The sequence below is a fragment of the Plecotus auritus genome, assembly GCF_963455305.1.
Source record: "Plecotus auritus genome assembly, chromosome: 3".
Taxonomy (NCBI): Eukaryota; Metazoa; Chordata; class Mammalia; order Chiroptera; family Vespertilionidae; genus Plecotus; species Plecotus auritus.
In genome coordinates this window covers 174,072,776-174,136,815 of record NC_137772.1, presented here as the reverse complement: position 1 = coordinate 174,136,815, position 64,040 = coordinate 174,072,776, and the positions used below count along the sequence as shown (strand labels likewise).

Genomic DNA, 64,040 nt, shown 5'->3' with positions numbered 1-64,040 from the left:
AACTCACCCCTAATGCCTTGGCAGGGCCAAACCAAATGATTTCTCAGGCCTTTTACGGCTTTCTCGGGCCAGACATTCCCCACTCCTGGCTAAGAGGAGGGGTTGCATCTGCAGAGATAAGGCCTCAAGACATGTCCCTTGTGTCTCTTAGTCTGTGGCAGTGACACTCCACCACTAGGAGAAATGATGTGTGTTGTACCTAGAGTTGTATCCACTCATGTCTAGTGCCCAAAACAAAAAGCAGCAGTCAGGAAGGGATTTTCAGGGAAATAATATATAATATACAACCAATCTTATTCTGTGCTTGTGGGGAATCCAAACCATGGAGCGAAGATTGAGGTATTTCCCATGAAGATAACTCTAAATTGAGTTATAGACCATCTCTTAAACAAAAAGTAAGATGAGGAAAAAGCCACAGTGGTTTTCGGGTAAAAGGGACTCTCATTTATTTATTTATTTTTAATAATTCTTTATTGTTGAAAAGTATTACATATGAACCTTTTTCCCCTCATTGATTCCCTCCAGCCCACCCCCATCTCCGCCCCATTGTCTGTGTCCATGGGTCATGCATACTGGTATATGCATACAAAGTCCTTGGTTGATTTCCTCCCACCCACCCACTCTCCCCAACCTTCCCTCCAAGATTCTACACTCTGTTCCATGCTTCCACACTCCATTCATCAGTTTATTTTGTTCATTAGATTCCACATATGAGTGAGATCATGTGATACTTGTCTTTCCCTGACTTACTTATTTCACTTAACTTGATACTCTCCAGGTCCCTCCATGCTGTCTCAAAGGGTAAGAGATTCTTCTTTTTTACTGCTGCATAGTATTCCATGATATAAATGTACCACAGCTTTTTTATCCACTCACCTACTTATGGGCACTTGTACTGTTTCCATAGCTTAGCTGTTGTAAATTGTGCTGCTATGAACACAGGGGTGCATACATTTTTTCTGATTGGTGCTTCGGGTTTCTTAAGATATATTCCTAGCAGTGGGATCACTGGGTCAAATGGCAGTTCCATATTTAATTTTTTAGGAAACTCCATACTGTTTTCCATAATGGCTACACCAGTCTGCATTCCCATCAGCAGTGTACTAGGGTTCCCTTTTCTCCACATCCTCACCAGCATTTGTCATTTGTTGATTTGTTGATGGCAGTCATTCTGACAGGTATGAGGTGATACCTCACTGTCGTTTTAATTTGCATCTCTCTGATGATCAATGACTTTGAGCATTTTTTCGTATGTCTCTTGGCCATCTGTATGTCCACTTTAAAGAAGTGTCTATTTAGGTCCTTTGCCCATTTTTTATTGGATTGTTTGTCTTCCTTCTGTTAAGTTGTATGATTTCCTTATATATTTTGGACGTTAACCCTTTATCAGATGTATCATTGCCAAATATGTTCTCCTGTACAGTAGGCTCCCCTTTCGTTTATTGATGGTTTCTTTTGCTGTGCAGAAGCTTTTTATTTTAATGTAAGGATTCTCATTTAGAGCTGCCACTGTATACTGGACACTGGGTGCTTTTCTTATAACACTTCCATTCCTCACAACCCTACAGAAGAGGTGTTGCTGTGCTCAGTTTAGGGCTGCAGACATTGAGGCTCAGACAGGTTGTATATCTTGCCTGAGAACACACAGCTAGGAAGTGGTGGCAGTAGGAGGCCAATCCTGTCTAACTTCAAGCTTGTAACCTTAATCTCTACACCACAATGTTTATATCGGTAACTGTCTCACACAGAGCCTTCAGGGGGAAAATTATATGCCAACTTATACAGACCCATCGCTTATGGTCCACAAGGGCAGCAACTGGGTCTTGGGCAGCACCCTGCATTTTCCACAGAGGTATATCTGCTCCTTCTGTCCTTGCTCTTGTCACATGATTGATTGTTTGGTTTATGTGGACCTGAACTTACAAGTACTCAATAAGGTATGACACTGTCTGGAGGGGCCATTCTGTGTCCTCCAATTAACTAAATTCAAATTAACTTAATTAAAAATCCTATAATAAACCCAAACCAAACAGGAAGGAAGTTCTAGTCTAGAGCCATATTCTGTAGCATTATTATTAAATCAGAATTGCCAAAGTTCCCTAAATCCTCAAACTATAGCATGAGAAATCTAAGCTAGCTAAAAGGAAGAGCTTCTTATACAAGGAGCATTTACCCTAGGGTGAGAGAGGTAAAGAGAGTTTCTTTCCCTGAGAATGGGAGAGATGCCTCCTGCTTACCTGGGCCAGAGGCAAGGGGTTGGGCAACATGACTCTACCTGGCAGCAATGGCTGAAAGCTGGTCCCCACCCCACCCCCACCGTGTCTGCTATTGTCCTCCATGACCCTTCCTCATCTAGCAACTAATCCAGACCTTGTCAAGAGGGATGAGCAGCTGACAGGGGTGTGGAGCAGGGGCAGGCGGGTATGTTTGCTCAGGACTCTCTGGGTGAGGGAGGCAGCCTTGCTTTCAGCCCTGGGATTATGGGAATCCTGAGGTCTTTCACTCTCAACCCCAAACCTGGTGTGTGGTATGGCAAAGCACCCCGCCCTCCCTGGCCAGGCCTGGGCCCTCACTGGTTTGGTCACCGTCACCTGGCCTTGGCCTTGGCAGCCCCACTGTGCCTGAGTCACTCTGTGTGGAGCCAGAGCCAACTTGGGGATCAGATACTGCAGAGAAGACCTAGTCAGCATTTTGGGAAGGAACCAGTGAGGGCAATGGGAGGGTGGGGACTCCTTAGAATCAGGAAATGGGGGTGATGGGGGTCTGTGGACAGGGTCCTCCCCCACTTCCCAGGGGTAGAGAGCCACCTCTCCTGGTCATCCACGCTGGGCATGTGCAAGCAGGGGCTACCCATCATGTTTTGCAGCAAAGTCATTCTTGCCCTCAAAAATGCTCAGTCCCACTTGTAAAACAGATAAATGGACAGATGCTCTGCTTGGTGCACAGGAGGGCTCTATGAGCCATCTACAACCCCCTGAAAGCACCCTCCTTTATTAAGTTGAGGGACAGTTCCTTCTATACCTAGTTTTTTGAGAGTTTTTATCATGAACAGATGTTGAATTTTGTCAAATGTTTCTTCTGTGTCTATTGAGATTATGATGATCTTTATCTTTCATTTTATTAATATGATGTATCATATTTATTGATTTGTGTTTGTTGAATCAACCTTGCATCTCAGAGGGAAATCCCACTTGATCTTGGTGTATGATCCTTTTAACATGTTGCTGAATTTGGTTTGCTAGTATTTTCTTGAGAATTTTTGCCTCTATACTCATCAGAATACTGGCCTGTAGTTTTTCTTTGTTGGTAGATTTTTTATTACTGATTCAATCTCCTTCTTAATAATAGGTCTGTTCAGATTTTCTATTTCTTCCTGATTAAACCTTGGTAGGTTGTGTATTTCTAGGAATTTATCTATTTCTTCTAGGTTGTCCAGTTTGTTGGCACACAGCTGTTCATAGTAGCCTCTTATGCTCCTTTGTATTTCTGTGGTATCAGTGGTAAGGGCTCCTCTTTTCCTTATAATATTATTGATTTGGGCCTCTTTCTTTTTTTCTTGGTTAATCTAGCTAAATGTTGTCAATTTTTATTCTTTTCAAAGAACCAACTCTTAGTTTTGTTAATCTTTTCTATTGTTTTTCTATTCTCTATTTAATTTATTTCTGTTCTAATCTTTATTATTTCTTTCCTTCTGCTAAATTTTGGCTTAGTTTATTCTTTTTGTAGTCCCTTGAGGTGTAAAGTTAGGTTGTTTATTTGCGATCTTTCTATTTTCTTGATGCATGTGTTTATAACTCGAAACTTTCCTCTTAGAATTGCTTTTTTTTTTTGCATCTCATAGGTTGTTTTTTTATATATATATATATTTTATTGATATTTCACAGGGAGGAAGGGAGAGGGATAGAGAGCTAGAAACATCGATGAGAGAGAAACATCGATCAGCTGCCTCCTGCACACCTCCCACTGAGGATGTGCCTGCAACCAAGGTACATGCCCCTGACCGGAATCGAACCAGGGACCTTTCAGTCCGCAGGCCGACGCTCTATCCACTGAGCCAAACCGGTTTCGGCTGTTTTTTTTTTTAACCCATTCAGCAAATTCTTATTTTTTGTGTGCTTACTGTATGCCAGCCATCACACTATGTGCTAGGGATTCATATTTAGAAAAAATAAAACCAGGGTCCTGCTCTCCTGGAATTTATAGACTAATTAAGAAATAAATCAACAATATAATTTATTATGATAGAGGTTGGTGTAAGGTGTTAAGGAGGCATGATGGCAGCTATATCAAGGAAGAGTGTTTTGAGTGAATAATGCTTGACCGAGTTTGAAGAGAGAACTAGACAAGGGAGGTAGTGAAGGAAGAGAGCATTTTAAGTGGAGATAATCTATATTCTTTTTTTTACTTTAATAAATCTTTATTGTTCAGATTATTACAATTGTTTCTCCTTTCACCCCCCCCCCCACCCATAGCTCCGCTCCACCCGGTTCCCACCCCACCCTCTGCCCTTAATTCCTCCCCACTGTCCTCATCCATAGGTGTATGATTTTTTGTCCAGTCTCTTCCTGCATTCCCCATACCTTTTCCCCCTGAGAATTATCAGTCCACTCCCTTTCTATGCCCCTAATTCTATTATATTCACCAGTTTATTTTGTTCCTCAGATTTTTAATTCACTTGATTTTTAGGTTCACTTGTTGATAGATATGTATTTGTTGTTCATAATTTTTATGTTTACTTTTTTCTTCTTCCTCTTCTTAAAGAATACCTTTCAGCATTTCATATAATACTGGTTTGGTGGTGATGAACTCCTTTAGCTTTTTCTTATCTGTGAAGCTCTTTATCTGACCTTCCATTCTGAATGATAACTTTGCTGGGTAGAGTAATCTTGGTTGTAGGTTCTTGCTTTTCATCACTTTGAATATTTCTTGCCACTCCCGTCTGGCCTGCATAGTTTCTGTTGAGAAATCAGCTGACAATCGTATGGGTGCTCCCTTGTAGGTAATTAACTGTTTTTCTCTTGCTGCTTTTAATATTCTCTCTTTGTCTTTTGCTCTTGGCATTTTAATTATGATGTGTCTTGGTGTGGTCCTCTTTGGATTCCTTTTGTTTGGGGTTCTGTGCACTTCCTGGACTTGTAATTCTATTTCTTTCACCAGGTAGGGGAAGTTTTCAGTATCTTGCTCTCTCTCTTCTTTTGGCACCCCCATAATTCTGATGTTGGTACGCTTGAAGTTGTCCCAGAGGCTTCTTACACTATCCTCAACTTTTTGGATTCTTTTTTCTTTTTGCTTTTCCGGTTGAGTGCTTTTGCTTCTTTGTATTTCAAATCTTTGACTTGATTCTTGCGTTCCTCTAGTCTGCTGTTGGGTCTCTATATAATATTTTTTATTTCAGTCAGTGTGTGTTTAATTTCTAGTTGGTCCTTTTTCATATCCTTGAGGGTCTCGCTAAATTTATCGGCCTTTTCTAGGATATTCTTGAAAAGCCTTATAACCGTGGTTTTGAATTCTATATCCAGTCATTTGTTTTCCTCCATTTCTTGCATTTGTGATCTGTTTCTTTGCCTCCACATTTTCACTGCTTCCCTGAGTTGGTAGGGTAGCTTTGTGTGCTAGGTGTCCTATATGGCCCAGTGGGTCAGCCTCCCCAGTTACCTGAGGTGGACACTCTTGGTGCACCCCTTTGTGGACTGTGTGTACAGCCTTGTTGTAGTTAAGGCTTGATTGTTGTTGGTATCACTGGGAGGAATAGACTTCCAGATCAGTTGGCTGTGAGGATCAGCTGTGTCTATGCTGGGAGAAGTTCGGTGCTGGAGACAGCCTTATAGGATTAGACTTGCCAAATTGCAAAAGCCTCTGTGCTCAGCTTTGATGGGGTGGAGTCTCAGGGCAGAGCAGATAGTCTTGGCTACCCATCAGTCCTGCCCTTGCGCGCATGCCTCCAGACCTCTGCCTTCCACGACTCCCATGAGTTTCTGCCTGACAGTCCAGATTCCCCCTGTAAGAGCGTGGGTCCCCAGGGGCTCGCCTGGATCTGGGGTTCAGTGCAGTCAGAACTAGAGTTCAGTGCAGTCAGGAGCTTCCAAATCCCTTCCGCTAAGGAATGCCTGTGGCAACCTCTGCATTCAGTCTTCTCTGTGAGCACGCACGTGCGCGCGCGTGCACGCGCGTGCGCACCTCCAGACCTGCCATGGCTCCCCCAGGTCTCCGAGTGTCCGTGTGCCTTTCTCTCTACCTGACAGTCCAGACTCCCCCTGTATGAGCCTGGGTCCACGGAGTTTCACCCGGAACTGGGTTTCAGTGCAGTCGGAACTGGGGTTCAGTGCAGTCGGGGCCTCCTTCCCCCTCCCACCAGAGAAAGTCAGCCTGGCACTCAGTTGCCCTTCCTCTCTACACACGTCTCCGTACCTCAGCCCTTTGCCGCTCCTCTGATTTTCCGTGAGCTTTCCTCTTTCCTTCTAGTTGTAGAATTTCCACTCAGCCAGCCTTCCTGTGGTTCTGAATGATGTCCGTTCTGTCTTTTAGTTGTAGTTTTGAAATTGTTGTGCGAGGCAGCAGTTTAGGTGCTTACCTATGCCGCCATCTTGGTTTCTCTGCATCTCATAGGTTTTGATGTGTGTGTTTCCATTTGTCTCAAGAAACTCTTATTTTCCTCTTAATTTCTTTTCTGATGCATTGGTTGTTCAAGAGAGTGTTGCTTAGTTTCCATGCATTCATGAACTTTCCAGTTTCCCTCCTATTATTGATTTCTAATTTTGTACTATTATGGTCAGCATAGATATGCAGTATGATTTCAATCTTCTTAAATTTGCTAAGACTTGTTTTGTGGCCTAACATATGATCTATCCTAGAAAATGTTTCATGTATCATTGAGAAGAATGTGTATTCTGCTGTTGACAGAAAAATGTGAATTTTTATTGATGACTGGATGAAAAGGCTGAGAGAGAAATCATCTGACTCCAAGATGATGAGCTGGGAAACCAGAATCCAGGGAGAAGGAAAGCAAAGGGAAGCAATTCTTGTTGAGGTCCTCATAAGCCAGAGGCTTTATACATGTTCTCATCACACCTGCTTTTACAAAGGAGGAAACTGGCACTCAGAGAGGTTAAGTAACTAACCCAAGGTCACACTGCTAGTAAGTGGCAGAGCTGAGATTTTAAACCCAAGTCTATCTAGTTCTGAAGCCCAAGATCTCTCCACTAAACAATCATGCTACCTGCCCCACATAGTTAGTGGAGGGCTCAATAGCATCAGGGGAGGGGCTGGGTGATAAGCTGCTGCTCAGTACCTGGGTCCTGCCTTGAGCAACTTACATATTCCCTCCAGCCTTCTATGAGCTCTACAAGGGAGAGAGAATGAGCCAAGGCCAAGAGTGCTGATAGCATTGCGCTGGTGTGCTTTCAGAATGATGACTGGGGCATAGTGAGCATGTGGTTGTTGCTGCCTCAACCATTGTGGAGTTAGTCAATTGACAATTTCCACTCCCCAGACAGGACAGACTGGAGCCACAGACAGTCAGCTAGCTGCAGTTGCCATTTATTGAGATACATCACAGGCACAGACAGTGAAGGGGGCTGTGGGTAGATTCAGGGAGTGGGTGGGTCTGGTGGGAGACTGGGGAGGTTGAAGGGTATTTGGGGACCACTCCTGGCTTCCCTTCCTCCTCCCCTAGCCTGCCCTAAGCTCAGACCAGATGAGCAGAGGTGTGGAAAGCAAGATGGCCTGGGAAATTCAGTCTCCTCTCAGTGGTCAAATGGTCACCCCAAATCACCCAAACACATCACTCAAGCTGGTGGCCTTAACCTCCCCTCCTATCCCTTCACAGAACAAAGGAGAAACCTGGGTAGAGTTGAGCCCTTCCCAAAACGCAGATCACATGCGGAGTGTGACATGCAAATACACTGAATCTGTGGTCCTTGGGCTGTTCCCGCTCCTAAGGAAGCAGGTGGGGAGAGCAGCAGAGGTGGGCGAGTGGAGTGGGGAGAGGACTACAGGGCCCAGCTTCCAAGGTTCAGCAGCTAATACCTCCTGCTGGATGTCTTGACTGTGGTGGTCTTCCGCAGGATGGAGGTGCCCCCAGAAACGGGTCCTCCCTTGATGGTGCCGTAGCCCACATTGGTGCTGAAACCACCCTTGCTGGCACCTCCACTCCCGCCCAGGGAGATGCCACCTCCAAAGCCGGCTGCACCACCTCCGCACATAGTGGTAGAGTTGCCAGTCACCGCTGAAAAGCAAAGGATTTGGATGAGGAAGGGCAGCCATGCTGAGAGAGGGCCAGGGACTTTCAGAAATCAGTGAGGGGCAGGAACAAAATCAGGCAGTGAAGCCATAGGAAATGGATGGAGAGCTGGGGCAGGAAGTTCATTTTCTGGGGACCCATTGAACTTGTCTCCAGGGGCTCAAATGGAGGGGATGTGTGCTTTTGGCCAAGGACAGATTGAGTGGACTGAGCAGAGGACAGGGGCCGGCCTGGGGCGGGGCAGCAAAATACTCACAAATGCTGACAGCACTGGGACATTCTCCAGACATCCTGGGGGAAACAGAAAGGCCAGGAAAAGGGTCAGCATTTCCAGAAGCCTGAGCAAAAGCCCTCTCCCTCCATCTGCCTTTACAGTGGTTCGATTCAGGTGGACAACTCTCGGGAACCAAAACCAGGAGACATGAGAAAAGTGTGCGTGTGGCCATCTGGACCTGGGGCCCTTCTGCAGGTGCTAAAGCCAGTACAGCAGAGAAGCAGAGCCCAGCAGACCACGCCTCCGCCCTCCCGCCCCTCCCCATGCAGGCCAGGGTCAGCACCCCTGCTCTGAGGGTGGGAAGACAAAGCCCAAACAGAGCTGCCCAGTTTCTGGCTAAAGTGACTGACTCTACATCTCAGGCCTTCCCCGAAGACAGAGATGATGGATCTTTTTCAAAGCTTCCACTGATGATAGAATCTAGTGTTGGAAGAAGAAACCTCACTCCTCTTAGCCTACCAACCACCATAAGGATTACTGAGGGCTGTGCCAACCAAGGGGATGTGCAGCAGAGGCAGCAAACACAAGTGGAGTGTCTCCCTCAGGAGATGAGTTGGGAGCTCTCTGGTTCCTCCCTTATCAATCTGCCCCCCACCAGAGCCAACTACACAGCCCCCTAACCCCTCCCTCTCTGCCCCCCGTCACAGGGTAGGGCTAGGAAGCTCTCAGAATCAGGCAGGAGGGGTCACCACCTGCTCTCCTCGCTCTCCAGCAGCTTGCGGTAGGTGGCGATCTCCACGTCCAGGGCCAGCTTGACATTCATGAGGGCCTGGTAGTCACGCAGCAGCCGGGCCAGGTCTTCCTTGGCCTGAAGCAGGGCCGAGTCCAGGTCCCCAAGCTTCTTCTGAGCATCCTTTAATGCCAAACCCCCACGCTGCTCTGCGTCCACGATGGCAGTCTGCAGTTGCTGGCACTGCCCGGGGAATGAGAGGTGTTGAGAACATCTTTCAAGGTTATCATACCCATCTCTCTGCTCTTAAGCCAGGCATTCCCATCCCCCACCTGCTCCCACCACAACCAACTTGAAAAGAAGGAAATCAGAAGTATTCATCTGAAAGAGGAGATGCTATTACACAAGTAGGATCATGTTAACACCAGTGGGAAAGTCCCTCTTGCTGCAGCTCAGCCTAGTGCCCCAAAAGAGATAAAATAAATAATACAACTTCACCAATAACCAGATGCTTCACTCTGACCTAGGGATGAGCCCAAACTTTTCAGCCATACCCTAGATGGACTCAGCAGTTATGATCTGGACCCTTGAACCCTGAGCCTCTCTGCTCTGATCTCCTGGAGATGGGGTCAATCTCCTGGGAGGAGGTCATCCCACCTGCTCTACCACTAATATGCTGTGACCTTGGATAATCCCTTTCTGCCTCTAGGCCTCAGTTTCCTCTCTCATAAAAGGAGTGTGTTGATCTTGATGGTCCTGCATTTGTGCCCTGTCCACGAGGAGAAGAGCAGATGTCATACCTCAGAATGACAGGAAGAAGGCCCCTCCACCTCCACCAACACCTGAGCCAGGCCCTCAGGCCTCCAATCAGAGGTTTACCTGCTTCTTGGCTGCATCTGCCTCACTCTGCAGCCTCTGGACAGTGCGGGTGAGTTCAGCAATTTCATTCTTGGTGTTTCGGAGATTGTCCCCATGCTTCCCAGCCGTCACCTGCAACTCCTCATACTAAAAGCCAAAAAAGTGGCAGTGAGCTGTCAGATAGCTCCAGTCCCACATGGGTAACCACTGGCCCACTCCCATAGCTGGAGTTGTCTGACCCCAGGCCTACAAGGAGCCCAGTGGCCCAGGCCTCTCCCAGTGGAGGAAGGTCCAGTCCCAGCTCACATACTTAAGGCAGCCATTCTCCTCACCTGAGTCTGGTACCAGGCCTCAGCCTCAGCCCTGCTCCTCTGGGCAATCAGCTCATACTGGGCCTTCACCTCAGCGATGATGCTGTCCAGGTCAAGTTTACGGTTATTGTCCATGGAGAGGATGACATTGGTGTCAGAAACATTGGTCTGCACTTGGCTCAGTTCCTGCAGAAACAATATTAGCTGCCACCAGGCCCCCAGAAAACAGCCAAAGGATGAAAGACAGGGGTCCAGGTGGCATCAGGCCAGGCTACAACTGCAAGAATGGCCTCAGTCTCTCTAGCTTTGAAATGGAACTCTAATTTTAGTAAACAACATCTCTCTTTGTGAATTTGTAGGTTTCCATGAGTGAATGAGGGAGGTCTTGTTAGAACCATGGGACAAAAAGTTCAGGCTTTCCAAAGAAATGGGGCCAATGCAAGTAGAGGGGAAAGAGCCTTATGGATTAAAAGGCATGTGCCTTCTTAGACACCAGGGACCCTGAAGGAAAGAGTGGGTGGAGAGTAAGATGAGGCCAAAGTGATGGCACTGGAGCAGGGCCTGGAACCCACAGGAATGCCCCCAGGCCAGAGGGAGGTCATGAGGCTCCTTTCCTGCCCGGTAAGACATGCCAGGAATTGGTGGTTGGACCTCCAGATTTCCCTAAGATCTGGCTGTGAAAAACAGACTATAATATCCATTACCAAGTGCCACAGTGGCAATCACGGTTGATTTGCCCACGAGGCAAAAAGGGAATGACTGGTCTGGCCTTCATTCTTACCCAACCCCCACCCCCAAAAGGAGGTGCAGATAGACAATGAGGAACTTTGACAGGAAGTGACACTGGCTTGGTCCCCAGTTCACCTTTCCTGTCCACCTCTTCACCTTATTCTCCAACACACTCAATGCCCAACCCACCTGCTGCTCTCCAGACACACCATGCTCTTTGGTGCCCCCATGTCACTGCACAGGCTGGGGCCCTGGCTGGCAGCTCTTTCTGTTCCTCCTTTGAAAGTCTCACCCTTCCTTTAAAATCCAACTCAAATGCCATTTGCTGTGAAGCTCCTCTAGTCCCCCAGGAAGGGTCAGCCACAGCTTGTTCCATGCACCTTGTCCCTATCACTGTGATGACTCATCACATGATAATCCAGGCCCATCAAAGACAGTGACTTTGTCCCTCTATTGTCCTGTGGAAGGTACTCAGTAAATATGTGTCAGATAGACAAGAAATAGCAAAGGAGGGAACGCTGGGTATGCCAGACATGTGCCTTAGAGAGTAGGGAAGCCAATTGCTACACATTCAAAGAAGAGAGGGGTGGGAACCATTGATCTGAAAGAGATAAGAACCTAAGAGAGGAAATGAGGAAGCCCCAAACAATGAATGTCCATCAATGATCCCAGTAAGGAAGAACTGGGAGGCACCTAAGAAATCAGCATGATGGCACAGAACATTCCCCAACAAGTTCCATCCAGACTGGTCACATAGAGATGTTGAACAGAGAAAACCACAGCCAAAAATGAGCCAGGGAAATGCTAAAGCCAGTGAACAGGGGCTGTTAGATAAGCTCTAGGAGAGAACAAGAGAGGCAAAAGACCCAGACAAAGCCAACAACTTAACAGCCATGTCATTTGTTTTTTTTTTCCATCGGGGGTAGGGGGGGGGAACAGTCATCAAATTGGACAGAGCAGAGAAACCAAGATGGCGGCATAGGTAAGCACCTAAACTGCTGCCTCGCACAACAATTTCAAAACTACAACTAAAAGACAGAACGGACACCATCCAGAACCACAGGAAAGCTGGCTGAGTGAAAATTCTACAACTAGAAGGAAAGAGAAAAGCTCACAGAGAATTGGAGGTACGGCAAAGGGTCTTTGTGCACGCAGAGAGGAAGGGCGGCTGAGAGCCTGGCTGACTTCCTCTGGCGGAAGGGAGAAGGAAGCCCCCGACCGCACTGAACCCCAGTTCTGACTGCACTGAACCCCAGTTCCGGGAGAGCCCCTGGGGACCCACGCTCTTCCGGGGGGAGTCTGGGCTCTCGGGCGGAGACTCGGGAGCCGGGGAAGGCAGAGGTCTGAAGGCGCGCGCGTGCCAGTGCACCCAAAGGCTGCGGAGGTTGCCACAGGCTTTCCCTAGTGGAAGGGAGTCAGAGGCTCCTGACTGCACTGAGCCCCAGTTCTGACGGCACTGAACCCCAGTTCCAGGCAAGCCCCTGGGGACCCACACTCTTGTGGGGGGAGTCTGGACTCTCGGGCGGGGACTCGGGAGCCGGGGAAGGCGGAGGTCTGAAGGCGCGCAAGTGCACGCAAGGGCAAGGCTGACGGGAAGCCAAGACTGTCTGCTCCGCCCTGAGACTCCACCTCATCCAAGCTGAGCACAGAGGCTATTGCAATTTGGCAAGTCTAATCCTATAAGGCTGTCTCCAGCACCGAACTTCTCCCAGCATAGACACAGCTGACCCTTACAGCCAACTGGCCTGGAGGTCAATTCCTCCCAGTGATACCAACAACAATCAAGCCTTAACTACAACAAGGCTGTACACACAGTCCACAAAGGGGTGCACCAAGAGTGTCCACCTCAGGTTAACTGGGGAGGCCGACCCACTGGGCCATGTAGGAAACCTAGCACACGAATCTACCCTACCAACTCAGGGAAGCAGTGAAAATGCAGCGTCAAAGAAACAGATCACAAACGAAAGAAATGGAGGAAAACAAACGACTGAATATAGAATTCAAAACCACGGTTATAAGGCTTTTCAAGAATATCCTAGAAAAGGCCGATAAATATAACGAGACCCTCGAAGATATGAAAAAGGACCAACTAGAAATTAAACATACACTGACTGAAATAAAAAATATTATACCGAGACCCAAAAACAGACTAGAGGAAGGCAAGAATCAAGTCAAAGATTTGAAAAACAAAGAAGCAAAAAAACACTCAACCAAAAAAGCAAAAAGAAAAAAAAATCCAAAAAGTTGAAGATAGTGTAATAAGACTCTGGGACAACTTCAAGCGTACCAACATCAGAATTATGGGGGTGCCAGAAGAAGAGAGAGAGCAAGATACTGAAAACCTATTTGAAGAAATAATGACTGAAAACTTCCCCCACCTGGTGAAAGAAATAGACTTACAAGTCCAGGAAGCACACAGAACCCCAAACAAAAGGAATCCAAAGAGGACCACACCAAGACACATCATAATTAAAATGCCAAGAGCAAAAGACAAAGAGAGAATATTAAAAGCAGCAAGAGAAAAACAGTTAATTACCTACAAGGGAGCACCCATAGGATAGTCAGCTGATTTCTCAACAGAAACTATGCAGCCAGACGGGAGTGGCAAGAAATTTTCAATGTGATGAATAGCAAGAACCTACAACCAAGATTACTCTACCCAGCAAAGCTATCATTCAGAATTGAAGGGCAGATAAAGAGCTTCACAGATAAGAAAAAGCTAAAGGAGTTCATCACCACCAAACCAGTATTATATGAAATGCTGAAAGGTATTCTTAAAGAAGAGGAAGAAAAAAAAAGTAAAGACAAAAATTATGAACAACAAATACATATCTATCAACAAGTGAACCTAAAAATCAAGTGAATTAAAAACCTGAGGAACAGAATAATCTGGTGAATATAATAGAATCAGCGGCATAGAAAGGGAGTGGACTGATAATTCTCAGGGGGAAAGCGGTATGGGGGGTTCAGGAAGAGACTGGACAAAAATCATACACCCATGGATGAGGACAGTGTGGGGGAGGTAAGGGCAGAAGGTGGGGTGGGAACCGGGTGGAGGGGAGCTATGTGGAGAAAAAGGAGAAACAATTGTAATAATCTGAATAAAGATTTATTTTAAAAAAATTGGACATTGCAGAATGCTTTAGAACAGCGGTCACTAACCTTTCAGACCTCACGAACCACCAGTGGTCCACGGACCACCAGTTGGCAACCACTGCTTTAGAAGAAATGGAAACCCAAGACAAATATAGAGAATATGAGAAGCCTTGGCCTTGTTGGGGACCTCAGGGGTTAGAGGAGCATATCCTAGGAGGCCATAGGGATTGCCAAAAGGATGAACACCCCAGGTGATCCTGGAGAACTAGGGACAGCAGGAAAGTTTCCAGAATCCAGAACCCCAGACACAGCAAGTATCTCATGTTCAAAGGGGAGAAATTTTAACTTCTCCAAATTAAACTTGATATCTATCTCTTATGAACTTCTAGTCTAAATTATAAAATGTTTGTGAGAGGCTTGGAGCCAGCAATACTTCCCTAAGGAAAAGTCAAACCGAATGGATTTTTTCCAGGGTTGTATTACTAAGCTGCTAAAGGACTGCCATGGACATTGTTTGACCAAGCTATTTGTGTGTGTGTGTGTGTGTGTGTGTGTGTGTGTGTGTGTGTGTGTGTGTGTTTAGAAGGCACATTTTTCTCTCTCTTTGGAGATTCATTTTTATTCTGGCATTCTTAAAAATAAGACAGAAAAATGTGGGCCAAATGATGACATGATAACTAGATTTTAAAGTAGCTGAGCCAAAAAATTAATTAATTAATTAAAGTAGTTCGGCCATTTAAACCACAAATTACTGGTTAGTGGTGTGAGACCAGCCTAGTGGGAAGGCACCACTGAAGATCTAGTCCTGGGACTAGGACTCTGTCTCACAATGACCTACCCACAATGACCTGCATCAATGGGACTAGGATTCTCACTCTGTCTGCCTTAATGAGATTATCAATAATTTACACTGAAATATTATCAAATAACTAAACTGAAAGTTTATCAAGTCTGCAGATAACCCAAAGCTGATGCATCACTAATATATCCAGTTGGGCATCTCCAATACATGGAGAGGAGAATCCAGTTTCAATGTGCCCACAATGACCTGCAACAATCAGATGAAACCTCAATAACATTTCACAAGAAAAAGGGAGAATCAATAGCTCTTGCATTCAGTTTCAAAAATTCAACTTCCCAAATACAGGAAGCTGGGGGACAGTGGATGCCTGTCTCCCCTGAAAGCATTGATATGGAAAAAAATCCAGGAGGATTTTACAGGACAAACATGGTGAGGTGGTTTTTTAAATATCACATAAGCTAGTACAATATTAGTTGCATAAAAAGAAGTCTGTATCTGTAGCCTCCCTCCCACCCTTCTGTTTCCTGAATTCTGGATTCAGAACCTTGTTTCCTAAACTTCTGCACATACCACAGATTTCAATCCCCTAATCATCCTGACCTCTAAAGGGTTGTCATATGAAAAACATATGTCACATGGAAGGTAACTGGATATGTGCAGCTCAGGGGGCAGAATTGAGGTCTATCAAGAGCAGAAGCCATGGAAGAAGATTCAAGTCAGCTTTCTAATAAAGTTGTTCAGAAATGGTAATGCCTGGCCTGGCCCAAAATAAATATATATAGAAGTATAGTCTACATGATCCCCATCAGGGAAATTAGAGAAAGTGCTTCAAAATGAGTGGGAGGCTTACCTTGAGGTCCCTACATAGAGTCTATTATTCTAGAATCAACTCATGTTAAGTTCAACCCTCTCACCCAAGTCTTCAAATTGCCCTTGTTTCCTGGAACCTCACCACCCACACCTCATCTCCTGCTCCAACCTGGAATGTCAGTCCCCATCTCAGCTCTGCCAATCTCTGCTCCTCCATCCCTTGCTCTATTACAAACTGGGAAAGAAGGGGGCACAGTATAACACAGTAGCAAGAGTCAGAGTTTGAAGTTAGAGAACTAGATTTTAACTCCAGCACTGCCTCTAACTAGCTCTGTGACCATGAGCAAGTTGCTCTGAGCCTCAGTGTCCTTGACTATACAATGGAGACAATAGTACTTATAGAGTTGTTGAGCGCTTAGCCCAATACCTGGCCCATTTAAGCACTTAATAAGTGGAAGCTAGCATTAATCAAAGGTCCAGGTTTATCTTCTATCAACTAAATGGCACTGGTGAATTCAGATCAGTCCTCTGGAGGGATCCCCCGTGCTGTATGTAATGATTCCTGTCCACTGGCCACCTCACCATTTCATAGAGATGATTCAGGAAGTCGAGCTCCTCTGTCAAGGTGCCCACTTTGCCGTGTAGATCCATCCGGCCCATGTACGCAGCATCCACATCCTGGAGATGAGGGAGAGAGCAGGGCAGATGGCTCAGCCCCCAGGCTCAGGCCTCTCTCAGCGTCAGCCTAGCAGTCTGGCAGCTAAAGGACCACCCTCCCCCACTCCCTGTCACCCTGCTCACCTTCTTGAGCACCACAAACTCGTTCTCGGCAGCAGTGCGCTTGTTGATTTCATCTTCATACCTGTTACACAGACAAGATTCAGTCCAGGCTTACCCATGATGTACCTTTTAAGGTACTGGACCCGCTTGGCTTTAAGGAAGCCTTGATGGGTCCCCTATTGGCCAAGAACACCTTTGGGAAGCAGTTCTGCAATGCAGCCAACCAGTGAAGAAACTTGGGATACAGACTTTATTTCTCCCTGCATCTTTTGAGGAAATGGCACAGAATTTGTGCAATACTACACCAGTTAAGAGAGGCCATCTCTTTGTATCGGAGCACTTAGGAGGCTTTATAGGGACAGGTGGCAATGTGTCAACAGGATGGCATTTCAAACAACTAACTTCTCTCCAACTGCTTTTGCTGAGACTTTAAGGTTTCCAACAACTCAGGTCAAGTTGTTGGAAAAATTATGAAAAATTATGCCTTAAAATTATAAATATACATATTGACCATTCATAAGATGTGAGCCTTATTTGGATCTTGATTCAAACAAACTGTACTTTTAAATACTATTACTGTAATGGAACAATTGGAAAATCAAAATTGACTATTTGATGAAATTGAGGAATTACTGTTTTAAAAGTTTTAGGTGTGTTTATGGCATTGTGCTTATGTTTGCTAAGTCAAGTTATGAAGATGAACTATATGAACATATCCGGTAAAAATTTTTTGTGAATTAAATTACATGATGGCTGGCATTTGCTTAAGACAATAAGGGAGGAAAGAAAGTAAGTAAGGATATAGATGAAGCAAGATTGGCTGTTGATAATTATTAAAGCTGGGTAATGAGAACATATAAGTTCATTACACTATTCTCCCCACCTTATAATAAAGACTTTTCAAAATTATTGACAAGTGTGACAATTCTCCAGGAGGCTATGGGTCCGGTGCTGAGCACCGAGGGAAGCAGCTCTGACTGTGCATCTTCCACATGGGCTCCAGGACCCTGCAGATGAGATGGCTCTCTCTGCGGAGATTTCCAAGTGCCCCCCCCCCCAACATTGCCCAGCCTTCCCAGCCCTCCTCACTTGTTCTTGAAGTCCTCGACGAGATCCTGCATGTTCCTCAACTCTAAGTCCAGCCTGCCCCGCTCGCCCTGGAGGTTGTCCAGTTGCCTGCGCAGGCTGCCCAGGTAGGCCTCAAATAGGGGCTCCAGGTTGTTCCTGGTGACGCCCAAGTTCTGGCCCTGCTCCTGTAGCAGCGCCCACTTGGTCTCCAACACCTTATTCTGCTGCTCCAGGAAACGCACCTGAGCCAGAGCAAGAAGAGTGGTGGGCTGGCACCATCCCCTTTCCCCAGGAGGGACTGAGAATGGGGCTCCTCACCACCATCCGTCCACAACCAGGACAGTGCAGGCCTACACCTTGCTGAAGGGAGGAGTTCCGGAGGGAGCGGTCTTTGCTGGAAAAGATGGTCCTGATGACAAGGGCTCTAAAGAGTTAATAAGCACACAAGCCCCAGCTCAGTCATTTACTACTTAGTGACAGTCAAGTCACTCCTCTCTGGGTTTCCCTTCCTCACTTGTCCTGGATGAATTGGATTAAATCAATGTTTTTTAACCCAATTCTACATCAAAATCAACTGTTAAAAATATGAATGCGCCCTAGCTCGTTTGGCTCAGTGGATAGAGTGTCAGCCTGCAGACTGAAGGGTCCTGGGTTCAATTCCAGTCAAGGGCACATGGAAGGGTTGTGGGCTTGGTCCCCAATGCGGGGCATGCAGGAGGCAGCCAATGGATGATTCTCACTCATCATTGATGTTTCTATCTCTCTCTCCCTCTCCCTTCCTCTCTGAAATCAATAAAAAAATATTTTAAAAAATATGAATGCATATATGTGTGTGTGTGTATACATATAGACAACTATATATGTATATATTTATGATTATATATACATACACATTAAAAAAGAGGAAAAACAAATGTGACAAAAAAAAATTTAATTGATGAATCTGGCTGAGAGTATAAAAGAGTATGTTGTACTCTTCCTGCAACTTTTCTGTAAATGAGACTTTAAAAACAATTTTTTTTTAATAGCAGTGCCCAGCTCTATCTCTAAAGACTCAGAAGGGGGCTCATGGCAAGGGTTTAACAGGCCCCAGGGGGTTTCTCTGCAGAGCTAGGGTTCCCAGACACCAGACACAGACAACCTCTTGGCCCCCAGCTCTCAGACCATGATTCTGAGAGCCTGAAAGGGGTTTTTGCTTATTTAGCCTCTGGGAAAGTCACATAGAAGAACCAAAAGTCACTAGGGTGGAAGGTGAAGAGGGTGGGTGGAATGGCTTGCTTCACTCTCTGCTATCCAGTCTCTCCAGGTCCCACCCCCACAGCACCCAGGCCCATAGTCATGTGGCCCAGGAGCACCACGCAGCAGGTGCACCTGCCATAAGCAGTAAGGAGCCTTTTTAGTGCCAACCTCTGCCTCCAGGTACCTGTATGATCCTGGGAAAATTACATGACCTCTCTAAACCTGTTTTCTCTTCTTAAAAATGGACACAATGTTACCTTCTGTGGTTCCTCATGGGACACTGGGTATTGCATGAGAAAGAGACATGAATGTCCTTTGGGAACCCACAAATCACTGAACCCAGGTACAGTCATCCACCAGGATTTTCCCCATCATGGTCCTGTAGGCTCGGGGTAGAGATAGACACGGCCAGCAAAACAGACCTGGAAATGCCAGCGAACAGGACAAGAGCCTCCCAGTCCACCTGGATGCCAGGGAGGGAGTCAGGACACTTCCAGCCTGGGACAGATCAAACTCCATGCCCCAGGTGCTGGAGTTTAGAGAAGCAAAAGGGGGCCTTCCCCTAGGACAGTGGTCGGCAAACTCATTAGTCAACAGAGCCAAATATCAACAGTACAACGATTGAAATTTCTTTTGAGAGCCAAATTTTTTAAACTTAAACTTCTTCTATCGCCACTTCTTCAAAATAGAATCGCCCAGGCCATGGTATTTTGTGGAAGAGTCACACTCATGGGGCCAAAGAGCTGCATGTGGCTCGCGAGCCGCAGTTTGCCGACCACTGCCCTAGGACAACCTCCCCACCCCCAAAATTGTGTCTGACCACATCTTTGTCCTTAGGCCTCCACCAAGACTGAGAGAATAGGGAGCAGATGGGGCTTCTTGGGTAATTTTCACTTGAGTCCATTTCCTAGCTCTCAAATGACAAAAGGTAGTAAGGGCCACCTTGTTAAGAGGAGCAATGAGGACAATCCGCTATGTAACTGTGAGCTTAGGCTGCTGTGTAATAGTATTAACTATGACCGCAGGAAAGGCCGCAGCCGTCAGGTGGGCTTGGCCAATAGGCTGCATGAGTAGACCCGAGATTCCCCTGAGCAATTACATTAAAAACCTGAAGATTGTCTGCAGCCTTCCAGGTCTGGACATCCCAGGCTCAGGCTGGAAGAGCTCCACAAGTCATCCCATCGACCCCACCCAAATGCACATGGGCTGCAGCAGCCTCCATCCAGCCGACCCCTCTCAGAGGCCCTGTCCCTACTGCAGAACCTTCCCTGCCTCCTTCCACCTTGGCCCACCTTGTCGATGAAGGAGGCAAACTTGTTGTTGAGGGTCTTGATCTGCTCCCGCTCCTGAGTGCGCACCCGCTGGATCTCTGGGTCGATCTCCACATGGAGTGGGGTCAGCAGGCTCTGGTTGACAGTGACCTCCTGGATGCCACCAGGAGGACAAACAGGCCCGAATGTGTGCCTTCCAGCGCCCAGGCTCATGAAGGCCCCACTGCCATGGCCGAAGCCGCCTAGGGCCCGCCCTGAGGAGGCCCCTCCAGCCATACTGACAGAGATGCTCTTGCTGCCCCCCAAGTTATAGAGGCTTCGGCTGCCAAAGCCTCCTGTGCTAGGGCCACAGCGGGCCCCACCACCACTGCCACTGCTCCGGGACATGGTGACAGAGCTGAAGCTGGTGTGGGCCCTGGGCCCACCCCCTCCGCTGGCAGAGTTGGAGCTGAAGCCCCCTTTGGTGGTGTACGTCCGCCGAGCCATTGAGGACCTCATGGCTGTCAGAGGGGCTAGAGCGCAGGCTGAGAGCTGGGAGGAAGTGTGGTGAGCTGCTGGGCCACTGATGCGCTTTTTATCTTTTCCCAACTGGGCCGGCTCCTCACCTCCACAGATGCTCCTGCCCCATCGCCCCAGGAGGAGAGGGAGGGGCCCCGTGGGCTGGGGCGGGAGAGCCCCTTCTCCCCCAGCAGGAAGGAGGAGCTGCTCCCAGTTATCACCCATGCCCCAGAGCTGAGGCTGAGCAGAGACTGTCTGGGGCAGGATGCCACCCCCTGGGGCTACCCTGCCTTGGATCAGGATGAGACGGGCTCCCACAGCCACCTCCACCACGCAGTAGCTGGTTTGGTCTCCTCCCACCCAGCCCTGGTGGCCGCTATCAATGAGGCTCTGTTCTGTGGGGTTTATCCCAGGCCCCTGTTGTAAGCCAAGGCTCCAGGGCCCAGGATGTGCAGGTGGTGAGTGAAGGCGCATTGGGCAATGGGTTGTGGAGAGAGCGCCCAGCCCTGCTGCAGTCCCACCTCCCAGCCCACGGCCTCATTGCCCCCTGGCAGGTCTGGGTGGGGGACACAGGTGATGGAGTGGGTGTGGGGCAATCTGTTTCCTTGTCATACACCACAGACCGTGTGCTGCGCAAAGTGGATGGGAGATTCTGTGCTGGGCAAAGTGGATGGGAGGGCAGGAAGAAGGTTCCTGCCCAACCACAGCACCTGCGCACTTCAGGAAATAGAAAGGCCTGGCTCCGCAGGCAGTGCCCAGATGCCGGGAAGGTGAGGGGGCAAAGAGAAACAGTGGGCTTGGACTATCACCTGAGACCCCCGAAGAGCCTCCCAGAAGGGTGCAGCCACTCTGCAGGGAGCTGGCGGGGGTGGAGGACACATCCCATCTGGCTGGACATAGGTACAGATCCAAGAAGTATTCAACAAAAGCCCCACGAGGCCCATGGAGCACCCCAGCATTCCCATCTTCCCAGTCCATAAGGAGCCCCATGCTTGATTCAGAAGGAGCCAGGGGGTGGGGAGTCCTCAAATCACTTCACACAGTCCCCTCCTTGTTTCACCACCTCAGGCTACTGGGATCAACAGCCACAGGGAAGCTTGGAAATGTTAGTCAAATGCTAGGACTGAGGGAGTACTGAGGGGTTGACTTTAGAGACTGTCCCTTCTCACCTATTTAGGGGGTGAGGGGGATGGGCTCAGAAAGGAGAGAGACTTGCCTGAGGGAAGGAGAAAGGTGGCACTGGCTGGGCTCCTCACACAGCTGCCAGGCCTAGAGCTGGGACTCTCACCAGTCTGTGTTCCCAGGATCCCAGAGGACATAGGACCACCCTCAAGGGAGGCAGGAGGAGAGCAGTCCACGTCTCCCAGTGTCAAGAAGTTAAATATCCTCCCATGAGCAGTAGGGCAAGGGACACTGACAGAACCAGTCTCTTAATTTTCCTCCCTGCTTGGAGCTAGGGTAACAGGCATATGGGGAAGGAATCGGGGAGGGGGAGATGAATCCCCACTGAGCTGTGTGTCCTCTGGCAACTCTCAACCTCTCTGGGCCTCCTTGCCTCTGCCTGTGAGGAGGGCCCGCCAGGGAAGTCCTTTCAAAAAGCACCTGCCTGTGATTGCAGAACCCGGCTGTCTCTTCCCTAACCTTTGTCTCCTGCCCCTGAGGCTGTTATCACTTTCTCAGCCTCCCTTATCTCTCCCTAATGGGGGTGTGGGAGGCAAAGACAGTTGTGAGTGGGGCCTCCCTCCCTGGGGAAAGGAGTGATGTCAGCCCTCTGAGTCAGGAGCAGCCCTGGTGGTGGGAGTAGAGTGGGCTGCAAACACACATTCCACCCTCCACAGCCACACGTATTTACCTAGTGCTCTGTGCCAGGCTTTGTGTTGGGAGCTGATGACAGACACACAGGCAACCCAGGGCCTGCTCTCACAGTTACTTCCTGAGTAGCCTCCCTCCTACCCAGCAAGACATCTCACCAGTCCCAGCCCAGACAGTGTGGAAGCCGCTGTGCCTCCTCCTATCCTGCCTCTCCACTTTCGTGCAGGCCACCCAAGCTCACACCTTCTCTGTAGCCCAAGAAGGAGCAGTTTCCTCCCCCTGCTGCCGCTCACTCTGAGAGCATCCATCTCTGGAGACTGTCACCTGCCTAGGGCCCCTCCCTGTGACAGGACAAGAGGCGATGAAATGATGGATGAAGTGGGACAACTGGGCACCCAACATGGGTCAGGCTGGGTGCTGAGCAATAGAAAGGATACAGGGGTGAAGAAAACACAGTCACTGCCCTTGAGGAGCCCCCATACAATGGTAGGTCTTTCTATGGTTATATAGGCAACACTTAATTGAGCACTCACCATAGGGCAGACAGAAGCCTATACGTTTTCTTTTTTTTTTTTAATATATTTTATTGATTTTTTTACAGAGAGGAAGAGAGAGGGATAGAGAGTTAGAAACATCGATGAGAGAGAGACATCAATCAGCTGCCTCCTGCACACCCCCCACTGGGGATGTGCCCGCAACCCAGGTACATGCCCTTGGCCGGAATTGAACCCAGGACCCTTTAGTCCGCAGGCCGACGCTCTATCCACTGAGCCAAACCGGTTAGGGCAAGCCTATACGTTTTCCATGCAATAACACCTTTCGTCTCCATTCTGAATATGATCACTTTGCCTCTTTCCAGATCCACTCACCAATCTCCTTGACCCTGGTAGGCTGCTCCCATGTTCTCTGGCTTCCAGTTGGGTTGGCCAAAGGGAGACCCCATCAGAAAGTCTGGGAGGGAGAGAGGGCCAGTATTTCTTCTGGCTCCCTCCCTGTTTCTGCACTGGATGTCTCCTTCCACGTGATCTCTCCACAGTTCCCCAACTCTATCACCTAGTCACCACTTCTCCCTCCTGTGTCTCCAGCTCTCCACATGATGTCCACCTGGCCCTGATTTTCCCAGGACCGTCCAGCATTAGCACTGAAAGTCCCACATCCCAGAAAACCTCTCGGCCTGGAAAACCAGACGGTAACCTCCCCAGCTCTGGGGTGGCAATGGCTTCCCAGCGCTGCCAGCCTCTGGCCTCTGCATCCTATGCATTTTTCCCTTAGCCACGCCCACACTTCTGTAAATAATCCTTTCTTTAAAGTCTATTTAACTGAACTATTTGGGGTGAATTTGTTTGCTTTTGGGATCCTGAATGTTACCATCCCCACATGGCCCTGTTAGTATTATTAATGTCTTTTCACAGATGAGGAAACTGAATCACAGGGAGAAGTTAAGTAACTTGGTCAAAGTTCCGCCACTAGTAAATGGCAGAGCTGGGATCCAAGCTCCAGAGCCTTACGCTCACCCACTCATGTCTCCCTCACAGAGGGCTGACAAGCCTCCTTCTTGGATACTTTTGATGGAGAGACCCATGGATCTGAGAAAAAGGCTGACCTCTCTCTATTAACCTGGAACCTCTGGCAGGCTCTGGAGTTGACCCAGGTGGAGAGGGAGCAGATGGGAGGAGCAGTGCAAGAGCCAACACAACTGCTGAGTTAGTACCTGGCCCTCAATGTCCATTCTCCTGGCTTCCTGCAAAAGAGGGAAGGAGGAGAAGCTTCCAGTCTCATGTTCAGACAGGCCCATGGGTAGGATAGAGCCAAGAGGTAAGAGGGATGGGGTAGAGTTCCAGTCCCAAGTCCCCATCAGAGCCCCTAGCACAAGCTGAGCTGCTGAGCCCTGTCCTGAATGCAGGAGAAAACCCTGCCTGGAGGTCCCAGGCTAATGGAGAAGCTGAGTCCTAGACCAGAACAGACAGAAACAGAGCCCAGGACAGCAATGGGTGCAGCCAGGCTGTGCTGGGAACAGGAAGAATCTGGTGGATTCAGACACGGGGAGTCGGGAAGGTTTACAGGAAGAGAAAAATCTGGTTCAAACTTGGGAAAAAGGAGAAACAAGGATGAAGGGGACTGTCCTGAGTCAGAAATGGAGCCTATTCTAGAGGATTAACCAGGGAACAAGCTACAAGAGATGCTAAAACATCAGTGGAAATAGAGGGTACCCCAGGGAGTATACTGGGGGGCTGGGAGGAAGCCTCTGATAAGCTGATTGGGATAAGAAGTGAGATGCCCATAGGATATAACCTGAACAAGCCTAAATATTTTACAGATTGCCTTCTGTGGAGAGTGGGCTGGGCAGTGGCACACCTTCTTTTTTGCTGGTTGTGCAAGCCTGGAGGCCTAGCTGAATTGCTGGAAGGAGTGACAGAGATGATGCACGTTGCCACAAGGAACCTTTGACCCTGCCCTTCAGCCTCTCCTCAAAATGCCCTTGGAACACATATTGAAGGCTATGGCTCGGCATCACTGCTGAATTATTAACCTGACTGGGGCAACCCTGTCCAGGAGGAAGGCCAGATTAAAGCTCAGAGATGAAAGGTGGGGGTGAGGTGACAAGACCCAGCCTTGCCACCTTGGATAGAGCTTGAGCCAGGGCATCAGGAGGAAGGGATTAGAAGAAGAGACAAGACACAAAAGGGCCTCACCACCCAGCTCTCAACCAGAGTGTCTGAATTAGCCATAGGAGGCTGGCCTCTGGCCCTGGAGCCAAGGGCTCTGAGAAGGAAGACCTGATTCTCATGGGTGGGAGGGGTTATGCTAGACACATCAGAAGCAGATGTCTCCAGACCCACTAGGAGGGCAGGATGGTTTGGTCTTGCTTGCCAGAGTAGCCCCAGTCTTGGAACGGTGGCTCAAGTGTGGTTTGTACCCAATACAATTTGTGGGAGGGAATGGAGAGGTAAAGAAAGGAAGGAAAACTCATCCCCAGAGAGAACTGGGGCTGCTTCATTTCACAGAAAAGCTAGAGAAATGGAGGCTCAGAGGCAGATGAGTAGGACAAGGGCAGGTGCCTCTTGGTGTAGCCTCTAGGGTCTGGTCAGTGGCCCTCAGACCTCTCCCCTCTCCTCAAAGGACAATACTTGGGTGGGATGCAGACTGTCCAAGCCAAACCCAGAGTTTTCCTAGCTCAGCTTGGAGGCCATGGAGAGAGAAGAGGATGAGGCTGGCTAGCTGAAGGATGGAGCAGTATGCACTGGGCAGGCAGCAGACAAATTAGACAAATCACTAGGCAAGACCAGACCAGCACTCAGAATTACAGGCAGACATGACTTTATTAATTTTTGCAGCATTCCCTGTGGGCAGTGGACAGACAACTGGCCATGCAGGGATGGGATGATGGGGTGAGGGTAGGGCTGAGAATGTTCAGGAAGGCAGGAAAGCAAGTGGCTGACACTGCACTCAGTATGTGATGGATGTCTTGAGACTTGATTCGACAGTCTTCTTCAGGATGGTGCGACAGCTGGAGCCAGAGCCAGAGCTGGACCCAGAGCAGGACCCCTTCACAGGGCCCTGTCCAGAGCCCAGAATGATGTTGGAGCCTCCAGTCACGACGCTGGAGCAGCTGGACCCACCTCCGAGTCCACAAGTTCCTCCAGACAGAATGGCACTGCCTCCCCCCATGGCTGTAAGAAATACACCAGTGTCATAGCAGGGTCCTTGGCTCCCCATGGGGATCCCTCCCCAAAAGTCCCCTGATACTCACAGATGGTGACCTGGCTGGTCCATTCCCCAGACATCCTGGGGGAGAAAGAACAAGAGAGGAACTGTTGAGAAAGGCGCAAGAATGCCTCACCTACTTTCTCAGCAGATAAAGTCCACGGTCCCCCATTTAAAACCCCTCCCAGAAGAATGGGTTGCCCTCAGTGGCTTAGAATGTGAGGAAATCTCTCAGGATTCCCCTCACAAGGAAAGCTCTGTGTTGGCATTCCATCCTCCACCACCATCTTTCCTCACAAGAAACATATCTCCAGATCCTCTGACTGGCCCCACCTGCACTCCTCGCCCTCCAGCAGCCTGCGGTAGGTGGCGATCTCCACGTCCAGGGCCAGTTTGGTGCTCATCAGCTCCTGGTACTGTCGCAGCAGCCGGGCCATGTCCTGCTTGGCGGTTCTCAGAGCGGCCTCCAGCTCGGCCACCTTGGCCTGAGCATCCTTGAGAGCCAGCTCCCCACGCTGCTCGGCATGTGCGATGGCAGCCTCCAGGTTGGCATTCTGGGAGGGATGTAGACATGAGGGAGAAAATGGCTGTGAGTACAACACAGCCTCCCAAAGCACTTACTATGGATAAAAATAGGGTTTTTTGCGGATGTAATTAGTTAAGGATCTCAAGATGATATCATATTGTATTTCAGGTGAGTGCTGAACCTAACGACTGGTGTTCCTAGAAAAAGATAAGAGGGCATGGGCACAGAGAGAAGGCACCACATGAAGACGGAGGCTGAGACTGGAGTGATGTGGCTACAAAACCAGAAATGCCAAGGAATTGCCGGAGCCACCAGCAGCCAGGCAGAGGCCAGGAGGGATTCCGGCTGGCTCCTTCAGAGGGAGCATGGCCCTGCCGACTCTGATTTCAGACATCTAACCTCCAGACTGAGAGAATAAGTTTCTGTTGTTTCAAGCCACTAACCTTGTGGTACATTGTTACAGCAGCCACAAGAAACTAACCCACCTTTTGCCACCTCAGCTGATCTCTTCTGCTTCTTCCCTCTGCCAAGCCTCTTTCTGTCCTGTTCCGTTCACTACCTACAAGGCTCATCTTGTTGGCCACCACGGCCCTTGATATTTTTGGAGCAGCCCATTTCAAACATTTTGTCCTGTTTTCAGAGTTTATCAAACTATGTACCTCCATTTTTAGTTTGAAAAATATACTCTCTGTACTTATCTCTCCAATCCCACAGAAAACTCTTAGATGAAGATCCCTGCCTAATTAGCCATCCAGCTGATTGGCCCTCATGTTTGATTTGGAATGAAGGCATTCCCTAAAGGTTCTCATTATTCTTTCCCACGCAAGCACCCTGTGGGTGGGGAACATCATCTCCATTCTACAAATGAGGAAACTGAGGCTCAGAAAGGTGAGTGTCGGGTCAGGACCCTACCTAAAGCTGAAGTCCAGCCCACCACTCTAACTGTAACCCACAGGGCTCTGCCTGGGGCCTGGCACGGGGAGCCCAACCCATCAGGCTTGTGTGCATGAAGAGGAGTAGTAATGGGAGCGGGGGGAGTCATATCCCCAAGAAGGGTTCAAGCCTTTTGTGGGAGGAGCTCTGGTTCCCAGACATGGGGACATCGTTCCACCCTAGTTCTGGCAGCTGGGCTTTGAGACTCCCCGTATTCGTGTCACCTGGGTGAACTTAGTTTAGAAAGCAGGTTACTGGGCTCCACCCTTAGAGACCCTGGTTCCCTCTGTCTGGCAGGAGGCCCAGGGAACTATTTTAACAGGCAACCCAGGGAATCCAAAGCAAGGAATTCAACCTTAAGGGCAAAGCACAATGGCAGCAAATTAAATAACAGGTCCTATCACACTCCAAAGTGCAGGTAAGGATGGTTGAAGTCTGAGTCTGGGCTTTGAGTGATCTGTACGCTAAGGATTTTCCCCTGAGGGCCCTGCTGGCAATGGATGGGTCATGTGAACTTGGGAGTCAAGCCAAAATTCTTAGAGGGAACCGCCTGACTCGGTGGTCTCAGCTTTCAACGCTCTGTTGACCCCAAAACCGATTCTTCAGATTTGGGGAAAGTGAGTACAAAGACACTTGAAAACTTAAGAATTGAAAATACTTCACATCTAGCAATGAATTCTCCAGGAGGAATAGGAAACCACCTCCCTGCCCTTGCCACCCTCTCTCTCCATCCTTCTCACTCCTCCCCACACCAGGCACCAACAGCATCATCTCCTAAGGAGGGCTCAGCCCCCCACTCTACGGCCCATGTCGCCTGCTCCCTGAGGTCCTGGCTCTCACCCTCCCCAAAAGGGAACCAAGAAATTCAGTGCATGGCCTTAGAGGCCCTGCTGGGCTTGATGCATCAAAGTCAAAAGAAGGGATAAGAAAAGAGATAAATTAACCCTCTCCCCAAGGAACCTAAAGCAAGATGTACACCTGGACGTGGAATCCAGCATGAGCAGAGCCACCTAGAGTTGTTTAATGCAGAGCCCATGCAGCTAGAATGCATAAGAGGAAGGCTGAAGTCTCCTTAAATGTGGCTTGAGGTTCTCTCTACCCCAAATTACTTAAAGTCCAGCCAGTTATCAAGGTTCACACCAGCCCAGCAGTGACCGTGGCACAAAGGCAGCAAGAGGGCTCAGGGAGCTCTGGGACACTCACCTGCTTCTTGAGATCCTCAATCTGGCTATGCAGTCTCTGGATTGCCTGCTGCAGCTGAGAGATCTGAACTTTGACTTCCTTCATGCTGTCCCCATGGAGCTGGGCAGATGCCTGCAGCTTCTGGTACTGAGGGGGACAGAGGTGACCATGAGTTGAGAGGACCCTCATCTTTGACGCCAAGACCCATGCCCCCCATTCACTGCTTCCTCACAACGGAGGAACATGGGTTAAACACTGAGACCAGGACATGGTGGGATGCACTTGCAGAAGTCCAGGCTCATCTCCCACAGGTTTCCTGCATTGCCTCCCTCCAGGAGAATGCATATGGTCATGCCCACCCAGCTATGGAACTTCAGGAAGGTTATCAGAACTGCCCAATGGAACCAAGGTGGACAACCCCCCTGGGGTGTGGGCATGAAGACCCAGTCTTTTCCACCACGGTGCTGCCCCTGGCCCTGGCACCTTGGTCTGGTACAGCATCTCAGCCTCGGCCTTGCTGGTCTGGGTGATCTCCTCATACCGGGCCCGGACCTCGGCGATGATGTCACTGAAGTCCAGGCAGCGGTTGTTATCCATGGACAGCACCACGGACATGTCGCTGGCCTGGGTCTGCAGCTGGCCCAGCTCCTGCCAGGAACACTGACTCAGTGTCCACTTGCCCCCAGCTTCCTTTCCCCTTGAAGCCCCAGGGAATGTGGGCAAGAAGCCTGACTCTCTGCCCACATTCCATCAGTGGGCAGTCCTCATTCACACAGGGAAAGGAGGGAGCACTCCCTGCCATCTGGGGAGCTGTCTCCTTGTCTGGAATGAGGGCTGTAAGAGGTGGTCTGAATGACTCTTGAAGCTTGGAAATTTTTTATATTAATCTTAGAGAAAGAGAAACATCAACCTGCTGTCCCACCCACCGATGCACTCTTTGGTTGATCCTTGTATGTGCCCTGACTGGAGATCAAACCTGCAACCTTGGTGTAAAGGGACAATTTCTAACCGAGTACCTGGCCAGGGTTTGCAGCTTGGAATTTAAAGGAAAATGTCCTGCAAGGCCTGAAATCATCTTGTACCCATCACTCTCCTGACCTCTTATCACCTGACCTCCCTCACTCTGGCTGTTCCAGCCACACGGCCTCCTTGCATTTCCTCAGACACCAGCACACAGGGTGGGGGGCCACTCCTTCACCCTGGGATCCAGGATTCCTACCTGCGAGGATAACTTCCTCACCTCCTTCAAATCTTTGCTCAAATTTTATCTTCTATATCAGGCCACCCTGACCACCCTATTTGAAATTGCAACCTGCCCTAACCCCACATTCCCAATCCTCCTTTCCCTGTTCTAATTTTCCTTTTATCTGTGGCATTTATCACCTCTAACATACTTATTTACTAAGTCTGTCATTTATTGTCCATCTCCCAGTATAAAGCAAGCTCTGTGACTTTGGGTGGGTTATTCACTGGTGTGTCCCCAGAACCTAGCAATCCACATAGTAAATTCTCAGTAATTGTTTGTCAAACGACTGAATGACCAGAGTCTACATCACCCTAACTAGACTTTGCCCCTCCTGGCCACTCCCACAGTGGCCACAGGGAGGCTGCCCACCCTACCCCCTCCCCTCACTACCATCTGCCCTCAAAGACCACCACTTCTGCCACTGGCAGATCCTCACTTCTTCATACAGACGCCTCAAGAAGCAGGTGTACTCTCTCAGGGACTCCAGCTTGCCTTCCAACTCCATCTTGCTCAGGAAAACCTCATCCACATCCTGGGGGAGGGAGACAGAAACCATGTACCCTACTTCCTCTCTGTGACCCCACTCTAGCTGGCTCAGGAGTTCTGTTCACAAACTGTCCAACATCCACCTGCAGCCATCTCCAGACACCCACTTCTTCCTTCTCCACCCTGCCCTGTGCTTTTGTCTAACATTGACCCATACCGCCTTCAGGAACCTTCCCTGTTTAATCCCAACCAGTTCTGCTTCTTCTACTCTCCCCCCCCCCCCCCACTACAGTGACACCCAAAAACATCACATGATCCTTCTATCGGATCTTGTCTTGGGGTCCCTATGTCTAAGTAGATGTCCCATTTTTCTGAGGGACCCCAGCAGGCAATATGACAGTGTATTCTTCATGAGGATCTCCAACTCTTTGCCCTCCCAACCCAGGACTGGGCTCTGCACTCTGGGTGCTCAGGATGCAAATGGAGCAGCTGACACTCCCCCTCACCTTTTTGAGAACCACAAAGTCATTCTCCACTGTGGCCCGCTTGCGGGCCTCCTCTTCATACCTGCCAGGTAAAAACAGAGAGATGCTGAGCTCAGAGCCGATGTGCTTCCTCCAAACACGACCTCCCTGAAGAGGCCACTCTTTCCTGTAGATGCTCCAAAGCAGGACACACAACCAACCTGTGTCTCTACCTTTTCTATCAGGAAGATTTGGTCACATCCTAGCTATATCCTCTCTATTCTTTCAGCCCATGTCCCCTTAATGACATAGGCCACTCTTCTTCACATTTACAAGGCACACACACCTTTTCTCATCACTCACAATGATGGGGCCTGAAGCAAGCAGTTGGCTTTTATCAGAAAGATTCTACAAATCATGTTGCCTGAGTCATAGATGATTAGGTGGCCAAGCAGACCTAACACCTAGGTCTCCTGTACCCAACCTTGGGTTCCTTCCAGGGCCCACTCCACCTCACATCCCACCTTCCTAACAGCCCTGGGAGGGAAGAAGGGCAGGTGACATCTTCCCAGTTTTCAGATATAGAAACTGAGGCTGGGTGAGGTAAAACGCCTTGCTCAAGGCCACACAGCTGCCCTTTGCCCACAGCCACTGAACCCAAGCCTCCTGTTAGTCCAAGGTTCTCTCCACACCACCAGGTGACTTAGGTGGGAACCCAGAGCCGCAGCTGAGCTGTGAATCATGCCACGGGCCTGGGGATGGTCCCACAAAATAAATTCCCTTCCACCCCTGATACCAGAAAACATCTGAGTCACTTTAGCCTACAGCCTGCTCAACAGGAATTTCTCGAGAAAAAACCCATTGAGGCATTGTTTAAATAAGCCCCTCCCAGTGCTGGTCAGAAACCTGGGCCTTGGAGCTGGGGCCTGTTGGCTCTCAGATCTGGGCAGCAGGGGCAGTGGGCTACTTACCTGCAGCAGGTGGGGCATACTGAGAGTCAGGGGAAATGAGATGCAGAAGGGCTAAAGGGAAGTCCAGTCAGCGGGGGACAGGGGAAGGCCTCAGCTGACAGCTCTGATCCAGCCTTCTGAGACCCCACTCTGTCCCCATGGGGGACTTCGGTCTACCTACTTGGCCTTGTACTCCTCCTCCTGGTCCTGGCAGGACTTCAGCTCAGCGTCCAGAGCCCCTCGTTGTCTCTGGAGCTCCTCCAGCCACTTCCTGAGCCGGCCCAGGTAGTCCTCGAAGAAAGACTCCAGGCCCCGAGGGCTGTCACTCACCCCCAGTTGCTGCAGCAAGTGCCACTTGGTCTCCAGGACCTTGTTCTGCTGCTCTAGGAACCGCACCTGTGCATAAGCAGAGGGTCCCTGAGGCCCCTGTGGGACTCCCTGGGCACAGTCTCTGGACCGTGAAGCCTCGGGGACCCTGTAGTCAGCCCACCTTCCCCTGCCCCCCAACCCAGCCTGGGCACGGGCAGCCTCAAGACTCTGAGCACATCAATACAATCAGAAGGACTAATGGGGAAGGATCTCCCCACTGCTGGCTGGCAGCTTTCTGCTGCTGAGCCCCAACCATGGGACTGCAGGACCTCCGCATAACCAGGGAGACTCCAGTTAGACCAGAGAGGGACTTCTTTGCTGCAGAGGTAGATAGGAGAGTGGTAGACCAGACGTCCCCAACCCCAAGACCCTCAGGAAGGGATGCACTGAGGCAGGGCTTAGCTAAGTTGACCCTCACCTTGTCAATGAAGGAAGCAAACTGGTTGTTGAGGGTTCTGATTTCTTGGGTCTCCTGAGTCCTCACCACTTGGAACTGGGGGTCAATCTCAATCTTCAATGGGGTCAGCAGATCCTGGTTGATGGTCACTTCCTGGATGCCCCCTGGAGGGCACAGGGAAAGCCCAGGCCCACCACTCCCCTCCCCAAATTGCACCCCTAGCCTTCCCCCTGACCCCCAGGCCATTCCACGGGAGCCTCCTCGGCATCCCCCGAAGGAATTGAGGCTCCTGCTGCTGAAGCTACCCCTGCCTTGGCCCCTGGAGCCAGCAGAACAGGCTGAGCGAGCACTGAAGCCCCTCTGGGCCCTGCCGGGGGAAAGAGACATGGCAGAGACCTGCAGTCACAGCAGCACACAGGCAGAAAAGAGTCAAGGTGTGTGAGTTCCTGCCCCGAGGCCCTGGCACAAGACTTTTATCCCCTCCCGTGCTTGGGCTGGGCCTTGGAGAGCAAGATGTTCTTGGCCTGACTGTGTCTGTCACTGGCTCCAGCTGACCTGTCTGACACACCTGGAGAATAAGTGCCCGGCACGTGCAGAGCCCCAGGAAGAAGACCCAGACCCTGAGGGAGAGCTGGGCCAGTCCCCAAGACAAGGAAGTAGCCAGAGGCCTGGACTTCAGTGCTGGGGATGGGGAGCAATGGCCCTGAGCAACATCACTGAGGGTCAGTCAAGGAAGACTTCCTGGAGAAGGAGACAGGGAAGAAGGGAAGGACATTCAAGGAGGGAAAGGAGTAGAGGGGATTCAGACAGAGAACCTGAGTGCCTTGGAGATGTTAGATAGAGGTAAGAGAAGCTTCTCAAGGAAAAATCTATCTATAAGAGCTGGAGAAGAAAGGCACTTTGCAGCACTGAGAAACCAGGAGGTGTTACTGTCAGGGTTGACTAAAATACTTCAGGGTTTGGAAATGAAACAGAAAAACAGGGTGTCCAAGTCCCTCCTCTTGCCCAACCCAGCAATCATCCATGAGGCACCACCCCACTCAAACCGGGCATCTCCATCCAGGATCACGGCCAATGGAGCATGAGCCCAGCCTGTGTCCCTTCCACAAACACCCAATGCCAGCCCCTCTCCAAGTCAAGCACCACATTGTCAGGTTACAGATCAGAGGCATCCAGACTATGAAATAAAGTGCATTTAGAAACATGCTGCCTTGGGGAACTGGGAGCAGAAACAGGAGATTGGGGTTCCCCACGGGATAGATACTGTCTCTGCCCTGACAGTCTGCTAAGTGGAAGAGCCCCAGGGTGCATCTAAGATTGAGTGGGCCTCCTCTGCTGCAGGACCCCTGGAAGGAGGCATCCAGCCCCCACCATCACCACCACCACCACCACCCCCACCACTGAGGCTCCTCCACTGCTGGTGAGCAGTATCAAGCAGCTCTGGTTTTTCAGAAATTTCTAAAATGTCTTTTTTACATGGCTGGAGAGTTCTTTTTCCCTGCCCCCAACTCCTTTTCTAGAGCCTGGTGTACTCCAAAGCTACAATACTGGGGCCTTTGATAATACAACTCAAAGCAAGGTCAAAAAGAGACTCTGCATAATACACACTCAAGACCAAGACATGAGGAAGTCAGTCCTAGCGGTGCAAACCATCCCAGAGATACTCCACCCCTCCACCAGCCAGACAAGGGGAGCAGGTCACCCTGCCTTCCAGAGGATTAGAAGCCCCTTCCTCCTTCCCCTAAATGAACCTGAACCATAGATGACCTCAGAGGAATCAGTGGGAAGAGCAAAGGAGATCAAGGGACTGAGGGGGCAGGTGAAGAAGAGAAGAGGAGAAAAGACCCAAGGGAAGCAGGGAGGAGAGGAGGCCATCTAGAAAGAGAACCTGGAAAATGGGTTGAATTGTATTGAGGACCCACCTCCAAGCCCTAACCCCCAGGACCAGTTTGCAGAGGCAAAGAGGGCCAGGTGCCTTTCTTCTGGGTCCCACAAATATGCCTGAGAATGATCTCCGTGGACTGGACTCTACCACCCCTACTACCCCTCCCCCTGACCCTGGTATTAAAAAGTGGAAGATTGCTCAGTGGTTGAGGTCATGGTTCGATTCACAGTCAGGGCACATGCCCGGGTTGCGGGCTCAATCCCCAGTGGAGGGCGTACAGGAGGCAGCTAATCAATGATTCTCTCTCATCATTGCTGTTTCTATCTTTCTCTTCCTCTCCCTTCCTCTCTGAAATCAATTTTTTTTTTTTTGTGGTGGACATGGAGGTTTTATTTTTTTTGGGGGGGGGCGGTTTAAAACACCTCCAATTTATTAGCAAACAGTTTTTTGGGGTTTTTTTTTACATTCTCCAAACTTTTTATTTATTTTTTTTTAATTTAATAAATCTTTATTGTTCAGATTATTACAATTGTTTTTCCTTTTTCTCCCCATAGCTCCCCTCCACCCGGTTCCCACCCCACCCTCTGCCCTTACCTCCCCCACACTGTCCTCATCCATAGGTGTACGATTTTTGTCCAGTCTCTTCCTGCACCCCCCATACCCCTTTCCCCCTGAGAATTATCAGTCCACACCCTTTCTATGCCCCTGATTCTATTATATTCACCAGTTTATTCTGTTCCTCAGATTTTTAATTCACTTGATTTTTAGGTTCACTTGTTGATAGATATGTATTTGTTGTTCATAATTTTTGTCTTTACTTTATTCTTCTTCCTCTTCTTAAAGAATACCTTTCAGCATCCTATATAATAAAAGATTAATATGCAAATTAACCATCACTCCGCTACACCCACAAGCCATGCCCAAGAGCCACGCCCACAAGCCACGCCCATAAGCCAATCAGGAGCAAATATGCAAATAAACCCAACCAAGATGGCTACGGCCACAGAGAGCAGGAGGGAGGCTTGGGTTTCCCCAGCGATGAAGGAAGCCAAGCTTTCCGTCTGCCCTTGCCGGCCTAGGCCTCCACTCAAGGCTACAAAGTTTCAATGATAGAAGATACATGAACCCAAACAGAAATGGCAGCAGCCATGGAGCTGGAAAGAGCAGGAGGCTAGGGTTGCCCCCAGCGATGGAGGAAGCCAAGCTTTCCACACACCCTGGCCAGCCCAGGCCTCCGCTTAAGGCAACGAAGTTTCAATTATAGAAGATACATAAATCCAATAGAAATGGCTGCTGCCAGGGAGCAAGCAGAAGGCGTGGCCCCACTCCAGGCTACAAAGTTTCAATTATAGAAGATAAATAAACCCCAGATACGAGGGCCTCAGCTTGGGTCGCCAGGGGGTGCGGCCGGCCTGCAAACCACCACAGGCCCCTCGCCCAGGCCACCCCACACTCCAAGGGAACCCCACCCTGATCCAGGACACCCTTCAGGGAAAACCAGCTGGCCCCCACCCATGCACCAGGCCTCTATCCTATCTAATAAAAGAGTAATATACAGATTGACCATCACTCCAACACACAAGATGGCTGCCCCCATGTGGTCAAAGATCCTGCCCCCATGTGGACACAAGATGGCCACCACAAGATGGCCAGCAAGGGAGGGCAGTTGTGGGCGATCAGGCCAGCAGGGGAGGGCAGTTGGGAGGGACCAGGCCTGCAAGGGAGGGCAGTTGGGGGTGATCAAGCCTGCAGGGGAGGGCAGTTAGGGGTGACCAAGCCAGCAGAGGAGGGAAGTTGGGGGCGACCAGGCCTGCAAAGAAAGGCAGTTGGGAGGGACCCAGGCCTGCAGGGGAGAGCAGTTAGGGGTACCAGGACTGCAGGGGAGGGCAGTTAGGGGTGACCAGGCCTGCAGGGGAGGGCAGTTAGGGGCAAACAGGCTGGCAGGGGAGCAGTTAGGCATCAATCAGGCTGGCAGGGGAGTGGTTAGGGGGTGATCAGGCTGGCAGGCAGAAGCGTTTAGGGGCAATCAGGAAGGCAGGCAGGCGAGCAGTTAGAAGCCAGCAGTCCTGGATTGTGAGAGGGATGTCCGACTGCCCGTTTGGGCCCGATCCCACTGGGATCGGGCTTAAACAGGCAGTCAGACATCCCTCGAGGGGTCCCAGATTGGAGAGGGTGCAGGCTGGCCTGAGGGACACCCCCCCACCCCCGTGCACGAATTTCGTGCACCAGGCCTCTAGTTTCATATAATACTGGTTTGGCAGTGATGAACTCCTTTAGCTTTTTCTTATCTGTGAAGCTCTTTATCAGACCTTCCATTCTGAATGATAACTTTGCTAGGTAGAGTAATCTTGGTTGCAGGTTCTTGCTATTCATCCCTTTGAATATTTCTTGCCACTCCCGTCTGGCCTGCATAGCTTCTGTTGAGAAATCAGCTGACAATCATATGGGTGCTCCCTTGTAGGTAATTAACTGTTTTTCTCTTGCTGCTTTTAATATTCTCTCTTTGTCTTTTGCTCTTGGCATTTTAATTATGATGTGTCTTGATGTGATCCTCTTTGGATTCCTTTTGTTTGGGGTTCTGTGTGCTTCCTGGACTTGTAAGTCTATTTCTTTCACCAGGTGGGGGAAGTTTTCAGTAATTATTTCTTCAAATAGGTTTTCAGTATCTTGCTCTCTCTCTTCTTCTGGCACCCCCATAATTCTGATGTTGGTACACTTGAAGTTGTCCCAGAGGCTTCTTACACTATCTTCAACTTTTTGGATTCTTTTTTCTTTTTGCTTTTCCGGTTGAGTGCTTTTGCTTCTTTGTATTTCAAATCTTTGACTTGATTCTTGCGTTCCTCTAGTCTGCTGTTGGGTCTCTATATAATATTTTTTATTTCAGTCAGTGTATGTTTAATTTCTAGTTGGTCCTTTTTCATATCTTCGAGGGTCTATAACCGTGGTTTTGAATTCTATATCCAGTGATTTGTTTTCCTCCATTTCTTTCATTTGTTTTTTTTTTTTTAATATATTTTATTGATATTTCACAGAGAGGAAGGGAGAGGGATAGAGAGCTAGAAACATCGATGAGAGAGAAACATCGATCAGCTGCCTCCTGCACACCTCCCACTGGGGATGTGCCCGCAACCAAGGTACATGCCCTTGACCGGAATCGAACCCGGGACCCTTCAGTCCGCAGGCCGACGCTCTATCCACTGAGCCAAACCGGTTTCGGCCATTTCTTTCATTTGTGATCTGTTTCTTTGCCTCCGCATTTTCGCTGCTCCCCTGAGTTGGTAAGGTAGCTTTGTGTGCTAGGTTTTTTATATGGCACAGTGGGTTGGCCTCCCCAGTTAACCTGAGGTGGACACTTTTGGTGCACCCGTTTGTGGACTGTGTGTACAGCCTTGTTGTAGTGAAGTCTTGATTGTTGTTGGTATCACTGGGAGGAATCGACCTCCAGGCCAGTTGTCTGTGAGGATCAGCTGTGTCTATGCTGGGAGAAGTTCGGTGCTGGAGACAGCCTTATAGGATTAGACTTGCAAAATTGCAAAAGCCTCTGTGCTCAGCTTAGATGGGGCAGAGTCTCAGGGCAGAGCAGACAGTCTTGGCTTCCCGTCAGCCCTGCCCTTGAGCGCACCTCCAGACCTCTGCCTTCCGCGGCTCCCCTGAGTTTCCACCTGACAGTCCAGATTCCCCCTGTTAGAGCGTGGGTCCCCAGGGGCTCGCCCGGAACTGGGGTTCAGTGCAGTCAGGAGCTTCTGACTCCCTTCCACTAGGGAATGCCTGCGGCAACCTCTACATTCAGTCTTCTCTGCGAGCACTCGTGCGCGCACGCGCATGCGCCTCTGGACCCCTGCCCACCGTGGCTCCCCCGAGTCTCTGAGTTTCCGTGTGCCTTTCTCTCTACCTGACAGTCCAGACTCCCCCTGTATGAGCCTGGGTCCACGGGGTTTTGCCCGGAACTGGGGTTCAGTGCAGTCGGGGACTTCCTTCCCCCTCCTGCCAGAGAAAGTCAGCCAGGCACTCAGCTGCCCTTCCTCTCTGCGCACGTGTCTCTGTACCTCAGCCCTTTGCCACTCCTCTGATTCTCCATGAGCTTTTCTCTTTCCTTCTAGTTGTAGAATTTCCACTCAGCCAGCCTTCCTGTGGTTCTGGATGATGTCCGTTCTGTCTTTTAGTTGTAGTTTTGAAATTGTTGTGCAAGGCAGCAGTTTAGGTGCTTACCTATGCCGCCATCTTGGTTTCTCCGAGATCTGAAATCATTTTTTTTTTAATTTTTTTAAAGTTGAAGACAGAGCTCACACACTTGGGATGGGACCAAATCCACCTCCTTGGAACTTCCCCATATTTGAAATATTATTGAATATTTGAGCCCAAGTGAGCTTCAAAGTTCAATGCCCTCATTTTGCACTTAACGACTCTGAGGTTCCATTGGCTGTAGGGCGGGGTGCAGACTGTGCACCCTTGAGTAACCTAAGAGATTGCACCAGGTGGCCTCTAAGCCTGCTCTGACCCAATGCTCTGTGGTCTGAGTAACTTGCCTAAGGCCACCCACACGGCTGATGAGGCTAGATCCAGGACCCCCAGCCAGCACAGACCACTGCCCACTAAACCTTTGACCAGTACTGCACTTGTCTGTCTTGTCCACCAGCCTATCTAGCTCAAGGTCAGGCATACCCTGGGTTCCAATAAGCACTTGTTTTAGGAGATGAGTTCTTACTCGTGGAGGGACCTTCTTAAATGCCCAGATTCTCAAATGCTGCTGTCACATGTGTTTCCCCCGGTAGGAAAAACAAAAAACAAAAACACAGTGATGGGGAGAAGGACCAAATTGTTTGGAGGTTTGAATGCTCAACCCCTCAGTCTGAGTACACAGGGATCCCAATCTATGCAGCAGCAAAGGTGCAAAGGGCTCAAACCCTGGACTTAATATTAAGCCTGGCAAATGCAAAGGCTCTAGGGTTCTATCTACGGGGTTATATTCCTGCTCCAGGTTAAACATTCTCACCCACACCTGGAACTCTGCAGTCCCTGCCACCTTATCCTGCCTTAGAGAAAGCCCCTGGCCAGCCCAGCTCATTGTAGCTCCCCATAGCCCCCATCTCTCACTGCATTTCTCACAGCATCCCTATAAGTTCCCCCTAAGTGACCCCTAAGTGCCCCTGGCTAGAGCTACAACTCCCCAGCCTCTTTCTCTCTAATTGCTCTCAAGCCTGTTCTGCTTATGCAGTAGTTTTTGACACAAAAGCCATTTATTCACATTTATTCATTTACTCAACTAAATATGGTTGAGCACCTACTATGTGCAGGGCCTGTGCTGAGAGTTAGAAATTTAGCAGAGAGCAAGGTCCAGCCCTGGCACCAAGAAAGCCTAGAGCCTAGTAGAGAAAGAGACACTGAAAAGGTAATTAGACAAGTATTTAATTGCAATTATGATAAGGAAAAATAAGTATAGGGCATGAAAGAGGACTAGCCTAGTTTATCCCTTAATTCATTCTCCAGCATGCCAGGAACACGCCTGCCTCAGGGCCTTTGCACGGTTGCTTCCTCTTCCAGGCATGCTCCTCCCTGGATACCCACGTAGCTGAAAGTCACCCTCCCTGGCTGCCCTCAACCAAAATTGCAACACTGAGGCCATCCCCACTCCGACACTTCTTATCCCCCTCCCTGCTTACTTGCTTTCTGCTTTGCACTATCGCTTCCTACCCTACCAGGTGTTTTACTCATGCCAGTCTCCCTGCACTAGAATGTGAGCTCCACGAGGGAGAGATTTGTCTCTTTCCTCACTTCTGTGTCCTCTGCACTTAGAGTGGCGCCTGGCTCGTAAGTGCTCAATAAGTATTTCCTAACTCAGTGGTCGGCAAACGGCGGCTCGCGAGCCACATGCCTCAATCAGATTGAGGACGTTTTTAGCAAAGGCCAGCTTAGGAGTACCCTAATTAAGTTAATAACAATGTACCTACCTATATAGTTTAAGTTTAAAAAATTTGGCTCTCAAAAGAAATTTCAATTGTTGTACTGTTGATATTTGGCTCTGTTGACTAATGAGTTTGCCGACCACTGTCCTAACTGAATGAATTCCCGTTCAATTTCCTCTTGTTTTCCTCCCATCTTTCAACCTCTGGAGATCCTTGTGACTCTCAATTCTGTTCTCCAAAGCATTAGTCACTCCCCACCCACCCACCCAAGATTGGGAGATGCATACATTTAATAAATATGGTCATGTGTATATGGGGTGAGTGTGTGTGTGTGTGTGTGTGTGTGTGTGTGTGTGTGTGTGTGTGCTCGCGCGCTGTCTGCCTTTAGCAGGCCTCCCCTCTCCAACCACAGTCAGCCCAGTGACTTCCCCCGATTTAGGCACCATGGAACAGTTCAGTTTGCCTTTGCAGTTCAGCCTTTGCAGCCAAGAAATACATGCCAGATTCTAACCCAGGATATTCCAAATATCCCAAACATCATTCATTCTCATTTAATCTTCACCATCATGGCCTATATAATTCCATAAGACCTGTTATGTACTTAATATTTTTCTTTAAATCAAATCTTATTCTGACTCCCAGCAATAATGTTCTTAAAATTGTGACAGTTGTGTGCTAGTTCTAAATTTTCTAATTTATATTCAAATGAAACGTAACTATTAAAATGTGAACTGCTTGTCCATGTGCCGGCGGCTTACACTGCACTCTCTAGGAAACACAGGTCAATCCAACCCTGTCTTTGCTGCACCAAAGCCAGTGAGGGCAGGAACGGAGCAGCACCCTTCCTGCCAGGCCAGCGATTTCTAGCCTCCTCATATTGTACCGCTCTTGGCCTGTAGGGGCAGGGGAGAGGAGGGAGCCATAAAGCCCCCTCACTCTGCCCAGGTCAGGAGAGCACTCACTCCAGCACCCTCTGCGCTGGTGCCCTCCTGCCTGCTGGGCTGGGGGCAAGCAGCCCCTGCCCTCCTCACCGCACTGGCCATGGAGTGTGGTGGCACCAACCAGAGAACGGGCTCATTGCCACAGGAAAGGGATGCCCACAGGTGAGCCAAGCGGCTGCCCTCACAGCCCAGGAAATGAGACCCCAAAACTCACACGCAGCACATTCCCAAGACAGAGGCCTTGAAGAAGGGTTTTCAAAGTCTCACCTGGGAGTTCAGAATGTAAATGTAGCCGAAACCGGTTTGGCTCAGTGGATAGAGCGTCGGCCTGCGGACTCAAGGGTCCCGGGTTCGATTCCGGTCAAGGGCATGTGCCTTGGTTGCGGGCACATCCCCAGTGGGGGGTGTGCAGGAGGCAGCTGATCGATGTTTCTCTCTCATCGATGTTTCTGACTTTCTATCCCTCTCCCTTCATCTCTGTAAAATATCAATAAAATATATTTAAAAAAAAAAAAAGAATGTAAATGTAGGGCTCCAAGTTTCAGCTTGAAGATGGAAGAGGGGATGATGCCCAACTCTAACTCTGGAATACAGACAGACCCTGCCTAACGACAGGGATTCGTTCTGAGAAATACGTCATAGGTCATTTGTCATTGTGCGACCCTCATAGAGTGCACTTACACAAACCTACATGGTACAGCCTACTACACGCCTAGGCTATATGGTGTCGCCTATGGCTCCTAGGCTACAAGGAGCAATAGGGCTGTGCTGAATACTGTAGGCAATTGTACCACAATGGTATTTGTGTATCTACATATATCTAAACATAGGAAAAGTGCGGTAAAATATGGGATAAAAGATAACCCACACAGGGCACTCACCAGGAATGGAGCTGGCAGAACTGGAAGCTGCTCTGGGTGAAGCTGTGAGTGGGTGAATGTGAGGGCCTGGGACATTACTGTCCACTACTTAGACTTCATAAACGCTGCACTAAGTTTATTTTTTAATTGCACTACAACATTATGAAAGCTAGATCACTAGGCAACAGGAATTTTCAGCTCCATTATCTTATGGGACCAGTCTGTATATGCAGTTTGTTTCTTACTAAAATATCATGTGACACATAGCTGTAATAACCCATTTACATGTGTAGCATGATGGTGTTTTACATTCAGAATATTGAGGACCCTCTGAGTGCCATCACTGAGCCAGGCCTAGATCTTCCATCTTCTTTAATCGTCCCCACAATCTGAGAAGTGGGTATCATTGTTTTCACTCCACAGACACAGAAACAAAAGCAATTCTCAAAGATAAAAAGGGGCCACGTTAGGCTGAGAACTCAGATCTTCTAACTTACCCTGCAGTCTCGCAGGAACACCACAGCATCCCCCAAGACTGTTTTTTTGAACCTCACCCTAGGATGTTTTGTTATGTGTTTTTATCATTGATGAGAGAGAGAGAGATAGGGAGAGGGAGAGAGAGGGGAAAAAAAAACAAAACATTGATGTGAAAGAGAAACATTGGTCTGTTGCCTCACACACACACACCCTAACTGGGGATCGAACCTACAACTTGGGTATGGGCCCTGACTGGAATCAAGCCTATAACCCTTCAGTGCATGGAACGATGCTCTAACTTCTGAGCGCACTGGCCAGGTCCCCAAGACTGCTTTGTGCAATATGTATCTGTCCGTTTTTTCTTATGCAGCAGAGAGCTGGAAGCTTCTCCCAGGCTGATGCTGGGAGAGAGCTCAGAGGGGACTCGCTGGGCTTGCTGGCTGGACAGGGTGTGCTGCTATGTACCCAACAGCTGGCTCTCTCTGTTTTGTAGTGTTTGCCATTTTCTGGGTGTAAATGACTCTCGCCATGGTTAATTTTAAGCTACTAGTGTGATGTCACTAACTATAGTGACTGTCATTGACTGCAGTGATGTCACTGGCTGCAGAGTCAGGAAGAGATGAACATAGTCAGGAATCCCAAGTTTGTACGGCTGGCTCCAACACATGCTGGAAGGAAGAGCTGGAGGGCCTTCCTGTGGAGAGGAAACTGTCCCAGACTGGGGAGTCAGGAACACACATTGGGAGCAACTGATGATGCCTGGGAGAGGGAAGAGGGCTAGGCAGAGTGGGAAGAGGAAGTGCTCAGATCAGAAAACCTGACTTGGGAGTCCAGACTTGCCCATCCAGGGCTCAGCACGCAGCCACTGCCACTCTGACCCAATCAGGTTCAGCCAGTCGGATGCCCTGCTGCTAGCAACTGCTCTTGGTGTGCAAATATTTGTGAGGCGTGTTACCAAGGACAGCTTCCCAACACCCCAGAGGGTGAAGGCCCATGGGGCAAGTTCTAGGGCAAAGTTCTGAGGATTCCTACAAGGCCAGGAAAGTAAGGTCAAGGCCCCAACAGGAACTCCTGGACTGGGTGATGGGGTGGGGGATTACCTGGACCAGCTCCTTGCTCCTCAGCTCCTCTCACCAGCCTCCCTCCCATGGCCTTCTGAAGGTCTGTGCCCTGGGCATGGAGGATGGGGGGTTAGAGATTAATCTTCTGCCCCCATCCCCAAGGAACTTCAGTCTAAGAAAATAGTATTTTCAAAACCATGGAGACAGACCAATTCAGACCACATGTCTGCCCTTGAGGAATGTAGACTCTAGTTGAGAAGACCATAAAAAAAAAGAACACAGCTAGAGAGCGACTTGACAGCAAAAACACCCAACGCGTGCATAACCTGCCAATCGCTGTAGAATGTCAGAGCAGGGAGACATAAACGGTCATCTTGTCCAACATCCTTATTTCACAGTATAAGAAACTGAGGCCCAGAGAGGAAAAGCAACCTGCTCAGGGCACACAGCAAGGATGGGGCAAGAATCCACTAAGCCAGGACTCATTTCAGAGAGCCAGGAGACTAAGATAGAGACCCACAGATGAAGACCCCAAACCCTCACCCACCTACCCACCCCCACCATCCCAACAACTGCTATCATCCACCTATAACTTTTACTAGACACTTCTCAGCGCCAAGTGCTGTGCTGGGTGCTTCAGAAACAACTATTTCCCTCCAGGTAGAAATGGAGTGCACCTGCACCTGCGGCCCCGGGAAAGGAGACTGGCTCTTTGACCTCCCTGACCTGTTCCAGACTTATTACTATTAGGAAGTTCTCAAGTCTAACCTCACTCCTTCCTGCTGCAACATCAGCCCAGTTTCAGCCCAGTTTCTCTGGCCTGGCAGGTGAGGAGGGTGCCCGGGGCCTTCTCCTGGCTCCTGAGTCAGCCTGTCCATTGTTCCAACGACTGCCTGCTCAGGTGGCATGAAAGCACAGGGAGAGCTGTGCCAGCAAAAGCTTGGGGGCGGCGGTCAGAGAGAGAAGAGGACCAGCAGGAAGATGTGGAGGGGGAAGAAAGCCACCCACTGACCCGCTTCTTAAAGTCTATGCTGTTGTTTTAAAGATGTGGAGGAAGACCATTCTAAAGTTTATGGCATTTCCTTTTCCTTATACAAATAATACAAAGTCTTGTTGAAAATTTTAAAACAACAGGTAAGAAAATAAAACTAGAAAAAAAATGAAACTGTTCCAAATTACTACCACCTAGACGTAGTCACTACTAACCTTTTGGCATGTAATCTTCCAGAGTTTTCTATATGTAAACACATTTCATTATTCAGTCAACCCATATTTACTGGACGCTTTCAATGTGCCAGATATTGTTCTAACTCTAGGGAGAAAGCTCTAAACAAAACAGTTAAAAATGCATGCTCTCAGCCCTGGCTGAGTGGCTCAGTTAGTTAGAGTGTCATCCCACACACCAAAAGGTCACGGGTTCGATTCCCAGTCAGGTCATACACCTAGGTTTCGGGTTTGATCTCCAGTGTGCACATGAGAGGCAACCAATAGATGTTTCTCTTTCACATCAATGTTTCTCTCTCTCTCCCTTCCTCTCTCTCTAAAATCAATTTCTTTAAAAATGTATCATTGGGTAAGGATTTTTTTAAATTCATGCCCTTGTGAAGTTTGTACTTAATGCTTATGTGTATGTGTAGTTAGCCCTCCATAGTCACAATTCCACATCTGCAGATTCAACCAACCTCGACACTTAGCATTTACATTGTATTGGGTACTATAAGTAATCTAGAGATGATTGAAAGTATTTGCATGGGTTATACGCAAATTCTATGCCATTTTATATCAGCGGCTTGAGCATCCATGGATTTTGGTATCTTGGCGGGGGGGGTGGGGAGTGGAACCAATCCCTCACAGATACTGAGAGATAATTGTATATTCATTTGTCTAGTATATTCTACAGTAGTGAGCACCATTTATTCATATAAATGTGTATTTCCCAGAAATGGGATCATATTACACATATGGATTTATAGCCAGTTTTTCCCAGTCTGTGTCAATAAATACACCCTTAGATTATTGTGAATGGTTCAGAATATTGCCTTTCGTGGACTCTCGGGGCTTTTCATCAAGTCCAGTGTCTGATTTCTTTCCCACAAGAGATAATGAACCTTGCTCCAGAAGCCCCCTGTGAACACCTGTGTGTGTGTGTGTGTGTGTGTGTGTGTGTGTGAATGCCTGTGGGGAGTATATTGAATGGAACACCTGTGTGTGTGTGTGTGTGTGTGTGTGTGTGAATGCCTGTGGGGAGTATATTGAATGGAGCTTCTCATGTGCACACTGGAGATCACACACACACACACGAGCATGCATGCACACACCGTAGACCCTGGGAGCCAGCTGCTGGCTCACCGGACAGTGTATTCTAGTCCAATCCTTGTCCCAGACATCTTTCTAGTATTTCCCAGGGCACAGACCCATTCCCTGCATTCCCTCCCAGGCAGGAGCCGGAGCCTGGCTTCTCTCACTCTTGACTCCCCCTGCAGGCGGCTGGGGCTCTCGCAACTGGAATGGGGCCTGGGAGCCACGTGGCAGGAGCCGTCTGGCAGCAATACTTGGAACAGAGCTGGGCTGGTCATGGTCTACCTAAAGTCCTTTCTTAGCCACCAACTCCCTGGTGCCTGATGGGGGTATAAAGCCCCCAGATGGGGACCTAAAGCACCGGTGGTTCCTGGGCGTTTTTCTGGACTTGAAAAGTTCACATACATGGACTCCCTGGAAGCTAGCTCCTGAGATCCTGGAGGTGCCTTGGGCAGGGCACAAAAGTGAGGCTGAAATCAGGTTAAGAGCATGGGTTAGACTGGCCAGCGTTCGGATGCTGTCTCCACTACCGACTAGCTGTGTGGCCTCCAGCGACTGACAACCTCTCTGTGTGTCCACAGTCCAGACTGTACGAGGATAATTCCTATTTCATGGCATTGCTAGGGATGTCAGACAAGATGATACACACAGAGTGCTCCCAACAGTGCTTAGCACAGGGAAGTGGCCACCAACTAAGAACCTTTATTATTATTATCTTCTGAGCCCGACCTCGCCAACCAGGCCTGGCCCAGGAAAGGGTGACTTTTCTGGGACTTTTATTGCTATCACTGTCATGGGAGGACAATCAGACCTTCTGACCTCCTGGGGCAAAAGAGAGAGAGTAGGGACATGTTGTGTGTGGATATGTGTGTGAATGCTTGTGGGGAGTGTATTGAATGGAGCTTGTAACTGAATGTGGGGGATGAATGAGAACGTGCCTGTAGGAGGAGCAGGTGCTCATGTAGGACCTTCCATGTGCACACACAAGTAAAAGGGTAGTGGCTGTGAAAATATAGTTTGCATGCAAACGTGTAGCTAGTTGTGTAGCATAACAGTGGGAGTGTGAATGTACAACTTCTGTGAATGTGTATCAAGAAGACAGTTGTATACATCGGTGGGTGAGGGTGTATGTGAGACAGAGGGGGTACGGGGTGTGAGTGTGCAGTGGGGTTGTGTTAGGAATGTGTAAAGGTACATGTGTGCATGGAGGTTATGTGTGAATGTCCACATTCCACAGCCCCACCCCGGGCACACATCTCTGGAGAGGGGGATCCATCGGAGACACAATTTCCCATCCTGGGGGGACAGTGCCCTGACTTGATGTGGAAGAGCTTTAATGTTTTTCTCTCTTCAAAGCTTTCGAGTTTCCTAGAGAAAAGCCTCAACAGAGCCCAGCCTTAACCCCGCCCCACTGATCGAAACTCAGGAGAGGAAACAAGGGCCAGACAGCCCCGCCCTGCACCCCCATCCACCCCCGCCTGGGAATGCACCCGCAGCTCTCCCCCGCCTCCCACTCACTGCTCTGCTGAAGCTCACACCCTCTCCCTGCTCTCCCCGCCCCTCAGAGGGTGCCTGGCAGCTGCCAGCCCCCAACAGCAAGCGTAAGCCCCTCTCAGACTTTGAGAGCATTTTGCCTACCTGCTCGGGTAGGCCCTACCTGGGGGCAGTGGCAACTCCCTGCCGGAGGGGACCTAAGGCTGGGGGCAGAGGGGGGCAGCTTCAAAGCCCACGACCAACCCCCTCCCAGGCAACAGGCACTCCACCCCACCCTGAATCTCCAAAGAGGGCAAAATCATGATAGAGGTCTGGGTGGGAATGATGTCTCAGAGAGAGGGGTCACTGGAGGCAGGAATTGGACACGAAAAGGTGTTCTTTCTTTCACTTAGGGGTTCTAGAGAAGACCTCTCTTCCAGGAAGCTGTCTCAATTGTTAATACTATTACATGTAGTAAGAATAATTATCACAGTGCACGACTACTACATATTGTACCTCTAAGTAACCCATTTATAGATGGGGACACTGAGGCTCAGTAAGGTTAAATAAGTGGTGGCAGAACCGGGACTTGAACCCAGGCCTGTCTGTAAAGCCTGGACCCTTTCTCAGGTCTGTGCCCACATCTGCCTGTCTGTTCACAGCTGGAATGGGCACCTCTGCTTCCCCTTCACCAGGGAGATGGGGGATCTAAAGGAAGACAGAGACATGCTCAGAACAACTAAGGATCATGGGCTATGGCAGTTGTCAAAGACTTCCATAAGAGGGGAGCATGGAGGGGCCTCAGGAAGCAAGGGGGAGATTGTTGAGTGGTAGAGGTTGAAATTGATGAGGAAGGGAACCTGTACCTCTGGACACCTGGCCAGGAACGACAGGTGCATGGTGGCATGTAGTGTGGCAGAGAGTGGGGATGATAGATGGTAGAAATTGCAGCCCGGTGGCTGAGTCCCCAAAATGCCTGTCCACTGTGCCATCACTACTGTAAGGGGGTCGGGGTTATCTGCCTCTAGCCCTGCTGGGTTAGGAGTCTCAGACCCCAAGGAGCCCAGGCACTGGGCAGCTGAGCACCTCCAAACTCTGGAATGTGCCAGGACCTCATTCTCAGCACCAGGGAGGAGCACTCAAAAGTCCCTGGGCTTGTCGGGGAACAGAAAGCCAGTGAGACCCCAGCATGACCAGCTAAGGTGCCCTGAGGTAGGCACAGAGAAGAAGACAGCCAGCTGAAGATTCAGCAGAGAGGAAGTGGGCAGGGGCCAGAGGGGGGGAGGGGAAGGTGGGAGAGGCAGCAGGGCATAGTGAACGAAGGAGAATGTAGGGGGAGGAAATGGAATTAAGGATGCCATGGGGTGGGGTGGAGGGTCCTTGCTGGGGCTGGGCAGAGCACTCAGAGCAGGGAGATGTGCAAACCTCACCTGGTGTGACCCCTAGCCCCTTCCCAGTTGCCCCAGACCCAGCCACGAACCAGAGAGAACCTGTGTCAAAAACCCAAGGAAAGCTGAGCATCACTTCAATGAGGCCCTCTCTCTGGGACTCTACTCCAGGAAAGTGGCAAGTGACACCTACAGCCCCTGGGCCTCATAAAGGCCTTTGGTGAGAAGGAGGTGCAGAAACTGCATCAAAACCTCCTTTAAAGCTCCTTGGAGAGCCTGGCCCACTATCATGGTAATGGGTTGGTGCTGAGCAAGGGGGACTGAAGTCAGACCGACCCCTGACATTGTTAAGGAAAGGACAGAGTAACCGAGCAGTGGGACTGGGTGGAGGAGACCCAAGTCAAGCAGAGAGGGGCTGCCCCACAGAGGCGGGGAACACTCACACTGGCTTGTTTAGAGTCTTCCCCTACACTTGACCCTCAGGAAGGCCAAGGGCAGACCAGAGGCCCATCTCCCGGTCCTCTCAAGAAGACTATGTCCTCCAAAGGGTGGGGTAGGGGGTCCTGTCACATTCTGGTGATGTCCATTTGATACCTGACTTGTGAGGGGAAAGGGGAGATGAGAAAACATTACTGCAACCCCGTGGGAAGGTATGTAAATGAGGCCGATGGTCCCTGCCAGTGGGTTACTGGTTAAGTATGGTATCTATTTAAAGCATTTAGCACACACCTGGTAGTTAGTTACTTGAAGGGAGGGACCAGCAAAGATGGGATCCTAACACCCATAGACGGGTAGAAAGAAACAGGTGGACGAGGTCTCTCAGTACCCTAGGGCCACCAAAGAGGAACCTGAGCCCAAACATCTTCTGGCTCAGGCCGTGTGGGATAGCTGGGCTCTTTTGCATGTCATTTGCATATTCTCTATCTTGCCTCCGACTCTTGTCACTCCTGTCACTTCAGAGCCTCTGGGCCCTTCACTGTTTCTGTCTCTCCCTTGTGGCCCTTCCTGAACTCCTGAGGGCTGGAGGACCCCCCTGGAGAAGAGAGCCTGGTTTGGGGCAGTGGGTCTAAGAGGGGACCCACCATCCGCAGAGAGCCTGTCTAGCAGCTGCAGGCAAGAAGCCTGGCTTAGGGCGACCCCTACAGGGCATTCTCAGAATAGACAGGAAGGAACAGGCGAGCAAGGGCTCCTCCCCATTCACGTGGGGCACAGCTGTCCAGCCCCTTTGCTTGAATGCCTCCTGCTGCTCCCAGCACTGAGAAGTCTGGGAGCAACCCCCTACCAGATCCTGAAAGAACCCTGAAACCCACTGCCCTCTGCCAATTAGCCAGTACCAAGGTGGTCAACGTGGGTTGTAGCAGACACCAAAGCTGCAATATCTGGGAGCTCTGAGCTGTCAGCAACACCCTGCAGCTACCATCATGTCTGCATCAGTGCCCACCTCTAGCACCACACCCTCATCCTGCTGCCCCGCAACAGGAGAGGTCAACGCTTTACTGTTGGAAGAATTTAGGGAACAAAGAGAATTGTGAAGACGTGGGGAGAACCTCACACAGCCCGTAGTGAATGTGGACTACCATGGGTCTCTCCCACGGGGACCTCACCTCACAGCGCCACAGCTGGCTGATTGAGGTCAGGCCAGAGGAGGATTTTCCCACGGTAGTGGGGTTATTTGGGAGCCCCTGGGAAATCTCTAGCTCCCTTCCCATTCATCAGTTCTGCCCATCCAGTTCAGCTGGGAGGGGAACAACAGGTGAAATACAGCAATGACAACATTTGACGGGGGGGTGGGGGGGATGTCAAAAATGATCTGATCTTGCAATTTGCTTGTTGACATCTACAGATGCTCACAACCCAATCTTTCCTGTCGGGCTCCCTCCACCCGCCGCCCCTGCCTTGGCTGGGCGTGTGAATGGGGGCAGAGGAGAGGGCAGGGCAGAAGGGTGTGTGTGTGAACAAGTGAAGTCATCCTCTCTGGGTGGCTCCTTTTAATTAACACCCTAAAAAAACTCCCAGCCAGCAAAATTGGGTCTTGCCAACTGGGAGCCCCACCCTTCTGGCTCATCCAGGCCTGGGGGCAGAAGGGGGCAGGAGAACTGAGATGAAGGAAGGAAGGGGTCTGTTGAAGGCCCGGGCCTTTGAGTTTTCCCAGTCCTCAGAGGACCCCTAGGCAAGGTCAGCTGGCCTCTGGGGAGCCTGGATTCGCTTTTTCTAGAGCAAAAGAGTGAAGGTGGGCAAGGCATTGGTGGAACCATCTCCTTGCCCCGTTCCCCAGGGAGACCAGCCTCTGAAAGTGTCCAGTGTCCCAGGCCTGGAGGTTACCCTATAGGACATTACACCTAGATCCAGGCCAGGGTGAGACATGTAGGCCTCCCTCTGGCCATTTCAGTTTTATCCAGCATTCAAAGCAAAGAGTCACCTGATCCCTCATGGTTGGAATCTAGTCCCCATGATGGGAAGCAATAAGCTTACTCCACGAAAGGAGCAGAGCAAGCCTCATCCATCTTCCCTCAAGACCTCTAAGCTCCACATTCCACAAGCCACTCCATGTCCTCCCTCTCCCTTGAAACCTTTCTCCTGGCAATGGCCTGGTAAACCTCACAGAGTCCGTGAAACCCTTCCATTCTGTTGTGTCCAGGTCTCATCTATGGCATGTGCCTCTCTGTTCCCCGGATCTGACCCCCCTCCTCCCCCATCAGGCTGGAGTTCTAGAGGACAGAGGCTGAGTCCCCTGCTTACTCTAGTCTCCAACCCCAGCTCCCAGGACCAGAGAGCCATGGGAGGGGCACAGACCTGCTCACTAGGAAAATGGACATGGGGAAGGGGCGGATGGAGCCCTGAGGCTCGGGGCTTTTCTGGAGGAGGAAGCAGGAGCCCAGGTCCATCCCACTGCTGCTTCTGCATAATCACTGTGTGGCCTCGCACATGGGGCCTCCATCTCGTATCTCCACTCAGTAACCTTGGGGGTCCCTAGCAGCTCTGACATCCTCTGCTACTAGGATTGTCCAGTATCCAGGGCAATGGCAGAGCATTAAGTGGAAGACCAGGCTGGGTGGCCATGGCTTCACAGGAAAGGACTCTCACTCCCAGAACCAGGGGCAGGGATTCCTTCTAGCTTTCCCTGAGACTGGGTAGGGGTGGGGGTCGGGCAAGAACTGGAGATGGGGAGCACAAGGCAAAGCACAGGGTGGCTCAGTTATGGCAGCTGAGTCCTAGAGCGCTGTTTCACCGCACTGCCTCATCAACAGTACTTGGTGCACACGGAGCTCCTTAGGAGAGGAGCTCTCACGCTAGCGTTCTTACCACAGTAAAAGTCAAATAAAAAGTAGAGAGAAGCTATCTGACACTTGTCCAGAGCCCAGTGGGACCTTAGCCCAGGGGGGTATCTCCAGCTGCAGGTGACCCTCCTATGGCTGCTTCCGGGGCCCAGCAGCCAAACCCCCACAACCACTACCTTATCCAACAGCTCAGAGAAGTCATGGGGACAAGGCCACCCCTGCTGACCCCAAAACCCTACCCGGAAAGCCAGGCCATCATGCCCCCCACCAACCACATGGGATCCAAATTTTCTGGGGTTCAGTTTGTTGGGAGAGGGTGGGGCCTGATTTCAGGTGATGGTGAAGAAAGGATGGGGTGACTGCTCTCGGGGAACAGAGAGGAGCGTGTTGGAAGAATGAACGCGTCCTCTCCCTGGGGCTGAGTGGGAGCCAGAGCAGAGCGGGCATCGCCCGACGCAGAGGCCTCCGCCCCCCACCCAGCTGGGCCAGCTGTTCCCATCACACCCTGGGCAGTAAAACTTGCTTTTATGGTAGTTGCGGGGGTTGCTGTTTTCCTTGGGGGTGCTGTTTGTGTCTATGTATCTATATGCAAACGCACCTGGTCCTTGCATATGCATTGATGTCTGTGGTTTGGTGTGTGTCTGTGTGTGTTGGGTGTGTGTCCACAAGTGTGTTTGTGTGGGTATATCCATGTGGGTCTGGGAGATAGGTTATCATAGCCACTGTTTATCAAGTTATTACAATGTACCAGGCACTTTCCAGTTGTTAGTTCCTTTAATCCTCACAACAACCCTGTAAGGATGTATTCTAGCTATCCTCATTTTAGAGAGAGAAACAGAGAAATTCAATAATCCACCTACAGCCAGATAACCAGTAAGGGACAGAGCTGGTTCACTTGCCTCTCATGCTGAAAATGTCTGTGTGTGTCCTCATGGACATGAGAATCTAGGCACAACATCTTCATATCTGCCTGTGTCTGCATGGTCTCTACCTGCTCAGGTGAGTCTGTGCAGGTCTGTATGTGCGTCTGTCTCAAGGCCAGACTCTGGCCAGTCCAGGCTCTGTAGCTGGTGTCACCAGAGCCTTAGGAATGTCCCTCCCAAGAATAGTAACTATCTTTTCTAAATCAGAAAACAGAGTATGTGGAGCAGGGAACTTTGCCATGCAGACTGTCACAGAAAATGCCAGTGTGGAGCCAGCACTGTCCCTTAGCCTGAGAGTAGTCTTCCCCCGGGAGGAGTGCTAAAGAGGAGAGATGATCTGGGAAGAGCTCAGAGAACAGCAAGAAGGAGGCAATCCCCCCTGTCACCCGCAGGTGGGAGGGCCAGGAGGGGGACCCTGGGAGAGGAGCTGAGTGACTCCTTAGCCAGGAGCTCTCTTCCCTGTAGGAGGGCTCCGTCTCCTACAGCCTCCCTCCGGAAACACCAATCTGGCTGGGTGCTGGGTTCTGGGTGCTAGGTCAGGGGTCGCTCCAGCTATCCTCATTTTAGAGAGAGAAATAGAGGGGCCCTGGGAACCAGGAGGCCAGAGGCCGGCGGCAGGGGCGGGGCCTGAATGGTAGGCTGGGTGGCAGCAGCTGATTGGCTGGGCCCCCGCGCTCCCAGGGCGGCACCGGCCCAGCTGGGTGACTCACCGTCCTCCCCACCCTGGCGCTGGACCAGTGCCCAGCTGCTTCCACCCAAGACCCGCCCGCTAATCCGGGACAGCCTGACTCAGCGAGGGGAGCGGGGCCTGCCTGCCGCCCTGTTCGCGTCCTCCCCGGGGGCGGGGTGGAGAATGTGTGTCCATCCCTCTGAGAGCATTGGGCCCTCTGTAGAGGGGGGCAATCTGATGTCTGTCCTTGGGGTGGTGGGGACTTCTCTCCCTCTGAAATGGGAAGCTGACAGACTCTCGGCTTTTGAAGTCTGCATGTTGGGCCATTTGGGGTGTCACTCCGTGACCACCATTTCAAGATCATTTCTGTTCCTCCACCCCTTGCAAACACACCCTGGACACCCTCTCTGAGATGGATGCAAAGCCTATCAGGGGCTACATTTGGGGAGTTCTCCAGCTCTGGCTCTGCCCACCTCCACACTGCAGGGCCCCTAAAGGTCAGAAACCAGATGCTACCCTGCAGTAAAGCTCAAGGCACCCCCTCTGTGGCCCTTTCCTGCAGTGACCTCAAAGTGATCCCTTAAAGAGAAAGGCCTACATTTGTCCAGACTGCTTCGCACCAGGCCCTATGCTGGGAGCTTTATGTTCATCTCATCTATTGCTTCTCAGAGTAACTCCAAAAACAGAGGAGAGACCGAAGCATGGAGGGGTGACATAAATGCAGTATGTGAGAGTCTAAATTTGAACTCAGGTCTGTCTGGCTCTGAAAAATATGCTCTTTCCACTGGCTTTGGCTGCGCCCCGAACTCCTACCTTGTGTTGGCCTCCACCTGGCCCCATTATACTACAGCCAACTTGGGAAACCACCGACTCCACAGGGAGGCCCAGTTCTCAGCTTTGCGCAGGGTTTCCCATGCCAGGGAGGGTCCCTGATGGCTATGAGAAAGAGTGGGGTGGGGACCAGGGAGGCGAGCAGAAAAAGCCAAGCGTTGGCACATGTGGGCTTTAGAGGAGACAATAGGACCTAAGTGCCAGGTCCCCAGTGGGGAGAGAGCTGGGGAGCAACACTGACAACACACACACATTTCATAGAACACACACATACATGCCTATGCACAGTGATCATAGGACTCCCAGCCCCAAATGCACATATCCCATAGTTTGTGGGGGTTGCTGCACGTGTGGTTTTTAGGATTACTACAAGCACTTGTATTTAAGGCATCAATGAAGTGGTTACACATACTCACAGTTATTTATGGGTCATTATACACATACACATACACTGTCAGAACCACCAAAAAGGGGGCATGGGGAGTGGGAAGAGCATATGAATTTGTTGCAGGAACAAATTGTTCCCAGGGCCTGGCCAAGCCCCAACCCAGGAAGCTGAGACCCCTCCCCTCCCACACTCACCCTGGACAGGCCACTGCTCACCATCACCCCACTACTCTCCAGGCCCAAGATCTGAACTACTCACGTTCACACAGACACGAAACACACACACACACACACACACACACACACACACACACACACCCCTTAGAAAAAGCTTACACTGACCCAATAGATGTCTTCCACAAACATAATACACAGAAGCTATGCGGGCCTTTCCAACGAAGGCACACACACAGCAGTCATGTGGACACACCGTCTCCCCACAAACACATCCATGCAAGACCCTCACACAAACATGCCCGGGTGCCAGTCACCCACACACAGAACTACCAGGGCCTCACACAGATCCATAGATATGTGCACACAACAAGGGAGGAATACAAATGCACACGCAAATCAAAGGCACAGACAATAATGGGAGTAAGTTGCACAAACGCATCTCCCCCATCTCAAAGAAATCCCCCAGCACAGACCACTGCCCTCAGCCTTCCATCTTGGCAAAACAAGGCCTAGGCTTGCCCCATTAGCTCCATCTCCTCCCCGGCTCAACACAAGCCCTGCCCTGCCTGCCCCAGCCTGCTTGGGTGGGGCCCAGCCTGCTCCCAGCGCCAGCTGCCAGCTCAGCAGAGGGCACAGTGCCCTGCTGGCTGCCGCTCCTACAGGTTGCAGGCCCTACCCCCTCCTCCTAGGCCTGCCACCTCAGCATCTGGGAACCAGCCTGGGCTCCACCCTAGCCCATTTCTGCAGGCAGTGGGCAAGGTGCCTGATCCCCGCCACTGGTGTCTAGGAGAAGGGGCCTGTTGGCAAGACCCTAGTGGGAAGGGACAGCCCAGCAGAGCCTCCCACCCTCCTCTGGTCTCTTCATCTTCAGACTGAGCTCCCCTCCCCAACATTGGGTCTCCACAGTGACAGGTAACTTCCTGACTGCAGTGAACAAACACACCCAGAGCTACAACTCCATCCACACTGGCCCCTAACCCATAGACATCTGTCCATGCACATGGGCTTTCAAGCACACACACACACACACACACACACACACATACACATACACACACACACACGACACAACCAACACCCTTCACACTCCCACAACATGCAGCCACTCAGACATCCACTCACATCCTATTGCACCCAGTGTCCCCACACCACCAGTCATACAAACCCCATCACATACACATGGTTTCCTGCAGTCTCCATAAAATGGACACACTCAAAAACAGTGCCCCGTGCATGTCCAGTCACACAGACTCACACAGCTTCGCTGGGAGTTTATAACTGTCCCAAACAGTCATGCCAGAGCTGGCTCAGAGGGCAGGTCTCTGCAGCCCCCCTTGTGTTTGCAGTTCAGAATATTAGGGTGAGCTTCATTTTATCCCTGCTCTGTTCCTACTCTGGAGCTATGGTAATCCTGTCTGGGGCAGATGTCACCCCAGAAGTCATACCCTCTCATAGACAACCCCCCCCATCACCCCGTGGGCATGAGGAAGAAAAGCAAAATTGGCCAATAGCTGTTGTGAGCACAGGACCATAGGGACCCCATGGCACCTGAGGTGGACTGGAGAAGAGGACTAGTCCCTGGCCTTGCTACCCAAGAGGGGGCCGGGTACAAGGCTTGGCAGAGCGGGTGCTGGAAGAGGAAGGGCAATGACAAAATAGCGGCAGAGGCATCAGGGATAGGGCCTGGGATCAAAAAGCAGTAGAGCTTCTAGAACAAGCTGGGAGGGCCAGACCTGGGGGGAGGCAGGCAGAGGTCTGAGGGCCCTGAGACTCTCCTCCCCGTTTCCCTCTCCCCTTCCCTCTCCCAGCTTGAGAGTCAAGCAACTGGTATTTAAAAGTAACCATTGTGGCCCTGGCTGGTGTGGTTCAGTTGGCTGGAGCATTGTCCAGTGCACCAAGATGTGTTGGGTTCGATTCCCAGTCAGGGCACATACACAGGATGCAGATTCAATCCCCTAGTTGAGGTGTGTGCGGTTGGGGTGCATGTGTGTGCAAGGCAACCAATTATTGTTTCTCACATCAATGTTTCTCTCTCTCCCTTCCTCTCTCTAAAATCAATTTTTTCAAAGCACCCACCATGGCCTTCAGGGGCTGGCCCTGCTATTTCTTGATCTGGGTGCTGGTAGCATGATGTGTTCAGTTTGAAAACTCATCAAACTGTACACTTATGTCATGGGTTCTTCTATGTATGTGTGTTACACTTCAAGGAAAGTGGTTTTTTGTAACGTAAATCCCCCACTGCGTAAGGAACTCTGTCTTTGCGTGTCAATGTGAACTGCCTATTGGTGCCTGTCTGTGCCTGTCTGAGCTGTGCATGTACAACCTCCCACGTGAGTTATTCCTTGTCTCTGATGTCTGAGGCCCTCCCTGTGTGTGTTTATCACACATACATGTGCACACACATGCACACACACACACCTAGCTCCCTGCCTGCCTTCCCTCTGTGATGGTGAGGCTACAGCTGGGCGGGGGGGAGGGGGCAGGGAGATGTAGTCAGGTCTTCCCTTCACTTAAACAGCAGAAATTTATGATCACCGGCTCTTTCCAGGCCTGGGGATACAGGATGCATGTCAGGCAGACTTGCTCACCAAGCTCACCGTCTGCTGGGGAGACTGCAACACAGTGACAAAGGGCCATGTCGGTGAGGGCAAGGAGGGGGAGCCCAGCCTCGGAGGAGATGTCAGGGAGGACTTCCAGGTGGGCCACACAGGAGACTCGCATTGCAGGCAGGGGGAGAGCGTACACAAAGAATTGGTGGTGTGAGGGGGTGTGGCTTCCCCCAGGAGCCTGCCAGCAGCTTGGCTGCTAGAGTCCAGATGGGGAGGTGCAGCAGGATGGTGGGGGTTGGCTGCAGAGACCCTTTTCAGACACGTCCGGGCCGTGAGTGCCAAGCTTATGGTGTCTCCAAGGAAGGCATTTGGGCCAGGTGTGACATGGTCTGAATCAACCCAAAAGAGTGCATTGGAGCCCCGTCGGCGTGGCTCAGTGGTTGAGCGGCAACTTATGAACCAGGAGGTCACTGTTTGATTCCTGGTCACGGCACATGCCTGGGTTGCGGGCTCGATCCCCAGTGTGGGGTGTCCAGGAGGCAGCCGATCAATGATTCTCTCTCATCATTGATGTTTCTATCTCTCCCTCTCCCTTCCTCTCTGAAATCAACAAAAATACTTAAAATTAAAAAAGAAGAGTGTATTGGAGGCAGGAGTACTGACTGGGAGTCCTTGCCCTACTCAGATGCTCACTCACTTCCCTGTCTAAGCCTCCAAAACACCGGGTACTGAGCCTCTGTGCTACCGATCCACAATACCAACTGTGTCCCCTCCTCCAGACCCAGGAACCTCCCCTCCCAAGCCTGCTGTGCACAGCCTCCTGGGTGCTGCCACCCCTCCCTTCCTGGCTTCCTCTGCCAGTCCTTTGTCAGCATTGCCCTGCCAACAAGGCTGGAGCCAGCACTGACATCTGGCAGTATGGTGCCCTCTAGTGGAGCGCCTGCCACCTCGCACCTGAAACTCAAAGCTCATGCAGTGGGGCAGAGGACGCACACCTGCAGGAACAGGGCTGCTTTTCAGTGTCCTCAGCCCCCGGCTCCCACCACAACAGTGGCCCTTGGGTTACCAAGGATGTAGGGCATTGGTGAACGAAGAATAAAATCCACCCCAAGCTCCACTCATGAAGTCACATCCTGGCCCAGGGCTGCATCCCACAGGAGGATGGCAGCTTCCTCTGATTTGCACAAAAGCACCTGGTGGGCTTGTGGTAGCCTGTATCCAGGGGCCTCCCAGGTCTGGCTCCTGGAAAAGGATGAAGCAGGCCCTTCAGCTCTACTCCAAGGATCATGTAGAGTTGTTTCTTCCCTGTTCTTCTGCTGCCCCCTAGTGGACATCTGATGTACCTCCTGTTCCCTCAAATCCATCCTCCTTCCTTGGGGTCTAGCCCAGACTTAGTGCCCATTCTTCAGAGATCCAGACTGGCTGAGCAGAGGGCCACAGGGAAAGATGAAAATCCAGGGCTCTCTGTGTCCCTCGGGTCCCCACCACTGCACTGCCCCCTAATACCAATACTGGACTCCCAAACTCGCAAATGGAGATGGGGGCTGGTGTTGGAGATTTTGCAGCCCCTTTTATGTGCTTCCCCTCCAGCCCTCCTATGCTGGCACAGGCTCCGATGCTGTGGGAACCAAGTCAAGCCTGTCTCTCTGACCTCAGTCTCCCTACAGAGCCCAAAGATACATTTTATGTGGCTTGTGTGGTCTTGGCAGGACAGTATTTTTTCTGTGTGTTTTTTAAATATATTTTTATTGATTTCAGAGATGAATGAAGAGAGAGAGAGATAGAAACATCAATGATTAGAGAGAATCATTGATCGGCTGCCTCCTGCATGCCCCACAATGGGGATAGAGCCTGCAACCCGGGCATGTGCCCTGACCGGAAATCGAACCGTGACCACCTAGTTCATAGGTCAATGCTCAATCACTGAACCACACCAGCTGGGCAGAGCAGTGTTTTTTCTAAACATTTTAATTAGCTGCCAACATTTAAAAATCAGAAGGTTTTAAGTAAGAATCCAGATTTCCAATTTTTGTTGTTGCAAAGTTTAAAGTTCTGAACACTCAGGGACCACATCTCTGCATGTCTACAGTGGGCAGGAGCTGAGTCCCAATGTCTGGGGAGCCAGGAAAGGGTGCAAAAGAAGACCCACAGCCCCCTGCTCTTCAGATCCAGCTCCCTTCAGCACCTCGCCCCACCCGGGGAGGGGCCACACACACCAGCCCATTGACACCCGGACAACTCTCCCAAGGGTGTCTGTACCAGCCCAACAGAAATATAATGTGAGCTACAAATGCAAGCTACATATGAACTTTTAATTTCCTAGTAGCCAATTTCATTTTTAAAAAATAGGTGGAATTAGCTACAATAGTATATCAATTTAACCCAATACATGCAAAATATTACTTCAACATGTAATCAATATTTAAAATTAATATTTTTTTCATCCATCTTCAAGATCTGATGTGTATTTTATACTTACAGCACATCCAAATTCAAACCAGCCACATGGCAAGTCCTCAGTAGCACATGTGGCAAGCAGCTGCCTAATTGGACAGTTCAGCTCTAGACACTCCCCCCTCCACCAAGTCAGCCATCCCTTGGCCACCATCAGGACTACTGTTCACAGGAGGCAGAGCCCTGGGAAGAATCCCAAGCAGTTTGTGGAAGTGAGCTCAGGGCCATCTGGACAGGGACAGGGGGACACGGGCTCTGCCTGGGTGGGCACGTTCATTTGACCCCTCCACATCGGGATGGAGGGGCGCACAGAACAGGGCCTGCTAAATCAAGGACCCCATGGCAGAGGTGCCTTTGGCCCAGGTATTATGAGTCTTTCTAGTTTGTCATAGTCCCTGCCATTCCCTTTTAATGTCCCAACAAGGGAGCTGAGTGTCAAATGCCATTTCTATAATTCAGCCATCTTATGATAGAGATAAAAAAGAAAATTAAACCATCCCTGTGTCCATCTTTCAGTCTTCATTGGGAGGAAAAAAAAAGGCCAACAAGTTTCAAAAACGACAGTGGAAAGCATAGTTCTTTGTGGACAGGAAAAATAGTCCTGTTTTTCATGTGCAAATTATACTATGTTCTATCCACAGACTCTCAGCCCAGATCCCCTTTCTCTTTTACCTTAGCAGTCAGGCTCCTATGGGCATTTGAATTTTGACCTTACAAACAAACAACAACAACAAAAAAAAAAAACCTCCAAGTTGCCTACGTTCTCGCTGTTCCAGTAAGCTCCAAAGGTAGATCAGCCCCTGGAAGGAAAGGTAGTGTCAACAGTAGCCAGGAGCTGGCCACAGCAGGCAAGGCGTTGGTCTGGGCACTCCCTATAATGCCCCCCAGGGGGCGCTAGAAGCCTGAGTAAAGTGATCCAGAGTCACCAACGTGAACGCCCTCTTCTCTCCCACCTGCACTGTGCCCACCAGCATGGTCCACTCCTTGGTCGTTTCCTCTAATCCCACACATTTTCCCTGGGCTAAAGGGGCTGGGCAGATAAAATCATCTGGGAGAAGATCCAGGTTCAGAGCCCCTTGTTCTGATCCAAGCTCTGCACCAAATAGCCAGGCAACCCTGAGCCAGTGACATCCTTTCCCCAGGCCTCAGGCCTCGTCTCTCACCTGTGCAATAAGAACAAGCCTTCCTCGCAGAGAAGATGCAGCAATCAAATGTAAGCGCTTGGAAAACTGCAAAACCCAGTACAGAAACAAGGAATTAAAAACGGAACCAAGTGGGGAGGAGGGCAGAGAGCAGGCAGCTGCCTTCGGGCCCCTCTGCCTTCTCTCCAGCCCCGTGCCGCTCCTTGAGGCTCCCTGCTCTGGTGGGAAGTGAGTTGGTGCACTGGGGTGAACCAGAGACACAGAGGGGAGACCGAGAGAGAACCTCTCCTGAAAGGGCTCCTGAGGGCAAGAGCAAGCATCTGCATTCACGCTTCACAGAACACAGGAGCATACATTACTGTCCCTCCTCACAACTGCCCTGGGTGGTGTTGATTGTCCCGATGTCACTGGCAGCACACTGAAGGTCAGAGGGGGAGGCAGCATGCCCAAGGTCACAGACACCCTGAGTGGAGGAGCTAGAGTCCACCTTCGCCTTCTGACCCTCCCCCAGCACCTTTCCCACTTTAGTCATGTGCTTCTGTCAGGAGATGGCAGGTTCATCTTCCTAAAGCACTGCCTCCATCAATTTATTTCCTTCTCCCCCAGCAAAAAGAGAGAAAAAAGTCTCCAGCGACACCACCCATTCTGAGATCAAGCACAAATTTCTCAGCTTAGCATTTCTAGGCCTCCAAAATGTCCAGGATTAAAACTGGCAGGGTTAGAAGACTGCTTAACAACCATGGAGTCCAGCTCTTCTTTGGTCATGAGGAGGGGACTGTGGCTCAAAGAGGGAAGGTCTCCCCAGATGTCCCAGAGCGAGTCAAGGCCAGGTGCAGGGCGGGGCTGGAAGCCATTTGCTTACCCCAGTGTGCATTCTCTCTGCTCATCCTCCAGGCTCCTAGGGCAGCTACACCCTGAGACAGTAGATAAATTTACTATATTAGGATTAACTTCAGCTGTTAGTAACAAACAACAACAACACATTTAATGGTGGCTCAATCCAGAAAGAAGTTTATTTTTCTCTCAACTTCCAGACATGGAAATACAGTTGATCCTTGAACACAGTCAAAACTCCAGTTAAAAGTTTTGACTCCAAAAACTTCTGTTGTCGCCCTAACCAGTTTGGCTCAGTGGATAGAGCATCAGCCTGCGGACTGAAGGGTCCCAGGTTCAATTCTGGTCAAGGGCATGTACCTTGGTTGCGGGCACATCCTCAGTAGAAGGTATGCAGGAGGCGGCTGATCGATGTTTCTGTATCATCGATGTTTCTAACTCTCTATGCTTCTCCCTTCCTCTTTGTAAAAAAATCAATAAAATATTAAAAAAAAAAAACAAACTTCCGTTGTCCCTCGGTATCCCAGGGTGATTGGTTCCAGGACCCCCGCAAACACCAAAATCCACAAATGTTCAAGTCCTCATAGAAGATGGTGTAGAACAATGCATGCCGCCGGCCCTCCACACCTGTGGATTCTCAGTCATGGATCAAGTATAGTTTTTTATCTGAGGTTGATTGAATCCATGGCTGCAAAACCTGGGGATATGGAGTGCCAACTGTATATTTATTGGGAAAAAATCTGCAAAGAAGTGGACTGGCGCAGTTCACACCATGTTGTTTAAGGCTCAACTGTCCAAGGCTAGCATGTCATCCAATGGTGGCATGGACCAGGTCCCATCTCTTCTTTGTTTTGCCAAGGGTGACTTCAATTCCCCAGGTCAGCTCACGGTCCAAGATAGCTGCTGAGCTGCAGCCATTATGAAAGCATTCCTGCTGGCCAAAAGGAGGGGTGAAAGAAGCCCCTCACACTCTCTCCCTTTAAGCACACTTCTAGAAAGTTGTACCCTCCACTTCTGCTTCTCTCCCTTTGTCACATGGCCACAGCTAACTGCAAGGAAGGCAGAAAAATGTAGCCTTTATTCCAGGTAGCCATGTACCCAATCCAACTAAAACGTGGGGTTCTAATTACTGAGGAAAAGGGGAACCACCAGTGGTCAATAGCATTGTAAATCACCACTGAATCCACCAATCCGCCACTGAATCCACCAATCCGCCACTGAATCACCCTGCCATGTGGCAAGGGTCCAGGCCATTCTTCCACCCTGAGGCTGACACAGTCTGACTCATCCCTGATGACCAATGAATGTTTGCTAAATGACTGGACAAATAAGATAGACTCTCCTGAGGTACACACTTTTACTTGATAAGCTGGAAGCAGTCTGAAGTTAAGGACCCTGTCTTAGGTGTCTTTGTAGTCACTCCAACTTCCTCCTCCCCACCCTCTTGGCACCAGGCACACATTGCTAAACACATTTAAGCCAAGCTTAGCCTAACTCTGCTCTTTCCACCTCTTCCCAGGACTTACTAGTACAGAAGGCTGACGGTGCTGATGTGGGGCTAAGGCCACTTTGCAGGGAGACCCTTTAATAGATGAAATACATCGGGTGTGTCTGGACTAGGCCTGAGCAAATTAATCTATCTTCCCCAACAGGAAGAAGTTTTAAAAGAATTAAAATGGCAGGAAACAAATAAAAAAAAATAGATGACCATCAACATGAAAATGGTTCATGCATTCTTTTACTTAATAATTATTTATTGACCACCTACTATGTGCCTAACACTCTGCTAGGCAC

At 50.1% G+C, this 64,040-nt stretch overlaps 2 protein-coding genes across 2 annotated transcripts; both read right to left on the bottom strand.

Moving 5' to 3' along the window:
* Positions 1-8,018: 8,018 nt before the first annotated feature.
* KRT79 (keratin 79) lies at positions 8,019-20,645 on the bottom strand (the record flags this gene model as incomplete). Its single annotated transcript, XM_080659047.1, has 9 exons — positions 8,019-8,224; positions 8,496-8,530; positions 9,206-9,426; positions 10,063-10,188; positions 10,374-10,538; positions 16,372-16,467; positions 16,591-16,651; positions 17,659-17,879; positions 20,169-20,645. The coding sequence occupies 9 exons, from the start codon at positions 20,643-20,645 to the stop codon at positions 8,019-8,021; spliced, it is 1,608 nt and encodes a 535-aa protein (XP_080515173.1).
* A 5,259-nt stretch (positions 20,646-25,904) lies between these two features.
* Positions 25,905-33,271, bottom strand: KRT78 (keratin 78; the record flags this gene model as incomplete). Its single annotated transcript, XM_080659057.1, has 9 exons — positions 32,737-33,271; positions 32,131-32,345; positions 31,042-31,102; positions 30,486-30,581; positions 29,287-29,451; positions 28,825-28,950; positions 26,496-26,716; positions 26,209-26,243; positions 25,905-26,128 (listed from the first exon to the last, which is right to left on the bottom strand). The coding sequence occupies exons 1-9, from the start codon at positions 33,100-33,102 to the stop codon at positions 25,905-25,907; spliced, it is 1,509 nt and encodes a 502-aa protein (XP_080515183.1). The 5' UTR covers positions 33,103-33,271.
* Positions 33,272-64,040: the final 30,769 nt, after the last annotated feature.